Below are 72,089 nucleotides of genomic sequence, written 5' to 3' on the forward strand. Positions count from 1 at the left end.
CAAAAAGGTATCTTCAATATAACTGATAAATAAAATAATGTTAAATAAAATTAAAAAGTCAAAGCACTTTTGCACTGGACATTTTGTGGCGCAAAAGCTGAACGCTTCTCAAGCCAAGATACTGATATGCTTTCTGATATGTTAAAGCGCGACGCGCACAAAGATCATCTACGTGACAAGCAGGAGGTGACGTAGCTATTTTTATATTTATTTATATATTTTATTCATATTTATAACAAATGTATAGGATAATGCAATGTAAGTCGCTTTGGATAAAAGCGTCTGCCAAATGTAAAATGTTAATTTCATAAGAGAATATTTTAGTCCCTTGGCTACCATATCAGTAGAGACAATTCTACAAAACTGTCACCTGCCACGGGAGCAAATTCATTTTCTCTTAGATCTTGTTGGTCTAACTAACTCAACGGAGCAGCCCCTTAATTCAGATGTTTTTCATTTCAAATTCACGTGTTTAGCAACATATACTGTTTTATGATAATATAAACCAGGTGTTCCCAAACACAGGTATGACGAAAGGTATCTCATAGCACACTTTTAATTTCGAAAATAGGGAAAAGACACACTGACTCTCTTTTAGTCTTTTTTTTTATTAAACATTTTATTGCAATATCAAAATACCACATTTTAGGGCTGAACAATTATGGCATACTTGTTTATATTATTCCTCTTGATATTGTTAGTGTGATTCATAATGTTGATTATATTTTAATGTTGTAAAAATGTTGTAATAAACGCTGCCATAAGCCACATGCTTCGTGCTGTAAACACGCCACTTAAACATCAAGTGAGCAAGCACAATACATGTGTGAACTATACAAGCCTTGATTCTGGGGCATCATGTCATGTTTCTCTTGGTCTAGTGGCAGGATCATGACAGGACCTCATGTTTAATGTGGAGAGAGTGATTTTTGGCCCTCATGGCTTGTCATACACTTTCCCGCGTCTCGTCTCTCTTCCCCTCCTCTTGTTTCCTCATATTGCTTATTAATTATTTCATGCCCCACACCTGTTCCCCCTTGATTTCTTTCCTTTATTTCATGGCCCTGTGTTTTCTGTTTTTTTGTGTGGCGAGTTCCTGTGCCCTGTCAAGTCTTGTCTAGTTTACTTATTTTGTAGTTCATGTCTAGTGTTAACTTTAATCTTGTTTTAGTGTTCTTGATCTTTGTCATTATACATCCCTGTTTTGTTATGTTACGTGGGTTTTTGTTTTGTTATTTATTATTAAATGTCTTGTATTAACCCCTTACCCGCTGTCTGCGTCTGGGTCCTCTGTCCTAGTGTCTCATCCCGGGTTGTGACAAGTCTAATTGTTAGTTGCTGGAATAAACTTTTTTTAATCCCCAGCAGCTTTGCCACAATTAAATAAAATATTTTTTTTTGTCTCCAAATGAATACAGCTTCAATTATTTTTAAAGTGCTTATTTGATAAAGAACGCCGCTATCTCGCATAAAGCAGTCCAAATAGAGTGAATATTTCTTGTTGAGAGATCGATGTCCATTAATTCAGCACCACAGCCATGGACAGCACCTGGTAAATGTGGGACGTAACCTCCTAAGGTACCTGCAGTTAAGATATACCTTTAGAGTCTTCGTAGCACGGGAAACAGGGCCGTTTATAGCTGTTTGGGGGCCCTATGCGAGATACTATTTGGGGGCCCCTATGTTTTTAAACTCTGAGGTAGAGATTCCTTACTTTTTCATATATTCTGTGATGATGGAGCATTTTGTTACATTTTAAAAGGAAAGCAAGCTAGAGTACATTAATAAGTGCAACAGATACAGTGTGTTCATAAAAATGTTTTATGTAAACATTGAGGTGGCATAACATAAAAAAGCTTTAACCCACCATTCCAAAACAATAAACAATAAATAACTTCACTTAAATAAGTATATAATGGACCAGCATCCATGTTATTGCACAACCAATAAAAAAGTTATATAGCTATATATTGCAGTAGTTTAAAATTAACCATAATAACCTGTAATTAAACCTTATAATTTGTCAACTTGTCATTGTGTTGAATGTGTGTACTAGAAGCTTTCAACACCAAAGAAAATCGCGTGGCAAGCACACCTGGCAATAAAGCTCTTCTGATTCAGACAATAATAAACACCTGTTTTTCATGATTATTCATAATAATAAGTAAAAGCATCATTAGTTCATAATAAAGTAACACTTAGTTTGAACCTTAGTACATGATCATTTATGTACTGTTATTGTAAAGTGTTACCATGAAGGTAAATGAGTGATGAGCACCATATGATATGAAGGCGATATGTGTCATGAACGTGGTAGGAGAACCCAAGTGCAGGCAGCGGATGCAAGGGGTAACAAGATTTTAATAAATAATAACACAAAACAAACACCCACAATGGGGGAAAACACTGACAACCTAGAGTACAAAACTGAAAACAAACGCTTCCCATATGGGGGGCAAAAATAAAACAAATAACAGACCCAACACAACGTCTTAACAAACACGGGGTTGGGAAACATCTAACTTGGAATTTAACAAGGCAACAAACCAGGGACATGGCGCAGGAAACCAGTACAGGCAAAGGAACATGTACAACGACGAGCACAAGACAATATACAAGAGGGATTAAATAGGGAGACTAACAAAGGAGATAATGATGGGCAGGTGTGGGTAATGAGACACAGGATGAAAGCAATACTAGGAACGAGAGGGGCGGGGCCAAATGACGAGACTGGAGAGAACGCACATTATGTCCTGATTGACAATAATATGTTTCTCTCCACATAAAACACGTGGGTCTGTCATGATTCTGCACCTAGACCAGAAAATCAAGACAAGAGAAGGCAGAATCATGACAATATGTTTGCATATATCTCACAGTGCATTACAAAGTGTACAACTAGCAGTCCTATGCTTTAAATGTACATGTTTGTTCAAATTAGTAAACTACATTGTCACAATATATATTCTCATAAATTTGGCAAGGCTAATTCAGTTAAGTCAGCAGATTTGTTCAGTAACCAAACCACAGTCAATAAAAATACAATAGAGCAAAGAATTGCATAATATTCTATAGCAAAGTTTTCATTTAAAATTCATAGTGCTATATGAATAATCTGAATAATATAGCAGCTATACTGTTACTACTACTACTAAAAGTAACACTAATCAGTCTGATAATAATTGGTTTTATTTATAAAATAGTACACGTCTATGCTTGAGACACATTTATTTGAGCCTTTTTGTAAAGCAGACTCTGGATAAACAAACAATCATAGCCCGTTAGCTGAGGTAGCTCACATTTATCTGAGGCTAACTGAGCTACCCAGCATGACAAAAGTAGCAAACTAACTTGTAACTAAAAGTTTGCATCATGTCATGTGTCCCCACCCACATTAAACGCCTTATCCTTTATCCTGTGATCGGTTTTCTTAATTTGCGTTTCTCTGCACCAGACACATAAGTACGTTTCGATGACATTGTAATTAGTGTCTACCATTCTTCTCATCACTTCAGTGGGCGGCTGTCAGTCATCCCGTGACCGTCAGACCTGTCGGCAGATGTCACTACCACGTGACAGCCCAGCCCAAAGGTGATGATTTTCACCTGATTACTCCATGCACACTTACCTGCTTTGCAAATGAATGCATAATGAATGCATGCAACACACGCAAATAAAGACAGGGGCTTTTAATTCTCCAAAATATCATAAAATATGAGGCTGAACTTGCCGTTTGGGGGCCCCCTGGTGACTGCGGGGCCCCATGCAGCCGCATAGTCCGCATATACCAAGAAACGGCACTGACGGGAAACGAAGCCCAGGTCAATTTACTTGTCAAGTAAATGTATCATGATTTAAGAATTGTAAGAAATTGTAGAAAACAAGACAAAATGCTTGACCAGAATCTCACTTTATATGTGTTATATTTAAGATTATGATTTTATTAAGATTTATAAAGATTTTCATTTTAATGAGATTTAGTCATATTGATATTTATCATTTAAGATGAGTAATGCTATTATGTTAGTTATTATGCTAGAAGGTTTTATTTATAGAAATATGTTTTTTTTCCATATTTACACTAAACTTTACACTTTTACTTCATATATCACACGCCATTCATCATTTAGCTTGTAATATTCCAGTAAGCATTCCAGTACCCATTTGACCAAATGAAACAATTAATGAGGTTAATGCTACTTTTGGCCTTGACCTCTTGTGATGAAAAATTGTGCCATAAATCTCTGCTACATCAGTGCTGATTCCAAAATAAAAATGAAATATAAATAAATAAAGGGTTAATTATCCTTTAAATGTAACCCAACCGTTAGCCCAGTAGGTGGCACAAAAACCTCAGTTTTCACTGTTATCTCTCAGCCGGCAGAAAATTATGAGCTACAAGAGTTATGCTCATTTATAAACAAGGTGTGTCATGTGCTATCTTAAAAAATATTATTTATAGACATTAAAGCAAAACAGAATAAGAAGTTGTGCGATGTTAATTATAGTCATTACTTCCAAACAACGTATTCATTTATTTTTTTGTCTGGTTTTCAAGAAAAAATATCTACACATCCTTAAAACAGGATGAATGTAGGCCTACTTCAGGAGCACAATTGCATTAGAAACTAGTCCTAAGATACTATTGCAAAATATTTTGCATTGATCGCAGAGACATAAAGTCCAGATCCTGGAGTGACAAATTCTCTTCAAAACCTAATGAACTATCATGTGGCATCCAAGCATTGAAACTAGTATAGGTTATTTTAGTTTGTTAACAACAGACGGTTCTATCTTTAGATAAAGAGGTGATAATGAGCAGTTGGCTGTTGATCACTAATGTGACTGACACATTTAAGTTAAATACACAAGATGAATAACTGCATTGCTGACCTTTAATGTGTCCGCTTTGGTTCCACAGAATTTGAATTGATCACAGCAAGACTGAAGCGACCTTAAAACTATTTACATCTGCTCTCGTGACAGGCCGGTTGCTGACTATGCAGAGACCTTTGAAATCAGCATTGCTCCCCCACAGTTTTGATTTAGTTCCTATCTAAACTGTGATATGTATATATATCTATATATATCTAAAAGCACAAGCAAAAATCCAGTTTTCCAGGAACAACCCTGCATGTAAACCCATGATAACAGTGTGTGTGCTATCTTGAGAGTCGGCATGAACTGGATCGAACACAAGAATATTTGATCAATTTGACTTTTGCCAATGCGTGCATTTCTAAATCTGAAACAATCTGTACTAACGAGAAGCCAATGCTGAATTACAAACTGTATTCACACCGTTTCATAAAATAGACCTAAATAGAAAGTTTCATCGGACGGGCGCGCGCCCTGACCCCCAGATAACTTCCGGTTTGTGTTTGGCTAGTGTCTAATAATATAACTATTTATATTTAATCTCATTTATGTTAAAATTCATTTGTATTATTATTTTACTGTATAATAATTGTATTAAATAAACAATTTGTTGTATGTTCATTTGATTAAATATCAATTGTTGAATCTGTCCTGTATTTCGGCTGCATTTAAACAAACCGTATGGTACATTGATATCTAGCGGTTGAGTTTGGTATCGCAGTCTATATTCAAAATGTTGGAGACACAATTTTAGTCAAGTATCGGTTCTCGGTTTCTTTTGATTGTTATCAGAAATAATCTCCAGGCACTCTATTGTTTGTGAATGTGTACCGGAAAATCAGTTGGGGTCACAAAAGTGCACATGCGCAGAATCGTTTGTTTATGTTGTTAAGATGAAACCGTCTATAGCACTAAAACTGGTTCCCCTATGATTATAAGCAAAGAACCACTTTGAGCACCATTTATTTTATAGTGCACATACGCACACGTCACATATGCATAAAAATATGTTATTAATTTATTTATTTATATACTGAAATAAGTCAAATATGATACAAATTATAAGTCTAATAGTTGGCAAATTGGATTGAATTTGTTAGATGACTCAAAACTGTCCAATAAAATCAATTGAAGGTTACATTTGATAGTGCTTTTTCCCGATTTAGCTTGACCTGCACGGCTTATTTTAGAAAATATAATATCAATCTCTCATCACGCTTGGCCCCAAGCAGCCGAGAAGATGCACATTGGTACAAGGTTGCAGACAGCAAGTAAGGAGGGAGTTTCATATAGAAAGTAACTTAGTAGGACACAATTTATTTTCAATGGCAGGTCCGTGAGGAACTCATTCTCGCAGGTGCAGTACCATATAAGTGCTAATAATGTGTGATAGATTGTGAAGTGTCTGTCTCAGGGCGGTGGGGGCTGCGGCCAATGCAGCTCTACAGTGAAAGAGTTCAGTCAGGGGTCTCTGAAACTACTGCTGGGGGTCTGCAGACAGCATATATGACACAGAATTACTGTCAAATACATGCTTATAAGAAAAGTACATAAAAAGGACTGAATAAAGAAAAACAAATAATCGGATATGCATCAAAGTTGTTATAACGTGTAACAGAGGAAATTTAGATTTGTTATACTGGTTGTCTGAGAGTGTTGGTCCTTTGGTCCTTATAACTTCTGAATGATCCATTGTGCTGTTAGATGACAAAACAGCCTGAATATCAACACAACCAAATAATCCTTGTCAGAAGCATCTTTGTAAAATACTAAATTGATATTTTACTGTCATCTTCCTTTCTTTTGTTACCTGCACATCCATCTGTTTACCAGCAGAGAGCCACCATTTCAACTTGTGTGACCCCACACTTGCAAAGCCCTTACACGGCCCAAACATGTCTCATTACACACTCAATAAAGCAATCATAATTCACTTCTTCTCTGCTAAATTACATTTCCTGAACCCACATTGTGAGGTTCCTTAGTCAAGTTATGCAAATTTAATTTCAAGAAATATTACGAAGAGGCTTTTACAGTAAAGCATTATTACATTACACTGATGAAATATGGTGTACATACCGAGGTTGGACAATAACAAGAACAGCGGGCAAATAGGTGATATATTTTTGAAAGAACATTTGTCTTTAATACAGCTTCAAACCAATCTATCTATACAACTTATAAACAGTCTCTTAAGTGGATTCAGATTGCTTTAGAGAGGTAGGAGCCGGGAATATCTATTAATCGTGAAGATTGTTGATCGTGAAACAGTTTGGTGGTTAAGTTTACAGATGCTGCTGCCATAAGTAAGCTCAAACAAATGGTCCCTTCTGGACATCTGACAAGTCATTCGTTTCACAGATTTCTTGTTCTAACCACTGCTAAACACAACTTGTTCTAGCACAGCTTGTTCAAAACATTGTTTTGCTGTGCAACCCAGACAATATATAGTAACCTCAACTATCTTTAGCCCAGACATTTAATATTAACCCTTATAGAAATGGGTATTCATATTTTTGTCCATTCCTTATAATACACGATAGAACTATATATATATAATATTATAGACCACAATAACCAGAATGTTATCAAAGTGTAGCTAATAGCTCATACGATGTGATGAAACAACACGTATTGCTTGTTTTCAGAGATGCGGATATCATCAGTGGAAGATATCAGTGGTTTCCGAGAAATTTATTGACTACTGAAGGATTTTTCAAGTGTGTTGTATACGTTGTTGTTTTGTCAGCGTGTTTCCTTCATTAAACATTACAAGTTTCAGTTTGCAAAAACAGCCAAACCTCAAATAATAATAAGATCAATTTAATATACATTTAGATTAGGGACCATGTTCTTCCATTATTAATATAACATGCGTTTATGGACTCAAATGCATCAACACACTTTAGGTTTACTTGGTGATATTGGTAAAAAAATAAACAACCGAGCAAGACCAACGAGATTTATGTTTACATATTCCAAATGACTCACTGGACATGGAACACCAAACACGCAAGCAGTATTAGTACCAGCAGCACGCAAAGAGTACAAAACATGTCAAAATATACCAGCCGTAGGTATTCGTGTTTGATTCTGTGAAATGAAAAGGGAAGTATTATGGTTTGCTCTGGCACTGGGATCCGCCCCAGGCAGCACCAAAGTGTACATTTTAAAAAGCATACTTTTACACTTCTTTCCTCATTCTAACTGTGCTCCACCCCAACTGTGATGTCAAGTTAAAGAGTGGTAGTGCAAAAGAAACATAGGAGGGGTCTGTTTGTGATCCGATCAGAGCAGTTCAACCAATCACAGCATTTCTCCTCCTTCCTGTCCAACCCTCTCCTTTCCCCAACCTCCCTCCCTCCGCCTCCTTTCTCCGTTCTGCACAGTATGCAAACAAGGGGCAGGAAAAAGTGCAGTGGACGGCGAGGAGAAAAAAACAGAAGCAGCTTCTGGTTTTTCTTTCAAACACATTCCGGCTGCATCATTACGAGCGAACAGGCAACCCCGCTCATAAAAGCAGAGGTTGCATGTTCGCACGCACACACAACTCTCTCTCACACGCACAGTCGAGGAGAATCAACTCACGCAGACTCAGCGGGTGATCGTCTCAGCACGTGAACTTCTCAGAAGTTTACTCTTAAAATCACAAACTCAAATACAGCTTCTGGTCTGCTGTGCGCTGAGAGCAGGTGGAGGAGAACCTGCCTGCACCTTATCAGCTGTCAGCCTCGGCCTGATGTCAAAAGAGGAGTGCCCCTCGCCCATCGGCCTGGACTGCTGCAGCTGCTGTCTGGATCTTGCCAATGGCTGTGAACCCGTGCCGGGCCGACCTGGCCACGCGAGCCTGGGCAGCCCCACTTCAATCAACCACTTCAGACAGCTGCGAGACCAGCTTCACTTTCAGAACCTAAACACAGATAAGCTGAACAACATCATGAGACAGGACTCGCTGGAGTCGGTGGTCCGGGACCCCTGCTATCTGCTCAATGAAGGCATCTGCAACAGTAACATTGACCAAACCATGCTGTCCATTCTGCTGTTCTTTCACAGGTATGAGAACAAACACACTTTAGACGCATACACCTGCTCCGGTAAACACCCGCACACCTTGCTGGGGCCATAAAATGTATGGTCACCATACAAATTGAAATGAATTTCAGATTAATTTCTATAGTAACGCCACAGTTGTCTTCTAACCAGACTAGTCATTTTATTGCATTTGCTTCTAATGGGATTTATATCACATGTATTCGTGAATTACTCAATGGCTTGCATGTCATAATCCAACATCAAGAAATGTTACACAACCACTCAAAACTACCAGTTATTTTATTTCGTGTCGTACGGCGATAAGAACATACTGCAATTAAAGACAACACAAAGGCTTAAACACAGCCCTTGCTTTGTTATTTAAGTCTAAGGTGGCTCTTAGTCTCAGTATGGTTGCAGGAATGTGCAGATTGGTATGAAGAACATGCCTTTGCTCAAACTTGCAAGGATCTTGTGTCATTCCACCTTAAAACAGTTCTTCCACCTTAAATACCCCCTATTTATTGCGACTCATCTGATTCATTTAAAGATTTGATTCCCGTAGCTTTAGGGCGCAAAGTGCACAGGGATTTCATTTATTTTCCTCCTTACTTCCGTCAGCTGAAGCGAAACACATATTGACGTATAAAATCGGGCAATATAAGTGCCATGCTGGCATAGCTCACCCCATAGCTAAACTATCCAGCAAACAATTTCCTAAACAGGTAACGTGTGTGTTTCTTAAATTTGACAGTCCCTGCCGTTTCCAAAACAACATTCATTGAGAAATCTCGTAAACCTATAACATTTCCCACAATTTAATGTTCGACTGAATGTATACATTGTGTTTTGGAACATGCTGACGTGGTGTAAAACAGAATTTTAACATGTCAAAAACGAATAAAGATATTTGGCAGACGTGTCTAATCGGGTTACAGTGTTTTTTCTACGACAGCACGCCAGCCAACCACAATGTATGGACACCAGGACAGTCGGATAAATCAGATAGCAGGTGAAATGTTTAGTCTGCAAGAGAATTACACTTGAGGCCCATTGGGGAAAACAGTCGGCTCAAGTCAGCTAAAGGGTGATTACAAAAAGAATTGAACTGTAACTAATTGACGCGGTAAGAATGCATTCCATATGTTGTTATCATAACGCGCCACCGTATGGATTTCACTAACTTGTCAGAGTTATCAGAGATACGGGTTGAATATTTAAAGCTCACCTGTCATACTTTGCTCTTTAAGTTGATAAAGATATATAGTGAAACTGGCTGATAACCTCACAGATGTGCCAGCTCAGCATGTCAGCAAAACATGTCAGCAAAACATGTTTGCACGAATGTTAAATTCATAGCGACGTCTATTGAAAAGTAAAAGAATGATAATGACTAAAGAAAGCTTTATGGTGTAAAAGCAATGAGATATAATGAGGAAAGTAAAGTAGAGGAATTGTCTTAGAGACTATGAATATTCACATTATATAATGAATGGTTCTACAACACGCTTTTCACAGCAGTGTCACAGAAGAACCATTTTTGGTTCATAAATAAATAATTTAATCAAACGTTCCTACAAGAATAATTTTTTGCTTCATTTTTAAAGACTGTTTCAAATCAACAACATAAACAAGCGTTACTACCCATGCACGCTTTGGTGGCCCAAACTTGGCATTGTATGCATGTGACCTCTGACCCTTTATTTATTCTATGTTTGGCCAGCATGTGTTGCTTTGGTACAATACAAACAACACACTATTAAAAATTATTCTGACTTGATTTGACTATTTACTTAGATATTTCATATTCATTTCATAGCAAAACGTAGTGTTGCACATTTTATTGGTGAAAACTTCAGAGTTATGTATTTTGTAAAACAGCTTTTTATCACATAATTACAAACACCACATTCATTAAAGTTACATGTTTGCACTTGCTAAGTGTGTCCCATCGGGGTTAGAAATACTACATGCTCTCTTGGGATCTTCACGCCCACTAGACAACTTGGGACAAAAACAGGAAATACGTGATGAAAGTAGTCAAGTGGTCAAGTGCAAAGACCGCAAGCGGGGGTATTTGGACGCAGCCAATATATCTCCTTCCCACACTGACACACCTCTGAATTAAATCTCCTCTAGTGTGCAAGTTAATATCTAATCTTCTTTATCAGGGTGTCCTCAATTTTACACGTGGCATTGGAAGGTTACAGTTTACAAACTGTAATTACTTTTATTATGAGCAAAGTGGTGGGATGTCAACAAGAGTTGTTCTTGACCTATGTCCCAAGAGTAAATACACCATGTTCAATAGTCCTCTGTGTTAATACCGTCAAATAGCCATTGTTTGATCATACTCTGGCCACTTCTTGCAGGAAAAGGAATTCAGTTTTGTGTTGGACCGATCTTTGTGTCATACTTTCTCTATGATCCCGGCATGTTCTAAATATTGACATTTAGAAAATGCTGTTACAGACGTAAGGATGTTTTTTTCTTCTTCTCCTTATATTTCATATTTCAAACTTCTGCATTCCCTACAGACAGAATACACACAAAGGTCCTTGACGTCCAGAAACAGTGAACATAGTGTTATTGATAGAACAATGATAAGGAAGGTGTGTCTTTTAATTAGATTTTCTGACAGATTAACAGAGGTCTTGCCAACATCAACTCCACCGAACTCACTGACATATTGCTAAAATGTTTGGTAGCTTAGTATGCAAATAATCATGCACTTCACTCCCAGGCAAGCTAAGGCATAGATTCAGACATTTTGAACTTAACAGCTAATAAATATTTTGCACTGCAATATTTAAAAGGTCAGTTTACTCAAAATTTTAAATTCTGTCATCATTTACTCAACCTCGGGTTGTTCCAAACCTGTATAAATGTATTTGTTCTGCTAAACACAAAGGAAGAATATAAGTAACCAAACAGATCGTATCTTTCATTTACTGCCATATTAGGAAAAAACACTATGGGAGTCATTGGGGATGAGATCTGTTTGGTTACTTACATTCTTCAAAATACCTTTCTGTTTACGGAACAGAGAAATTGATACCGGTTTGGAACAATCTGAGAGTCAGTAAATGATTACAGAATTTTTATTTTTGGGGCATTATCTGATTCCATTTCATACATGTACAGTATGTGTAAATGAATACATCATAGGGTTAAATCAAATAATACAAATAAAATCCTCAAAATTCATATACAAATGCAGGCTATGGAAAATATACTAAAGTCTACCTACTCCTCCCGAAGGCAACAGACAAAACTCTACAACCCTTCTGGAATAAAGCCTATTGGGCTTAACTTGTGTGAACTGGCAGTAAACCAACGTAAAAAGAGCCTGAACCCTACTTCTCTCCTCGCTCACTGTCCAGTGGGACTAACAAACAAAGCCCAAATTCTGAACTGTTCGTTCTCAAACGACTTTCCCAAGTGGCAATTTCTGGCTGTTAGCTGAAAACTCCTTCTGCAGCTAAATGGAATCCCTTAAAGCTATTGCTTAAACTCAAGGATGCATGACTCAATCAGATCTAAATGTGCAGACTCACACGTTCAAAACAACACCAAGCATATGGTCACTGGTGTCTCCAGCCCGCCTGGAGGAGGGAGTCACTGTTGCTAATAAAAGGCATCCAGCACATCACATGTGAAAAGTGAGGGGTTTGCATAAGGCCATAATAAGCTAATGCTCGCCACATGAGAACTGGAGAGCTCTTTTTGTGTGTGTGTGTGTGAATGTGTGCATCCTCTTTCCCAAGAACTTCAAGACTTGTTGGAGCAGAGACCCGAGCCATCAAGATCAATACATATTTTGTACAACCAATATGCCAAAAAATACTCCTCGCTAACAATTAACCTTTGTACGCAGCCAAGTTCTACAATACCTCACGTAGAGGACAAAACATCCTAGAGTGAAACTGTATCTTGATAGATTGTCCTAAAGCCTCCTGGATATTTTCTGGAAGGCAGCATGCTGCAGACTGTTACATAAAAGTCTTGGGGTCATAAGGGTTCCTGTGGTTTTGGCTGAGTGGTCTTCCTTTTAAAGTTGTTTTGAGATTGTCAGGCTGATGCAAGTGATGAAATCAAGGCTTTGGAAGACCTCCGGCTTGGATCTCCCAGCATTATTCCCAACTGCCGGCCTCACAAGTCTGTTTATTTGACATGGTTATCGCTATAAAACCGATCAGCTGCATACATTACACCACAATCTGAAGACATGTTCGCTGCTCACAGCTGTGTCAACACCAATAGGAAAGGCTTCTGTCGGAGTGCTGTTTCAAAAGAACAGCATGAATTTTAATACTGATTGTATCTCATTTCCATGCGGACGTGCGTAGATAATGTGGAAAATGCCTTGCAGACAGTTGATCGCTGTATAATTATGATTTTGTATCGTTTGCCCTTCGATCTAAAGTGGCTGTTTTTAATTAGGACGGCATAAGTACTGAATAGCAAACAGCACCGAACGCGTGCCACCCAGAGGCATACATCATGTTCCATCAATTTTCCCTGTCGTACATATAAAAGCTAATAACGTGATAATGTCTCAGCTAATTATTTGAATGAGATGCAATCCTTTGATGTAGCACATGCTGCGTGCTACGACATTTGCATTGACGATTGAACCGAGTGCCGCCATTAACACGAGCCTACGGCCGATAGATGGGACGCTGTTATAAAATGCAACAGGTGGATCTGCTTTCATAATGGCTTAACAGGTCAATTGTCTTTGTGGCGAAGGCTTGTTGAGTAATTTACTTGTCATAGTTAGACAAACACCCAAAGAGGTGTATGATATCGGTTTAATTGACTGGCTCAATGGCAGCATTGTTGTGAGCGGGACGGTGGACAGTTGGTAGCGGGCCATAGGCAGAGGGCCAGCCCGGGCTTTGTTGTCTGGTATTATGTGCTCCTGTTCCCAGAGGCAGGGTTCAGGGTACTGACAGGCACTGTCTACAAACCCACCCAACATTGGCATTCACTGAGCCACAGCAGTCATGCTATAGCCACAACACAAACATGGTAATTGAGGCCACTAGCGGGCCTCAGAGTCCATGACCTCGGAGGGAATGTTGAAATAAGCTAAGAAAGATACTGAGCTGTTATACAATCTAAAATAAACCAAATCATTACTTTAGGAATCACACGATCAAGAGGAGGATCAACATTAGCAGTTGGCACACTTGGTACCCTAAGTGGCACATGGCACATTTCCACCAAAATGCTGAGAAAGCAGTGCAAATTGCATCCAACGGCTACTCCACCCCTCCCTTTTGAAGCACTACGGTGGATGACACAGAACTTAGATGTTGTCACGATTTCGCTTCTTTCCCGAATGAGAAAGCAGTTTGTCCATCTATGGCTACTGTAGAAAAACATGGTGAATTCCATGCAAGGGGACCCGCGGTATGTAGATAGAAATAGCTCATTCTTAGGAAATAAAAACCTAACGCTTCATTATGTAAGGTCTTTATGCCCCTATGAAGACAGTTATGTATGTTATATTGCATTTCTGGCAATAGATCCTCCAAAGAATACACATAGGACATGTGAAAATGTTAAATTTGAGAATAACAGTGTGCTTATCAATATCACTTTTTACTCAGCTGACCAGTCACAGTGCAGGAGCGGTGATACAAATACCAACCAGAACAGCATACTTCAGAAACAATGTTTAAGTTATATAAATATTTCGGTCTCCGAGTATACATTTTTGCACTAGATGATATCCTACCACAATATGAACATTTGTAGATTAAACAAACTAGCAAAACCAGATACTAACAACACATCATTTTGGAGCGATAGGCCTATTCCATTTTCATATTTTTCAGCTAATAAAAACCACACTCAGCATTTTTAGAAGAGTTAAAATGCTTTGATGGATACACAGCCTTATATTTACACAAGTACACATGATGATCTAGCACGACATTATGAAAGCGTGATATTATGAAAACAAAATATTAGCGTGGAGGTCGGATCAGTAGCTTGTGAAACAGATTTGCCCTGATAGCTTACAAAATAGCCTCATGGGGTCATGGTTTGTTGACTTAATAAAGTACACTCTCTTTGGCTTCAGTTACAGTATGTTTACCTCAGGCTAAGGGGAAAGTCTGATCATGTTGAAGTGACTGCCAAGACAGACATAATAAGATTTTATTGCAGACATGCAGGAGTGCATCTGTAGCCTTAATTTCCCCCAAGGCCAGTGGAATTGAATCTACCGCAGACATCACCTTCATTGTGAAACGTGAAGCGCATTTAATTCACGTGATCTTATTCTATTATGCCAAATTCAGTGTTTGTGAAAATCACGAAGAACTGACAATCGTTGGCTAACAAATCTAAAAAAATCATTGTGGCTACAGTTTGATCTTATCCAAGGGATTCATTTTCGCAATATCAAAAGGCATTATTGGTACCTGTCTTGGAGTGAAATAACATAACAATAATTTCAAACCTTGCACAATGTCTTGCAAAGAACCTCAGGCCACCTGTTTTCATATTAAATAAAAAAAATCTATGATTGGTGACTCAACCTCTCGGCTCCAGATTGTCTTTCTTCTGTGGAAAACAAAATGTGACCATAATCCTGGCCACTGTTCTTAAATGAAAATGTATGAGTGACTGTCTTGAAATTAAGGCACAAGCTGTACAGACAAGTGGTTCTTATCTGTGGTGTTGGGAACCTACAGTATTGCACATTTTGCTATTTTACAACCAAATCAAAACATCTCTCCAAAGAGACAGGAAGATGGAAGTAGCCAGTACCTGTCAGATACGGCAGACATACAAAATGTGCACTGTTATGATGTCCCATGACTAGAGTTGACACTGTAGACCACTGTTACAGAGTGTATGTTAAACATCACATGACTAAACCAGAAAAACGACGGATTTTGATGTGATTACCCAACCTAGGTAGTTTTTTTCATATTTGCTGTTTTAATCCATATTAGTATTCAAAAGTAAAAATCCATCTGTATATGTGATACACAATTATTAGTTTTGGAAGCTCCTTGGACATTTTGAGTAAACCGGGTGCGGTGAGATCTGTTTCTGCATGTGACATTCCGCATAAAGCCCAATGCAGCTTTTTGCAGCCTTGTGTAGCTTGACAGTAAGGAAAAAGTCCAAATTTATTTAGGGCTACATTACATGTATCACATCAGACTGAATTGATGAATACAATAGGAAACTGTTTACATTGATATATGCACATCTTAATCAAAATTAACACTCATTAACACATTGCACAAATGTTTGTCTTTTTTGTTTATGAGGAGCTTCATTTGGAATGATATGGCTGTCATTCTCCAAGTTGTTTACAGGATAATAGAGAGGTTAGCACTGCGATGAGGTGTTTGCCCTTATCGTCTTATACATTCACACCCTGGCAAGAGAACCTGTCATCAGCCGTCTGCCCTCTTCAGGATTTGCCCTTGTTATATCACCAGCTAAGAGCCCGCATGGGCTGACTCACCCATCAGAATCTGTGCATCATAACTGAGCCACTGGCATTATACTAGACACAATGCGGCAGACGGGTACAGGACATTTTGACGGTTAGCCACACCCACGGTGGAATTTCATTGGATCAAAATGCGGCGCCACTTAAATTAAGAAAATATGTTATGACTGCAGTTTTTTTATTTCTGCATGGGCAGGCAAATAACCAGTGCTGGGAACATACTGGGGTGAACCTACCGTGACTCAAACCCAAAGTTTTAAAACAAACCAATAATGTGTCGTTATAAGATTAAATATACTGTATATAAAATATTGGAATATTGGAAAAAAGTAAAAACTGATGGATGTAGGTAGATTTAGTGGAGCATCAAAAACCTATACATACACACTCAGGACAGGTGCATCAGATGCTGTACACAATCAACACATTTAGGGTAACTCTATAGTAAAAGACGAAAAACTATACAAACGTGACTGATTTTTACCTAGATATTAAACCCAAAATCATGTACAGCACAGTTAATTCCAGTTGATCCCAGTATGGTTAAAGTTACTGTACTGTCCTGCTTTTGACAAATAAGACTTGTGTTTTTCCATGAAGTAAGTCCATAAGATTAAGCCTGACAAGCCATGGCTCATTGTGGGTTTGGCCGGTCTGGAACATAGTGTCCTATACAACTATAAGATGAATCAGCCTGCTATTAGAGCTCATTCTCATCGGACAGTCGTTTAGGAAGATCTCCACATGGTTGTTGCACACCATCCAAACAGAATCTCATTGGTACACTCATGGAGTTTGGAAACTCCTGCACTAACGTTGTTAGTTATGTGTATGTCAAAAACAATGTGCGCCGCGTAGCTACGCAATGAACAGTTTTCTACCCGAAAAGTCTTTCCACAGTAAACAACTCTTTGGTTTGGATTGTTTGCCTCGTAGGGTTAATTATGGGAACTTGGTTCTTAAAAACACCAGTCTCCTGCTGCAGAACTAAGACCAAACGTTAAGTTTTGTGGTGCACAAAGTTGGCATATTTTACCACTTTGGTTGAGAATAGTATACAGTATAGCAGGTCAATGTTATTAACTTTTTATAACAGAGATTTTGTAATGCATATTACAGCGTTCATTCTGAATATAAATAGAAACCGGTGTCCATATTTGTTTGGAATTGTAGATGCCAATTCGCATTAACTTTAATTATATTGATAACACACATGGAGCGGTTTTGTTGTAACAACACGACGGCATTTCGTTCCAGGGTAAAGTAAATTTTCCCAAGCCCAAAAATCTACGTAACTTATTATGAAGTCAGGTTTCAACAGTGTATTTATGGGAAAAGATGATGCCTCGGGTAACAGGTAAACAATTAAGCGAAACAATTACGTAAAAGCTGTTTTGCGAGGTTTACGGTAGAATGCCTTCAATTCTATCTTAGAGGAGGAGAAACAGTGCTCAAAACACAATAACTCCCCGAATTGCTTCTACTGTGAAATTGATGTGACCATTTTTGCATGAATAACTGAAAGTGGCTCTTAGTTAAACTTCCTCTGTTTTATTGGAACCATTCGGGGCTTTCTGGAAACACTTTGTGAAGCACCTTCGCCAAAATCCTTGTGCAACATGTCTATGCCAGTAGCTTTGCTCTGTCTTTTAATGCATATTGGCTCGCTTCAACAAACGAGTTCTATCTTGGGTTTCTCGTAAATTAGAGGAGATTGCTCAAGTCTTTAAACAAAGAAAAAGTGATATTAATTAATCCTATTGTAATCGTTTTTGTTCGGGGGAGGGGTCAAACGATCACCGTTGGACAGGCTAGTGATGAAAAAACATTGCCAGAGGGTTCGCGGGAGATGCCCACAGTATACACCGCCAGGATAAACAATCATGAGATGCATTGAGTTTGACGTTCACTAATTGTTAGTGCCATTTAGCAGGTTTGCGGTAGCATTCTTTCCGCTGCGATGTCATGGAGCGACTCATGGTTCTGCTGTTAGCATGCAAGCAAACACAAAAATAAGTAAACACAAGAGTGAACTTTGGGACAGGCTCATGTAACTTCCAAATCCCTGCCAAAAGAATCAAAGACACAGGGGACTGGAATGTGAAACTTTCGGCTCTCAGCTCTGTCCAAAGGGCCAATTCGGTTCTTCTTGGAATTCATCTACAGTGCTGTGGCCCAAATTCACAAATCTCCCAAGGTCCACAGTTCATTATTTGTCACTCGCCAGAGATCTTCGCAGCTTGCATGTCAGATAACAGTGAAGAATGTTCTAGTCTTACTGTAGACTCTCACACAACCCACCACGCCTCTGGTTTTCGGGTTATGAACGTGTCAAAATAAGTTCAGGTTTCTCACTGAAATAGTCGTTTCTCCATAAAGCATATTGTTGGATCTTATGTAGCAAACAGTTTGAGAGGATCCTGTTATGGTTTTCAGTTTCTGTAGATCAGATAGTAAAGTATGGCACAGAAAGTACAAAGATCAAGGGTTTGAATGACATCAATCATATATGCAGTTTAAATGTATAACCTATAATATAAGTAGGCTACCTATGCAAGTGACAATGAATAAGTTGCCATGTTGTAACAGTATAAAATACACCATTGTACTAAGCAGCACAGACACATGGCATGAACTCTCATGGAAAAAAATGAGTGATGGTTGCTCCTAGACACTCGTGGCTGTTCATCCTTTGCTGCATGAAAAGCATTATTACATATTATTATTATGTAAGTCTGACATGCACTTCTGTGGAAAATCTGCATGATAGAAAGATCTTTTTCCAGCTAACTCACTCACCAGACCACACCTGACTGCTAAAGAATAGACTTGTATGAGAAAAATGTCTTGTCATTCTACTGGATTATTAGCGCTATGTTTGCTTTGTGTGTTTTTAGAAGCAGATTGATAGAGCTAATACATAATGGTATTAGGGCAAAGAGTTTCAAAAAACATTATAACGATATATAATGAATATAATCAAAAGGATTTTACATAAATTAAGCAAAACATTAAACATGCATGAATCAATTAATCAAACAATCTATTTATATTTATATGAAAAAATGGTTTCGTATGATTCGCCCTTTATGAAGCTCTCCAACTGTTGCGTCTGGTTGTCAGGGTGTGGCTAAGGTCTCAATAATATTCTGTGGCTGTATTACAGAAACATGCTAACTCTAAATCCTCTATCATCTGTTTAGAAAGCACAGAACTTGTCAGATCTTAAAGGTCAAGTGTATAGAATTTAGCAGGTTGCAAATTGCAGTCGACGGCTCACCCCCTCTCTTTCGAAGCACTACGGAGGCTGACACCGGGCTGAGATGTTGTCACGTTTTTTAATGTTATTATTAGTCAAACTGCATAACGCTTAATGGTTTATTAATTATTTATATGATATGCACAATGTTTGCTTCTTCCAAAGCATTAAGCAAATGTCTGAGAGTACACTGAGAGGCCATCCACACAGAGACGCGTTTGGCTGTATACATAAACATTTTGTGTTTCGTTCAGACTGATCCGGCATTTTGGGAGCCTGAAATCCCTTTTTTTAAACCGGGTGCCAGAGTGGATAAATCTGAAATGCCCCCTTGCATTTTCGTGTGTTTACAGCCGATCAGTTTATTTTCTGAAATGATGATGTCATGTTTATGTGCATGCTCTTAGTCTTCTTTTTTAGTGTATCTCTGTGGCACTATTACAGCGCCACATACTGATTTGGCATGTATACTATATCGTTTTGAGTCAGCTTCAGTGGTTTCGTGTGTACGCAGATATTTCATGAGACGACATGAAAAAAAAAAGATCGGATAAGGAAGCCCTGGCTTCGTGCGGATGTGACCTGAAATTCAAGACGTTATCTTTCAGGTTTTTAGGTGTTGCCATGGTCCCCTGTAGAAGCACGGGTGAAAGCCATCAGGGGCTTTTGTTCCCCTAAATTTGTATTCAGAAATAAGTTCCTTACCGTATGTCCTGGCCAAGTGCAGCTAGCAAAAGGTCGGTGTGTAGAACAGATTAAAGAATTAAAGTGTTCGCCATAAGCTGATCTTGATATAAGAGGCTAATGAATTTCCATATGTCAGCATTTACACTTGTGCAATGACAGACAGCTTTATAAGAGGATAAAGGTGGAATTAAAACCAACATATTTCCAAAATAACAGCTATTTTAAATATGCATATTAGTTTGGGGAAATAAAGAGTTGTTTTGCATACTGCCACCATGTTTGTTCACCAAAAGGCGTTGAAGGTAATTGAGTTTGGAGTCGTTTACCTAAAGAACTGGGAGTACAGCCAAGTCCACTATCAGAGGAAACATTGCAGAACAACAGCTGTGAAAGCCCTCCCACCCCACCTCTTTCTCTTCCTCGTTTTTTATATCCCAGTTTCAGTGCGCTCTCTGCCTCTCTCACAGTCATTTACATTTGAAACACAGGACATCCCCCGGATAAACTTTACTTGCTGTTTCATCATGCGTCTGTTGAAATCTTGACAAATGATCTAATGGCACGCTTCGGAACAAAAATAATTTTGGTCTGCCCACTTCAAAACGTCCAGGTTTTTATTGTAGACACTGGTATGAGTATCGCCCTTGTGTAGTTTTCATGCTATATGACTTGCTTTCTCTAATAAAACACGGTGGGTTATTATTTTTCTTTTTCCATACAATAACAGTGAATGGTGAAGTCAAGAGTCACAAATTGCTGTCCTTCTGAAACCTCACATCTCCATATATGACAATACAGTATTTACTTTAATTGTTTTTTCAATTTCCTGAAAAACTTGTTTTTTGGACCTTCAAGGTTTCGAAAAAGTGCCCTGGTTTTTGTCTTGGAAATGCATAGCCTTAACAACAACTTCCATGCGAGTGTCTTTATCACAGTGTCTAATAATAGGTCCGGTCCTAACCAGTTTCCTTATTGTCCTCATGTAAGGGTCATGTAGAGTTTCATCCTGTGGTCTGTTTGTTTAGGCAGGATTTCTAAAAGCCTCCTGGTTACCATGTTTATGTCACAGGGTCGTTTGAAGTGTACGGCTGTCCTCCCCCACGTCTAAAAAAAAAAGAGAGTCGTGTTTACTAAGGTGACTTAGGACAGTGTAGAGCGCCCAGCAATGAACCGTGCCATGCCATTTCGGTCAAATCAACTCAACAACGACACTTGTGACAGGGTGTTAGGTAAACAAAAGCTATCAAAGTTAATGTAGCTCACCATGATACAACACGACAGGTATTGTTAAAGTCACACCTAACATAACACCTTCGCTCATTCCAAGAATAGCGTGAAGCCAGACAATAGGGAAAGACTTGCAGACATGCAAAGCATGGAGCAGGGAGGGGCGCAGGCAAAACAGAGCATGTAATGCAGACGGTATGAGCTTAGTATGTAGGACATTTCTGGGCCTTCAACTTAGCCTAGCACAGAACAAAATAAATGTTTTTCAGGGCAGGTAAAGGTGTAAGAGGACGAAATGACAGAATACATTGTAATCTTTGTGCTTTAATAAATCGTCCAGGACTCATGCTTTGTTTGTATAACATGCTGGAGCTGTCATGCGTGCATGGCAAAATAACTGCCAAGTCACAGCACGCAAAATCTTGTTATGCTGACGGTTGTTAGTAGTAAGAGACGGTATTTGGTAATGCCTTAAACAAATCGAAACAGAACGTGTTTAGGTTTCTTTAGCTGGTGTTTTGAAACAAGCACTTCTGCATTATCCAGGGTGTGGCTTTATGCATGTGCTTCTCGCTGTTGTGTAAAACCACTGTGTGCCAGGATATCTGAAAATGAAGGACAAATGGTATCAAACAGAATTATCAATAAGGGCTATAGAAATGTTCATCTGCAGACATGGCAAGCTTTGATGTCTTTTACTGCATTTGAACTGTTGGATCTGCACTATTGGAAATGCATTTTGATTCACTAGAAAAATAGTTTATTTTATATTTGCCTTAGGCAGAGAGGCTGACTACATAAAGGGATAGTTCGTTCAAAAAAAGAATTCTGTAATCTTTTATTCACCCTCATGTCTTTTAAAACCAGTAAATGACTTTTTTATCTGTGGAAGACAAAAGAAGATATTTTAAGAAATGTCTCGGTGGCCATACGATGAAAGTCAATGGGGGCCAATGTTGATCGGCTATCAACATTCTTCAAAATATATTCTTTTGTGTTCTGCAGAAGAAAGTCATACAGGTTAGAAATAACACGAATGAATGACAGAATCGATTATCTGCTTTAGTCGGTCATAGTTCGAGTCCTGCAGCAGAGTAATGCACACATGTGCTCTTTTAACACACACACACACACTTTTCCCACAGTTCCTTTCGTTATTTACGTTAGATCATCTCAGGCCGATGGCCTCATGCAAGTACAGAAAATCTGTATATCGCAGAGTAGCGAACATTCACCTCCCCTGACTTCTCAGAGCATAACGTGTTTCTGCAGCCGTGGCTGCTCGCCAGCATATCACCATATTTTGGACAACTTTCTCAAGTCTGACTGGGCTTCTAGATTGTTTTGGAGATACGATGACAGTTAGTTGGCTGAAATGCTGTCTACGTGTAAAAATCCTGTACATCAGACACCGACATCTTTGCTGTGTTCAGCTGGCCTGTGCATTTTTCTCCGGCTGGCTGATTCTGATCAGAGGTTTGACGTCACCACTTTAGTTACCTGCAAGCGTATCACCTTTCAGTTCATACCTTAAAACGATTTAATCCTTTTGTGTCGAGGAGATTAAGAGTGTTTACAAACCCGGAGATAACACGTTTTCAATCGGCAGGTGTAGTTGCTTGAAATCACGGATGTAATCGCAAACAAGCACGGTTGTTTCACTCATGTCAGGGGGTGAACGGGGTCGCCCCATTTCAAGGAAATGCCCTCCCGAGCTAGATTTCATCCATTTCAAGATTGAAGAACGAGTTTGTGGGAGAACGTTTAGAAAAATAACCAGAGAATGAAAGCCAGGGCGGCCCAGGTGCTGTAAATCTTCTGTCTGACTGCCAGCTCTATTCAGACAGTATATCACAGCATATACACAGAGAGACACGCAAACTGTGCGGCTCATTAAATATTCATTGTTTGTGTGTCTTCAAATGCGTGCGTGTTCGCTGTAACGTCAACATACATAGAGATAACAGTGTACTTTCTGAACTTTGCCTCTGTTCCATAGAGATATTTAGACATCATTGTTTGCTTTAAGGCTGTGTCAAAGGTAGCGTGTCTGTGTTGTCTTTGGAAAGCAAGCGATGACAATGGCATATAATTAAAGGGACAAATGCTTTCAGTGCACAGTGCAAGAAACCAAACAATGTCCTTCTCTATGTTAATATATAAAAATGACAATTTGTTCATAATAAAGAAGCAATACAGATTTTGTGTACACAATTCATGCATTGACTATCAAATGGAAAGATGATTTATGACGCTCTTTTATCACCACAATTACACTGACCACAGGTCAAAAGGTGATTAATAAACACCTCAAATATGCATTACTGCAAATAGATTTGTTCCCACTTTCAAGGCTCATTGGTCACAAGAAGGCACTTCTCCAAGCAACTGACACTGAGAAGTACCTGATCAAATAAATTGGCTCGCTCCACTCGCTCATATTTTCTTTTCGAATTAAAATGAGGTTCACTAATAAACGGGCAAGAGACAAACTGCCGAGCTCATCGTGTTGATGCAAGCTGATCTGCATTAGTGCGGATGCACCGAACCAGGTCTGACATCACAGCCCGATTCTCCGCCCTTCTACAGTATGTCCACTTATCTACTGAAGCCAGAACACTGGGGTTATGCGCATACTGTTGCCACTTTGAAGCCAGGAAATGCACATGCTGCCCGGAGAACATCTCACGTCGGACCCCCTAGAAACTAAAAGCGGCAAAAAGAGACAGTTTCCACTGTTAAGATGATCATTACTGCAAAAGAAACCTTGACAGAGTAATCATGTGCCACAAGCGAACCCCTTCTTAAATCATCCTTAAGGGGATAACTATGCTGTAAAGACTGACTGACTGTTCATTATACTACTCAACCTTTTACCAAACAAAGAAATACATAGACATATACAAATAGACATAGATATGCTTTGAGAAACAGAACATGGAAGAACTCACTTTAGCAGCCATTTCATAATTATATTTGAATGCAGAATGTCCTAATCGACCAATCAGGATAGAGTATTCCAGAAAGGAATACATTTTTGTCATGATCACATTGTATTAGAGGACGTACTGCACTTCCAATGAACGAATGTCTTTCCCACATGTTCACGCAGACCTGCTTTATCAGGGAAACAGCTTTGTGAAGCCCATGGGAGGTCACGGCCAAACCAGAGACACGGATTATGACTTGTGTGAAGCCCCCTGACACTCCTCAGCAATAAACAATGCATTGTTAATTGGGATTTCGTGACACATCTGGTATGAACTTGTCTGCTTTACCACAGGGATTAAGGGTACATACCGTACAGAGTTCCTCAGTACATGGAATCTGGACCACATACAGGTCTATTTTTATCCTTCTTGCAGAGTTAATTCAACAGAACCCACAGACTGAGAAGTTAAAATGATCAGTTTTATAGTCGGAGACAGCCCACTGGGACCCGATGCCAAGAAAATGAAGGTTTTATACGACATAATGTGAGACTAATGTTCTTCAGTTATGATGATTATATTAATTACGGGAGTGATGATAAAGAGTCACATTTATGTTATCAGCAGGGTTTTTTGTTACTTAAAATACTATGACAGACTAATAAGAGCAATTTGATATACTGTAATTGTACACACCGTGCAGAACACAGCCAGATTGTGTGAAAGCGACCTTCTCTGCTTCAGGTGACTTCGATTTGAGTTTAATTCCCGGCACACCAAGAACAGAATTTTCGTGAAGATCATTGGGTACGAGTCTACAGGAGATATGCTGCTCTACTGTTTACTTGCATGCCCTGTCTGTGCTGGTTTATCCCTTATTCACTTTTATGCAAATTAGGTAACGTGGCAACCCACCCACAAAATTAGTACTGAATGCATTTGCACAGCACACTTACCCATGATGCAAGTTGGGAGTGCGAGGCTCCAAAGGATGCATGCAACTATTTGAAACCATTCTAGAACTTTTTGTTTTAAATGAGTAACTGAATGATAAAATTTGTTACTTTTCAGTCTGTAAATTCTGGTATGAGTTTACACAACCTATATCTCCACCACCAATATTTCACTGATCTGCCATGGGCACAGATGATGCACAGCTGTTAATATGACAAATCTTAATGTCTAGCATCAATGTGGCATTAAATGTCCAAGACGGCCTCAAGTGGCAAACTCACTGTATTACAGTACCGCCATCATCAAACTCATTCATCCTGTGCCGAATTTCCATGTGCACACACAGAGGCAGCCCACTGGAAACTGGGCATCCACAAATATGTTTTTATAACCCACAAGTACTCCGTTTACAGTGGCTTAAAATTGGGCAGTGTCTGGACAGATGTCAAAGCAACAGAGCTGCGACACACCTGGGCCTTAAAGGTACAAACATCTGCTAAAACATACTGTATGATTAGAAGTGGTTTTATAACTGTTTAAACAGAGGCTTACATAAGCGGCTCCAACATGTACTGTGATAATAGTGCCATTGATAAGCTGACCAATCGTAATTGCTCAGCAAATGCATGAAACCGCAGACTCTGAGAAATTACTCGAGTGGGCGCAAGGGTAATATAAAGACCTTTTTTGTGCCTCATTTATCTTGTTTTACTGTGTGTTAATGGGAACGAGCAAACAAAGGCATTTGCATAAGAAATCACAGAAGCATGGCTGGTTTCCAAACAATGCACATTTTCTCTATACATTGTTTATTAAAGTACATTAAGTGACCTGTTTTGTATTTCTCTAGCCTGAATTCCTGTCTTGTTGGCAGTTCAGGGTAGGACGGCGGTTCAACCTAATGAGTCCTAAGTAGGTCAAGCACTTCTGTATGATGCATTTGAAGCCCTCCGGATACGACATAGTTACGCCAAAACTTAAGAAAAAATAAAACTACGTCAAATCAACACAAGGAAACATGGAAATGAAGAAAGTTTTACTTTTAGAATGTTTCAACTAAAATGTAAATAAAATACATCTACAGATGCCGACAGACAAATAGAAGCCTTTGCATGTTGTTTGTCTCTTGGCAACCAAAACATAAGCATTTTCCTATACACTGACATGAATACTTCTGTAAGAATGATCCAACTTAAACCATGCTTTTTGACACGGTCTAACAAGACAATCACATCTATTTACTGGATTGAAGTAATGGTTTTCTAATCTCTTGTTTTACATAACATACAGCATAGACATCTCCTGTACCAACATGTTTACACTACGTGTCTCCAGACAGACAATGCACACAAAACAAGGCTGTCTGTCTATCATGAAACAGACACGAAGCATAAAAACACAACAAGATCCTCTTTACACTTTATATAATTATACTGTCAACAATATTTTCCATAAAGGGGTTATGGAAAACGAATTTTGGCATTTTCTTGCAGATTCATCTGAGGAACACACACTCTTCAAAAAATAAAGGTGCTCCACAAAGAACCATTCAGTCAAAGGTTCTTTAAAGAACCATCTCTTTCTCACTTTTTTATAATCTGGAGAACCTTTCTCTGCCATAAAGATCCTTTTATGAAAAGAAACGTTCAGACGTTAAAGGTTCTTTATGGAACCAAAAAAAGGATCTTCCATTGGAATCGAAGAACCTTTTGAAGAACCTTGTTTAAGTTTTCTTCTGTATACCAGCACTATCATTTTATTGATAATTTATAATCTGTCATATTATATCCTTTAGTAATGCTGAAACACTAAGAGTAACCAAGGCTAAAGTGTCTTAATAAAGTATACGGTGATAAAAAATGCAATTAGACTACAAGAGAATTCTGAGTAAGAAAAAACAGAAACCACCCCGATTGTTCTTCTCCCTCCCATCCAGCTAAGAAAATGTGCCACTTCTACGTGAATGCGGGACCATCCACACTGCTGGAAATGTAAAGCTAGATAAAGCCGCACGATCTTTGGGTGCGTCCGCAATTAAGCGATTCCCTCGTAGATTCCATCTGCACAGAGCAACGGCCATGAGCTTATCACCTCTCTACTCACCTAATCTATTTAAGAAGCGGGACAGGCGGTAAGTGTAAAATTGACGGGGCCGTGCGAGTGTCTCATCACTATAGACAGCTGATGGATTAATCTTGCAGGTGTGTAGTGAGAGTGAGGAAAGTCAGTAGTCCAACCACTCGCACGGACGGGTCTTGTTGCACAAGGTGTAAAAATCGTTACGCTAGGTTCAGTGTAGTGTGCGACCGTTGTGGATCACGGTAAAATCACTAAGGTATATGAGAGTTTCATTACTACGTTAAAAAAAGTTCAGATGCAGTGATTTACATGTTCTATACAGTATTGTGTCTTTCCTGTTTAAAATCTCCAGTCGCCCTAAAATGTTTTACCTAATAAGGAGCAACTATTCAAAGAATGCAAACATGCATGGTTGAATTCTGGACATTCTTTTTAAGTAATTATCGGTGTGCGTATGCAATTTATGAAGAAGAGTTTGTTTCAGGTGTGGCATTAGTCATGAGAAAATGTGTTTGTTTGTCTTTGGTAAATGAGCTCTTGTTGCATACTGCGAGGGGCTTACGTGTAAATAATAAGTGTTGCTCAGTGCTGAGTGTTTCTGTATTAAACATAATGAGTACATTGAGACCAGTTTTAAAAACTATCAACTGTACAGTAACAGTTTTAAGCTGGTTTTTTTCAGAGCGAGGCTGGGACATCTCCACCCTCGCCGTGGTGACAGATGGAGACATACTGTACCACGGCACATCTGTGTTTACTGTGATGTGCAGGCCTTTGTTAGGAGTGGCAGCTGAATGAAGCATTTGTTTGCACTGCATCTCACTGCATCATGACAACGTAGATGATTTTGAATGACTATCTATCCAATAGCAAACAGGTTTATACTATGCAAATGTATTAGTTATTCCTAATTTTCCTAGATTGTAAGGTATGCAGCTCTCTGTGAAAAAGGCTGCTTTTGTCACATTGCACGTTTAATCATTTATCAAGGTCGACATGTAGACACACAAATAAACAATATTACTTTACACGGCGTCTAGAGGACAGTAAGATTGACACAAACAGGTTCTGTTGACACTTTATCGCCTGTAGATGCATAACTCAATAAATAAAGAAGGCACTAATATGTATTTTCTTTTTATCTCTACACCATGATTATCGCTTCATAAAGTACAGACTGTCCCAGCCTTTGCCAATAAACCTGACTACAGCTCACCAGAGCCCAAAATCTAGCTCCTATGAAATCTTATCATGCAGCATTACAAACTCTGCGTGAAATGTAAGGTGACAGCGCTGCGGTCATAAATTTATGTTCAGTGAAACCTCATTAGGAGGATCGGCTTCGAGTCATCAACTTTCAAAGTGTGCCAGGGGGATTTAGTTAATGTCCTGCTCCACTTAGAAAATTGCAAACAGCAATGCGTATGTAGTGTAAAAAAAGGCAGTAAATACATATTTAATTTGTTTTACAGGTATAAATAAACATATACGGTATATATAAAATAAAACATATTTCATTTTTACACCATACGATGCATTTTGTTATTATAGTTTGTTGTAATTTATGTAAAAAAGTTAGATGACAAACAGTGAAAAACAACATATTGTGATTATATTATTTTTGAAGTCAGCAAAACTCGCATGCACCAGCTTGTTGACTCATATCTAGATTTTTAAGTGACTTTGACCTTAACTGGTTGACCTAATGTTTGTGTTGCGTCTGCAGTTCACACTTTGGCCACTAGAGGCTCCAAAGCCTAATGTTACCGTGGCAAAGGCACTGTGAGAAAATCTGACGTGCTGTATTTTCATAATGACACCCCGGTTCTTCAAAAAAATGCTGTTTCTAAGAAACTGCAAAACTATTACCCCACGAAGGCCTAAGGGCATAGACTGAAAGATTGATTATGTCACTTTCCTCGGGGAAAAAACGAATTTGCAACTCACCGAACGTATCGAACAGACATTTGGCCAAACAATATCAAACGTAAAAAAGATCAAAAGTAGCCTACTAAAGCAAGCACGCGGTTGTCTGTTCGCCTCTTGTTTGTATAGTTGGTGTGTTTTTGAGGTTTGTTGCTGCACGCTGTGTGTTCCTTCAGCGAGTTCAGCGTGAGGGCAGAACGAGAATCTAGCTACACGCCTACTTTGCATAATTCATTCATGCGTCATATGACGCCAGCACGCCGGTATATAAAGCCCTCTGCGGCAGAAATAGCATCACTAACCGACAGTGTTTCTCCTGAAACCGCTCTTAGTTCACTCATAGCGCCCGACGTCTCTGCACTGCTACACAGCAACCAAACCAAACCAAACCAGGATTTTAATATCGTGCTAAAACAAGTCGCAACCGTGGCGAGAAGTATTATTCAGACGGGTCTCGTCCTCAATATGAGCACAGAGATTTTCAAAACGCCAATGGAGCTCGCTGTGTACCAACTACACAATTTCTCCATCTCGTTCTTCTCGTCGTTTTTAGGAGGAGATGTAGTATCGGTCAAACTAGACAACAGGTAGGCGATGAGCACCGGGGATGGTTTTGGGATTCGATCGCTGATTTGAAAAAACGGCTAGATTTACGTCATTGCGTCATACATAATTCACGCTAATGTGCGCTACTGGCTAAATAACGTAAATGCTGCACGTATATTTACATTTTTCAATACGTGAATCATTCTATTCAAGTGTCACACTATGATAGATCGTTGTTGTTTACTGCTGAGGTGTTTTCTAACAGTGGTTTTCTTTGTCTGTTGCAGTGCCTCTGGCGCAAGCGTTGTAGCCATTGACAACAAGATCGAGCAAGCAATGGTAAGAGGCATGAAAATGCAATTTAAAGCATCACCTTAACGCCATAGATGCCGTACTAAAGCCTGTTTTTTAGAAGAAGCTCACATTTATAGAAGTGCGGTGGAAAGTATCTAGTTTCTGTGTAGGTTGTAACCCAGAGCTCGTGCACGCTATCAAGCTGCTGCACCTATTTCATGCATATGCTGCTTTGCATTGCCCACCTGCAGTAAACGTCAGAGGTCAACACGCAGAGGCCATTTATATTCCGTAAACTGACTTTTAAGTTTTGCTTTGAAATAAAAATGGTTGATTGTAACAATTGCATTGCGCAAACCATTAGGTTGATTCAGATTAGTAGGTTATGTAATGGTCATGCAGAATATAGTTTGGTATGAGCGCCGAAACTCAATTCCCTCTTTTTTTCTCTACAGGATCTTGTAAAGAATCACTTGATGTACGCAGTCAGGGAGGAAGTGGAGATCTTAAAAGAGCAAATCAAGGAACTGGCAGAGAAAAACAACCAGCTGGAGCGTGAGAACAGCCTGCTAAAGAATCTGGCCAGCCCCGAGCAGCTGCAGAAGTTTCAGTCACGCTTGCCGTCAGACTCCAGCCTCCCTCTGGACCCTCAGGAGACGGGGTCCCCCGAGGACGTGGGCCACCAGTACAACAGCACAGGCTCTGCTGTATAAGTGGCTCTGCCAAGGGGCGGGCAGAGCCACAGCTCTCACCTGAAATGGACCTCCAGATATGCAACTTCCAGAAGAAGCTGTCTGTGCAGATGAAACCTGATAAACGAAAGCGTTATGATGTACCAGTGGCCTAGTGTGTTCTGTAATATCCGACAATCTCTTCGGACTTGTGCGGACGAGAGAGAGTGATGTAGACATCCGAGGTTACTGTACAACAGGACTGACATGCCCCTTGCTTGGGGCTGCAGCCTTGCTTTCCCTTGGTCTATCTCGTGAAGAGAAGGAGAGGGGTTCGCCTGATGGAGCTGGCCCAGAGATGTAAGCTTTGGGACCTCCACAGAAATGCATCATCGACCTATTCGTGTCAAGCCAAGGAAATGTACGTCTCCAAGAGATGCCTCCACAGTCTCAAGAGAGCCCTGCCGGGTGTTCTTCACTCTGATGCAAGCTTCATGGGATGAGATCCCGGAGTGTGCTCCATTAATTCCCTCCATGTCAATGATCCCTAGCTGTGGACATTCTTAGCTATTGTAGTTACAGAGTTTTGAGATGGACTTTGGTCTGGTCTTCTCTACCACAGTGGTAACTCCTGCCATATGATTTCTAAAGCAACGCTTGTATCTCTGCAGTTGGGGCCTGCTGCTTACGGGAATTATTTGTTTGTGTTTTGATACGGAACAAATCAACTTGTTTATATGGGCTATGTGTAAAATGATGATTTGTTTATGGGAATGAATCTGTATACATTTGCATAGTTCTGTAAATTAGCGACTGATGTAAACTAAAATGTTCTGAAATGGAGGCGAGTAGTGGATAACGTTGCTGAGAATGTTCTGCTGATATGTCAGACATGTGTTTTATTGACCTCTATGCCATCCATGAAAGAAGAGGGCCACATGTTTCTGAATGAACTGTTTTCTAACTACCAAAGACTTGCCTAATACTCACAAGCCAACAGGACCATGTGTAACTTCACAGGGAGAAGTTTTTTGACAGCAGTCTTTTTAAAACACGGGAATTGTTGCTTGATTGTGTCCATGGTATTTTTGTGAACAATTTATGGATGCAAAATGCACATCGCAATAAACCTTGTTTACACTTAAACAGCCCTCATTTCCTTCTTTCTGCATATGGAAGACAAATACATATTTTCTCTAGATTGGAATTTTTGCTAGAAAAGCAAAGATTACTAGATTTTACTGTTTGGAGAATTTCCACCATAACTTTCAATATTCTACATGAACCGTTTTGTACAGCTTATGGAGTTTTCATTGATTTATTTTCTTAAATAGTCACAACAGATCTTTGTTTTTATAAGAGGACTATAAGGTATTTAAAGCCAAGGGTATGATTATTATTGCCATATGAGCGCCTAGTACTGACTTCCGTGTTTTCTGTTTACAATTCAGCTCTGAGAAAGCATATGAAGTACTACAACATGCAATTCAACAAAATATCCTCATATGAAGTTATCACAAAGATAATATGCACCTAATAGGCTCCGTTCGTACATGATTATAAATTATAAACCACTTAAATTATCACAATGTCTACTTTACATTTGCAAAGAGGCGTTAGCAGTATGGGTTTATGAAGATAAGGATATCTACTGCTAAGTTCATAATGACTGCTTTACTGTACTAATTCAGAAGGCTTTGGGGCCAAGCATAGTAAGAAAACAAAGCTGTCGTGTGAAATCCTCATCTTTCTCCGCCTAGAAAAGAAAATCTCAAAACACTGGCACGCTCAGTGTAACTCAAGACTCTGAGAGGTCCCTAGCGTATGACCCGGATCGCACTGATCTTACAGTGGTTCATATAAAGGTAGTCAGTGAAATAAAAACTAGTTTCAAAAAGTTTTTTTAGGTTATGTCTACTGGGTCCTGTTGTAGATGGGTGGAGGTTTTAGAGGAAATTACTTTTGGAAATATCAAAATCCAAATGCACCGATATGAGGTTTCCTAAGAAATATGAAGCTTCTCATAGTGTGGATCATCAAGACAAATGCATTCTAAATAAACAGTAATACACTTAACAATAATAATTCATTTTTTTGTCATTTTTATTTGGTATCTGGTTTAAAGAACTGGATTGGCTGTACTTGTTTTTGCTGTCTTAAACAGATGCTGGATTTCTGCTATTATGCAACTCTCAAACATCTGTTTCAGTTTGGTGTGGTGGGCGGTTTTCCATGTCAAGACCTGGTGGTGAAGCTGGGGTTTGCATGCAAGCCCATAGTTATAGTTCCCTCAGAAATGTACTTACACTAGACGTTTGTCCTCTCATATAAATATAGGCTCACAGTAGTCTGTTTATGCCATTTTTCATATAGTGTCATTATTTCCTAAATCTCAGATCTAATGCCCTGTTGTGGAAAATGATGGAGCCCCATTCGCCGTGTAGACGTTTTACCTCATTCGCACTCTATACAAACAGCCGGCACTTTTTCTTCCAGGTGCTTCCTGTAGCGACAGAATCAAATGAGAATGGTGTTTACTGCTCGCTTCGGGAAGGATTTTTTTCTTGGATTCTTTAGAAGAAAGTTGACAGTATTAATAGACCCAAGGCTTCTGGCCTAAGTCATAATGAATCCAGTGTTTTCCGCTTCTATGGAATGTAGTGACGGTCTGGTGTTTAGCTCCAAAATAAAAATTCACAATTTCCTAAGAAGTATAATCACAGCTGCCATCAAATGCAGAATGTATTCAAGTCGCCTTTGAAAATAAAATGGCAATTTTAACCACACCATAAAGTACAAAGAGACCAAGCAGCCTGAAAAGACCACGAAAATTCACACAATCCCCAGTTCAACAAGTCATAACCCCAGATGTAAGATATTCCAAAGTACAAACCATAATTTCATTTCCTTTCTGAAGATGTGATCATTTGTGTGTTGTGTTATCATTCCTTTTCAGATACATTTGAAAGTCCGTACATGTTTTCATCAGTTTCTCTGTATCCATTTTAGTCAGTCAAGACATTTTACAACCCTTTATTACCATTTGATCACAGGTATGAATGTCAAGACAACAGAACACGAAACCAAGTGGCTTCTACTATAGCTTTTCTTAAAACTACTGTCACCTTCCTGATCTGTTTCTGTGGCCACTGACTAGGTATCTGGTCAATATGTGATGACGTTTAACATTGACATTTTATGCATTTGGCAACTTTTTTATCTTAAGCGTCTTACATTGCATTATTCTATACATTGTATCTGAGTATGTGCAAGCCTCTGAGGTCGAACCCGTGACCATGGCATTTCTAGCGCCATGCTCTAACCAGTGAACAACAGGAAGGTTTTCATGAGTTTACACAGTATATGAAGTCACACAGGTGTAGCACAGTAACCACACGTGTAGTTTATCGCTTTCATGTTTTAACATTTGACAACAGCAGGTGTCTGACATTTGACTGTTTTATTGTCTTTAACACAAATTTCTTTTTGAGTTACTTTGTTTAAAAAGTGTTTTTTTTGGTGCCATCTTTCTTAAAATGGTTTGATAATTTTTTAGGTATAATTTGGGATATGCGATACCTGTCTAAATAATAATATTAATATTAATATAAATATGCCTAAAACAAACCAAAAAAAATGAAAAAAAGGGACAAATGTTTTTATTTTAAAACATAGAAAACACAACATTCACCAGTTAAATATTCTTTTGAACTTTTCTGGAATAATATATCATGCATCCCATAATGACATAACGTGGATAAACTGCAGCTCAAGAGTCCAAATGTTTTGGGAGCCCCTGTATTACGAAAGTATTTTGATTCTTAAACCAAATGCTCTTGTGCTTCTTTGTTCTTATTTTACACAAGACTTCTAGGGGTGTGGGAATCGGAAATCTTTACCACACTCCGCCTATAGAAAGAGGATTTGGAAAGTAACATAACTTACTTTCACACCACCATAAAAGGATGTTGCACCACAAACACATCTGGGTGCAACCTCCACCCTTAACACAGGACTGGTGCAACAGGTCAAATATGCCACAAAACGTGAGGCAATACCCCTTACATGGGTAAGTTGAAATAACATAAAAAGCTTTTGTTTATTAGTCTCTCAGCTTGCTCGAGTTGTAAATAAAGGGGGTATAAAAACGGCAATAAAGATCCTGCAACTTTATCTGAGTGCTTTTATTAAGCTCTTTTCAAAGTCTTCCAAGAGTCTCTTTGTGGGAGTCAGAGGGAAGGTGCTGGAATTCCTCCTAGCCACATGAGATGAAAGTGGAACTCTATCCATCATTCCACGGAGTCTGGAAGAAAGCGTGAACTGCGGTGTGTGTGCGAGGTGTACGCCTCTGTGGTACCAGCCACATAAAGAATGCGGCTAGTCCAAAACTTCTTATTCTTACCAAGTGGGGCAGAGCAAATGCTGCCAGCATGATGTCGAGAAATTAAGGGGAAAGCCTCATGTTCATCTTTTGAAAAAGCGTGCTTACTTTATGGGAGTGACATTTGTCCAGTGAAGTGCCTGAATTACATAACTTAGTAATTTTGAAACAAGTGAGAATCTGCTCTGGTTTTTAGCATGATCTATTTGTAAGGTCAGTTATTTATGTACCACGCAAACACCTAAACATCTTGGTTACCTGCATATAATGACCTTCCCTACGATGATAAAGTATCAGGATTCTGTGAAACACAGTCATCTATCCCTCCGTAGTGCGCGCTGTTGTCGTCTTCAACTCTATACTATATAGTTGCGTGCAAGTGCGTGGGTCAAATGCGGGTCGAATGTCTCACCCGGGGTGCTGTTACAAAACTAGTTGAATTCACTGACCTCTTTAGCTCCCTCAAAAGACTACGGTAAGTTAAGTTCAAACTAATTCAATTTTACATGGGTGGAACGGTTCAAGCAGACATGCAAAAGGGAGAAAAACAGGCCACGCTAAGCCAGAAGCCACAAAGTTATTGCGCGGTTGTGTAATGTATGCAATTATTCTTGTTATGTATGAAAAGGTGAGACACAAGACGTAGCATTAAAGCGGCAGCTTATTAAAAACTGTTTTTCATTCAAATGGGCTGCATAATTAGTCCTTTCATAACTATTACTCAATAACTACCGAAACATTACAAACAGCGATCACAAGCAAATAACATCATGTCAGTTCTTGGAAACGAGCAAGCTGTGGAAACTGGTGTGAAGTTGAACTAGCATAAACCAGGTAAATCAGAAGTAAAATCATGTACATGTTTAAATGGTCTCTGAAGGAGTTGCAATGCTTGTTTTGGGAGCTTTTATAAGAGATGTTTGTGCACGTTGTGCTTGATATATGGATGCAGAATACTTAGAGGTGTCTTGCTCACACTCACATGCAGCAGCATGAGTGAATACCAGAGTGTCTGTCTGAGCCAAGTGTGACTTTCAGCCAATCACACGTTGATCCCCAGGGAGTGATCTCAGCACGTCTCCGGCTATAAATATGCCCTCCACTCCCACACACAACCCACTAGCCATCGACTGCAGAAGTGTTAGGTGTGAAAAATCTGTCTACTGTAAATGCAGATAGTTTCATAAGTTTTACATTATCGAATTGCTCAGGCCTTAGAAGATCTCTGACATTCTGCAGAAGGACATGTTCTTGTGCGTTTGCATTCCCCACACCACACCTTGTGATTCAATATTTCATAATGTTGCGTGTATTGCAGCCTTGTGCTCTTTTGCATGAGTCATCTGAAATCTATTTTCAGAGAATTGTGATGCCCGAAGAGAAAGATCAAATCTTTGATCAAATTAATCTTGGAATGAATAAAGGCTCAGAAGATTTCTGGTAGGTTTCTGAAACAATCCAAGTTCGAGCATATTCATGCCCTTAAACAATAAAATAGTGGCTTAGAATATTCCAGAGACATGTAACAACTGTGCTTAGCTCAGTTATTACAATGTCTTAATATTGCATAATTAGAAAATACATCAAGTAATATGTGGCTTTGACTTTTTCTCTTGGCGTCGTAACATATTTCTTAGTTAGATCAATGAGCACTTTATAGGTACTAAATCATTTATATTGTACGGTGTGTAATAATGTCCAATGTAAACTTAATGTAGTTCTGTGCTACATGTTATCCTATCAAACAAATGACCTTAGCAAATTAACATACCAAAAAATTAAGCTGTATACCCAGAGAAAAACCGGTTAAGGCTGGTTTCTCATGTTTTTTTGCTAACGCATTCATTCTTTGCAACAGTTGTTTTTAGTTGGCTTACTGGGAGTGTTGTAGACAAATATTGAACATTAAGACGAGGTTCAAACTGAAACGATCAATGAAGACCATTCTACAAAATGTTTTTTTTTCTTTGGAATAGTCAACTAAAAAGAAATTTTAAATAATATTAAATAATGTTTATTGCACATAAGACATAATGGAGATTGAAACCCTTTTGTGTGCCCATCTTCCTTGGGTAGTTCAGCAGAAAACTACCTATGTTAACAGTACAGACTGAAGCAACACAATGCAGTAAATAGCAGTGCACATTACCTCAAGGGTGGGCATTGTTAGAAGTGACTGTTGCCAAAACACAACCTGGATGTTTTCTCCCCTCATGACGTTTGTTTTACCCAACAAAAGTTGCCTTAGCGTGCAGCTCGCAGTCTGTGCAAGTGAACCGTGCTTTTGCCTCTGTAAATGCTTCCAAAATATGAAAGTTGGTCAACTGGGCCGGTTGTTCTCATAATCAGGCTTTCAACGGGGGCATTAACAACAAGGTCATGTCATAACTTCACTTTGTTAATGCTTGTATGATTTATCCATCTTAATGGCAATTATGTTCAATATTTAGTTATCTGGTTGCTGGGAGTTGACCATAATTTTTCCATTACTGATTAAAGCTTGGAATCTTCTAAACTCTGAGAAAGTCCGGACTATTTTTGGCCCTGCAGATCAGTCAGTTCCTCTTCCTACTTCAGGATTCTCATGAATCGTGGGCTTCCAGACTTGATACGATTTCAAACGAATATTTTAGTTTGTTTTAGATGTATTGTGGCCATTCCAGTGCAGTGTCTGCTGAAACCTCAGGAGTGACACAAAGTCATCCAACAGCAATGTGAAAGACGATCTGTTTATCTCAGTGGGTATACTGGATAAACTATTCACACTTTAAAAGGGAGGATTATGAACTAGTTTGATCCCTTTTGTTACAAAAATAAAACATTATGTTTGCTACAATTTGGAGCAGTCACTGGAGCAGGAGAGAACATGTCAATCAGACAGTTATTTTTCAGACAGTTGTGTAACCAAAAGGCTTTGGCTCATGTCTGCAGCAATAAAGAAGGCATTAGTGTAATGGACACAATTAAGCTTCTCTTGGACTGCCATCCAAAGCTACATGTATCAACCTGAGCTTATCCGGGTACCGTTTTGAGAACGACATAGCTCAAGACTATCTTAAAAAGCAAAAAACACTATATAATGAAGTATACACTAAATATACACAACAAATGATCTGCTGTAGGATGTAACACATTTTGTTAATGTTATGATGAAAGTTTAGCTAAGAATAGAGATTGTTTTCCGGTCAAATGCGTCTCTCTGGACTCTTCCAAACACAACCCCGTCAGTTTGTCTTCCTGTTTACCCCTTTAAGGAAAGAAATACCTCTCACAGACCAACGGTGGGAATTTTACAGCGTTCCCTTTGTTATGTGCAGGGGCATGACTTCTGCAATACTAATCATTTAGGTCTCTATTGTGAAACAGGGCATTCTCAGGTGAACCTATGACACAATAACTTGAACCCTATATGAATAAACAAGAAAAGGTTAATGAGTCTTGAAGAAAGTTTAAATTTAAAGGGACAGTCCACCTCAAAAAGTACATATTATACTCCACCTTGTCATATCATGTATGATTTCATGTCATATTTCAAATGCTGTAAAATATTTTTTTTCCATTCGATCAAAGTGAATGGAACTGCTTTCCTCAGGGTTTGGGAAAGGCAGCAATTCACACGAGTATACTACAGATCATGTCTGTTACATTCCAACATCTTATGAAATAAAAATGTTGGGACAACATCTTTTGCAGTTTTACTGCTTGTGTCTTGCCTTTAAAGATGATTTATGGGAAGGCATAAAAATAATATCATGGTGCAGCAATAAGTGTAGAGTTGAATTGCATGGTGCAAAAGTATCAATGTAGGATGAACCAGTATTTTTTTTTCAGTGTAGCATCATGTCATCTTAAACAATTATTTTACACCTGTTCCATAAGGTGAACGTGCAGCATATTTGAACAGGTTGTGTGAGGAAGAACATTGTGTTCTCTGGGGAGTTTTATAGCTTTCCTCAGGGTTTGGGAAAGGCAGCAATTCACACGAGTATACTACAGATCATCAAGTGTGCTGTCACCCTCAGCCATATGTACACAACTGCCCTGCACACACAGACACGCACATTTGTTTTTATATCATGGGGAGAATTTATATTATTATTATATTGATATAATGACGTTTTATACACCCTAATCATACAAAAACCCTCTCCAATACAAAACATTTTTTGATTTTCAGTCCCAGTGCGGAAATTCCCACAACATAAAGTATCCTGACTCACACCCACAGCTAAACTAGAGTGGGATGTAAGACTCTGCAAGTCTTTTCCAGGGCTTTGCACAGAATTTACATTTACTTTTTATGTAACACATTCATTCCCTTGTGGATTGAATACAGATGGAGAGTTGTTCTGGTTGACTAACGGCTCAACACGCCTTTTCCTGTATGCACGATAAATGTATTCATATCTCATAAACACAGAAGATGGAAACAGTTGAACGGCTGAAAAAATTACACAACTCAGAAACATCAAGGAAGGTCATAAACAAACCCAAACATAACAGACAAGTGAAACAGGAGTCCAAAGCATCCATCTTTATGCAGTATATTGCAGGAAAGAACTCCCTGAGATTCTAGAAAACACAATGTTATAGATGCGCTTATGGTCTATGACAGCTATTGATGTCAATATAGGTACATAGGTACACAGTACATTTCTACCAAAAAATGCAAATGCAAAAAAACAAGCGCTGATAACAACTCCTCGCTATGTTTGGTAGACATTGCAAAACATTTCATTTGTTCAATAGCTCTGAATCCGGCTTGAAGTTTCACAGAATGTTCTAGAAGAAGGTGGTGTCTAAAGGTTAAAACTGTCACGCTTGCACGCAAACATGCCTAATTCGATTACCAAACGAATGGCAAATCAGTGCTGCATATTTGACAGAGAGAAATGTTGAAACATTTTAGTCACTCTTTGACTTCGTTTTCCTGTCGGATCAACTGGACATTACAAATTAGAGCCTTATCCGTTCCCAGAGCTTCTGCACTACAACACGAGCAATGACATGCAAGAAAATAAACAACCAAATTAGCATGATGTCATAAGCTAAACTTTGCAGGGAGATTCTTGTTTTTATTTAGTTTACACAATTTCGCAAAATTATTTTTGTAAATCCAAACAAATAGATCTGATGCAATGCGACGAGTATTTAAAGTAAATTAACTGAATCTCCAGAAAGCTGCTGTAAATGTTGTCCTTTAGCCACGAAAAACATCACGGCCTTGTATAACCTAAACGGTCACATTTAAATGTTTCATTAAGGGTAAAAATACACATATTGGGACATAACACAGCTTTGATAGGATGTTTAAAAAAATGATTTTAATATTTAACTAATGGTAGTGGTAACGTATACTACGAAAAGTTACAAGCAGTGATTTTGAAGCTCAGTACCGCATGTATTTGAGCGTTTAATGTGGTTTTTAACAGTTCTCATTTTTATTTGATTTCAGCATGTGTCATGTATGAATAAATGACGCTCTGCAATTCCTTGAGCATGAAAACGTTTATGGCTGAAATGTTTAAAGACTGTGAGCATTTTTGTGTGGGTAAAATAAAAATTTCAGCTGTCACATTCAACTAGAATGAGTTTTTAAGGGACGTGAGCTTACATTAGAAACCAACAGAAACGCATTCACAAACACTGCATTCTTCCATGCCATCCACAGCCTTCACCATTAAAGTGAAACTTCTCACCTTACCAACTGTAATGTGTTTCCAAGCTGTCTAAACTCTTGCCAATAAGACATTCTGAACTGGCTTCTTGGATTTAATGAGCAAGTTTTATTTATAAGATCAAAGATTTATCTCTCTGTCCTCAAATAAAAAATGTCATGATGCAGCGGTAATTCCTAATCATTAACCTAGTTTGTTTTTGCCACTCGTCGTTTAGTTTTACACTGTTTGGAGAAGATCCAGTGCTGGCGCATTGAAGATGCTAAATACACCAGCATTCTGGCAGCCAGTGGTGAAGTACCGTACACAGATAACACGAGGAAAGAAACAGGGTATGGGCCTACTGAGGATTTACATTGTGAGAGAGACAAATGAAAGCTTTCATCATAATTTGCTAGGAAAGCACAGTGAGTCCTTTTAAAACAGACTGCAAATTTGACCACTAAATCCACTGTGAATCAGCAGCAGAGGAGAGAAAGAAAAAAACAATGCAAGCGGAGTAACTGTGGACAGGAGGCCTTGATATCTACTAGACTGCAAGTGGGCAAAACAATATGGCTTACAAACACACAGCATGAGTTTTCAAAGTTGTTGACAGTGGGCAACTCGCACACATGTTAACAGATCAAATTATTAAGGCTGGATACATGCACACTGTCAAAAACTGCAATTTTACAGAATTTACACACAATATTGAAATATGGTAAATAATGCCAAATTAATGCCTATCTACTGTAGTTTTTTTTATATAGTTCATAAGTGAATACTGTAGTATACTGAAGTATTTTTTTCATGTGGGAAGATACTGTATATTACTATTCCATATGGAAAAATCTAAAATTCTGAATAATTAAAAGAGAAAAAACGGATTTCTTATTGTTGTTGTGTCATCCCTCGTATCGCAAGCCATATCTCTTCGGTCCCTTACTTGAGATGCTTTTCATGAACTGGCCCCCATGACAAACTAATTGAAAAGCCCTGTCATAATACTTGTATAGGTATATATAATGTCAATTGCCCTCCATATTTGTTTTTCTTCCAAAGTCACATAAGTTTTTGTGAGATCTTGTGTCACTGTGATCTTGCAGTATGTGCATACATAATGTAAAAAATCAATTGACAAGGTCTTTATGCCTGTGGTTTTCCAAGGCATTAAAATTGATTAAAAGTTTTGCTTAAGCCTAAGTATTTATTAAATAATGTCAACAAATCACTTTGTTCAACTGAAATGCAGCAGAACACAGCAGCCATTTGCAAGTTCAGATATTATGCCTCTAACATTATATCATCTTATTATAGCTCTTGGAACAATTTGGGGTTGATGATCAATGGCATCAAGTTGCTTTGGAAATTTATAGACGTGAACTGGACGAACCTTAAAATAATCAAATTCTTCCCCCTCAATGAATTCCAGCTCAGTTGGGGTTTTCAGTGCACATGGAAGCACATGACATAGGCAGGGGGTATAAACATACACATGAAGCACATGACATTATGGAGGGGGTGTAAACATAAACACACAGCACAGGATTAGTGTTGTAGCCCTTCATTACCCACCACTGAATCCTTGGTCAACAGTGTCTGAGTTTAGGTGCAAAGCATTCAAGCCAGAACCAAAAGCCAGGAACAATTCAAACACTGCATTGATTCAACAGTATCTCAAAATGACAGCTGCATGCACACTTATTCATGTTATTCAGCTTGTACATTCTGTCCTAGTTGGACAACGGCCTGTGCACGCTCTCTCTAGATTTGATTTGCCTCCAAAGAACTCTATCACATGCCCTTTGTTCATGGTTTTTAAGGTCGAATAAAGCTCAACCCTCTTCTAAACCAAACGGATGAAATTAGGTTGAAATCAGTCCCAAGAAACTCATGGCCAGAAGTCCATTTTAATCACTCTTCAAACACTGTCCCAAGGACTGTTTCAATTGGCAACTGATGTGTATTTGTGAAGAGGTGTATTGTTTGTTTGTCCGTCCCTTTGCTCTTTAAGAGAGAACACGTGTATTGATGTTTTTTAGTGAAGTGAAGTGTAGTTGTTTGGCAGATTATGAGGGAATGCAGAAAATGACTGTACAGTCTTAAAAATAAATAGCTTAAAAGGTTCTTGTCAGCGATGCCATAGAAGAACCATTTTTGGTTCCACAAATACCCACTCAGTGAAAAGTTATTTAAAGAACCATCTCTTTCTTACCCTTTTTACAATCTGAAGAACCTTTATCACTGCAAAGAACATTTAGTGAAGCTGATTGGTTCTTCGGATGTTAAAGTTTCTTTATAGAAAAAAGGTTCTTCTACATTCTTAAAAAAGGTGCTTCAAAAGCGTCTCTTATAAAAAGGTAAGAAAGAGATGGTTCTTTAAAGAAACTTTGACTGAATGGTTCTTTGTGGAACCAAAAATGGTTCTTCTATGGCATCACTGTGAAGAACCTTTTAAGCATCTTTATTTTCAAGAGTGTATGAACTGCAGTTGTTATATGGTAGTGTGTCACTAGAGTGTGTATATTACATAGGATATCAAAAAGAATAAGTGTATAAAACATAAACCTTATATAACCTGTCTCGGAAATGAGGCAGAAAGGAAGAGCCAAAGTTTGACTCGGCTGAGGAAAATGGCCGCAGGGCAAAGAGCCCACAAAGAACAGAGGCCAGACAAAACAACTCTGTAAAAAACAACATTTGTTACACTGCAGCTATTGGTTGGTCTGAAGTTCTCCGTCATGTTCCTGTCATAAGCAACATTATAAAGCTTTCATGTCTCTTCCAAGAAACATCAGAGGCTTGTTTCCATGGATTTCAGCCTTTGTAAAAACAACTTATTTTCAAGTTAATTCATAGTCTGTCTAGGATCAAATTGCTAAAAAAGGTCAATGGGATATAATCTGACTCTCAATCTAGTGGACTACATTTAAAACACACATTGAAGCTTCTCATTTCGTTGGCACTCGTCGAAACCAAATGGCAAAAGCTGAATCGAATTCTGTACCGGTCATGCAAGAATATACATACAAAGCCGGCACTGAATGGCAGCGCTTGTGTTTTCCTTGTATTATAAATGTATCATGCATTTTACTCGACTGTATTTATGATTCATCAGAACTGTGTTGTAAAATACTGACCTAATTCCCTCAACTCTGAGGCTAGTCGTATTGGCTGTGACATTATCTTCAGTAATTGTGTTTTATCTGGTGAGCTATTTTCACCTTAAATTGCTTTAAGGTATCTCAGAATGTAAAACGTGCCATGACTTCTCTCACTACGCGACAAATTTCAATAAGACATAAAGCAGATACAAAATACGGGCAGCAACTCGAAAGCAACCTGAGGTGCAGAGTTGGCAGGGCGGCCCTTGATGTGTGATGTTTACTGAGTTATTTAGTGTTTGATTTTACAAGTACAAACTTATAATGTGGTCGTGCAGAAGGGCATCTATATGTTTCTAATTTGACTTTAAAGCTCATTATCCGGGCGTGATTAAACTACAAATATTTCCCAGGCGTCTTTGGTGGTCCATAGGATTTATTGAAACCGAGTGCATTTGCAATCGAGCGCCTGCGATTTATAACCCACCCCACTTTTGGGCTTAACTCGGTTTATATATGAAACGTACGAAGAAGAGTCAAATAACCATCCAGAAAAATGAGAAAATCCACAGCACCATAGTTTACGTAACAAAAAGATTTTGTGTTGTTGAAACCCAGATGCGGAAGCAAGCATGAATACACAACATGATCTGTGCGGAATAAACAGAAACCTGAGTAGTCTTCCTTTAATTGACTTGAGCTTCTTTTCACAACACCCCTGTATTCTGGGTTTGCCAAAAACAAACTTATTTCGGTTCAGCGGGTTGACCTCGGCATAATGCAACCAAGCAGCTTGTAATACTGTGGTCAGACTTTCTAAATCTTAATGGAAACACGAAAGAAGAACACAGAGGGAAGCCGGCGATACCATCAGGGCTTGCTAAGTCACCCAAGATATGCAAATGTGAGGTTTCTCTTGGCCAGGCCGAAGCAGGAAGAGGGCACAGGGTTGGGCGGCGAGTTATGTAACAGCAGACATGAGGAAAGGGTGCAGTCTGGGGCTATAGACAATCTATAGACTCCCAAATCCACACTGTTCAGAACACTGCCGTTGAAACCACCTGTATGCCTTCTGCATACTCATTTTTCACATAGGAAAGAAAATAGACAGTGATAGCAGGTATAAAAAGTTTAAACAGTTTCTGCTTTGAAAGGGTAGTATCACAGAAGGCTTTAAACCAACTGCTATTTCATAAATGAACTCTTATTAACCTGCCTACATTTTCTTCGTGGGTTACATAAAAAAGGAAAGTATAGATTGCAAAACGTATGAAACTGATTTAAGTCATTCTTTACGGTGTGGCAATTCTATAGCAGGGTATGGCAAATTCACTATTAATAATAAAAACGATCTGATCCTGTTATTTACATTTTGCATTGTGAAGTACAAACAATTCCCATTATTTGCATCAGAACCAGCCGCATTAACATATCGGGAGATAAACAGAAACGCTCTCGAAACGAATCCAATGCGAACCAATGAATATTTTCGTTCGGTTAAAAGCACCAGCACGCATAACATCAACACTGATGTTAATGAAAAGAATGTACTATCATACTGTTCATCAACATCTCAGACTGGAGGAGTCATCAAGCTAGTGCCTGCGAGTAGGAGGTAAACACAATAGCTGGCACGCAACGCTTGTCTGTGTGGTCCACCGTTCAACAAGGTCAAGCATTGTGCGTGACTTCTCCAATGGCTGAAAATGTTTGGAGCTGTTCTCTTGTGAATGAAACCTCATACGGACGTCTTCCATGCGTAACGGCAGGACAATAACAGCATTTTCCCACTGGAAAATGCGGGAAGAATGATATCACATGCTTTTCGTAAACACGAGCAGTACTGCAATATTCAACCCAAATAGGAATCCATCAGTTTGTCAAGCACGCTTTTTAGGAAATAAAAATACATTTTCCAAGAATGGATATGAGGTTTTAACATTTTGCTTTGTCGCATTAAGTTGTATATTTCAGTAGCAGAAGCGTTCGGTCAGAGAGGGAAAAACCCTGTTGTTGAGTTCAATTAACCTAGAAAATGTTTAAACAACCCAGAATAGGTACATTTGCAGGGTTTCAAAAAGACCAGCATTTTTTTGTGTGTCTTTTAAACTCATGTTTACTAGTACTGGGTCACTTTAGTTTGAAGTTTATTTATTTATTCAGGCTCCCATTAGATATTTTGGTGGGGTTGAATATGTTTTTTAATTGTAGTTTTCTTAAAAGCCACGTGAAATAACAAACAATGCACAATTCAAGACTACGTAACTACAACTCCCATGAGAACTCCTTGAACCCAGTGTATGGTCAAGGGAATGGACATTACTGACACACAATTCTACACAAAATGAAACAATTCATAAAATTTAGACCAAGACTATTTATTTTAGGTCTGAATCTGCATGTTTGACAATAAACGGAAAAGTGGCGATCAGTTCACCAGTTCTTCAAACAAAAGTCAGAAAACACCCGACAGTCTTCCTTTCAACTCTTAATGGTCATCTGTGGGGCGGCAGGTCGACCTTAAAGAAAAAGCCGTCATGAAAGGGTGTCACCTTGAATGGCACTGCAAGGATTTCCTCTGCAAGCATGTTTATGTGGAAACAGGCATGTTTATATACCCGCTGCCCAGACGAAACGACCTAGTAAAGTCCAGACATCTCTAGGCATTTGCTGCAGGCATCTGAAGAAAAACTGTGATGGCTTTTATCACTGCGCCATGACACAATCGTGTACGATGACATTTTCCTACAGACTTTCTTTCATGTTTGTATGCCCAGTGTTGTAATATAGGTCAGGCTTTCGTAAGTCTTTCTCTGTTGGATTACAGCTGTACAATGCAGAGATGTAGGATTTGTATCCAGAAAAAGACCAGCTCCGCTTCTGATAGAAATGCAAATGAAAAGCCGCTGTACTTTCTATTGAGCTGCGTGAGTTCACTGTATCAGGGCGAGTAGCTTACTGCCAACTAACACAGTAAAAAAAAACGTTTAAATAAACCGTTGGACTAAATAGTTCCCACACGCTTCGAAAAATAGCCTTCAGCACTGTAAATCCTTTAAAAGCCAACAATTCTTCAATAGTAATACATAGATTACAATATGCCTACATGAACTATAAAAGGACTTAAATGACGCTACATGTTGTTTTATTTTGGGCCCTACCTGTGAGTCACATGGCAAAGTATTTTATTTTCTATATGTGAACTATGATTTCTAAATTATTTGTGAAGCACAGTAATGTCTGTGACAAACAAAGGGGCAAAAGCTATGATTGAACTATGCCCTTTGAGTCAATTGCCAATGTCTTGTCCTTCATATTTGTGTTGACAGTCACAGCCTTGGAGACACACTCAATGTTCAGCAACACATGTTAACCTCTTATTGCATGAGCACTGCCTATTTATATGGAGTTTATCAAAAGACCATGAGACTTCCATTATTTATCAACACTGACCCAGCTCTGCGTCAACCATCAACACCCTGAAGCATGGAAACACCACCACCAAAATGCCGCGTTGCACCTGGGTTATGAAAAGGGGAACACAAAGTCACGCAAACACAGATCTAATGGCTATGTTGTTGTTTCAGGTTTATGCAGTTAAAGCTTTATTACGCTGGGTAAACAGATTTGAAGTTTGCAGGTAAGCTTTGCAGTGACTGTGGAGTAAGGTGAACCTGAACTTTGACCCAGGACATTGATAAGACTGATGTGCAAGGGTATACCAGCCAACTCAGTCACGGTGTAGTTAGAAATACACGAACAAACTAAATCCCCCCTATTTTTAAACAATGGTGGATTAAGTTTCGAAGTAAATTGAATTGATGAAACATTTTAATCCATCTCATGTGATGCTCTGCTCATGGGGTAATTTTGTGTAAAAAAAACATTTCTAAGTAAGCAATGATGTGATTTTGGTCAAAACAGACATAACAAATAATCTTTCTCACACCACTGGAAGGCAACAGATGTGTACCTGACAGCGGGGGATGCTTTCATTTGTTTTTGCTATCAGTTTGATGGGGCAGTGGGAACCTACGAGCCATCGACTTTCTCTCTAAAGGTTCATGGGAGAGGTGACTCGACCAGCTATTTTTTCTACATCTGGAAAGACTAGTGTCACCTCGAGCTGTGCAATCGTCCCCACCATCTCGTTGTCCTCTGTGTATTATTTCACCTGCTCAGCCTAAATCCTAAACGCAGGTCCCAATCAGATTATAGAAATTAACTTTCCAAAGTCATTATTACAGACCCACATCTGTGTGAACGCTGCGGATTTAAAGCGTAATCTCCATTTTACAGAGTTATACTCTACAGGGCAAAGTTTACATACGATTTCTCACTATTTTCCCAAGGTTTGCTTAGGCAACCAACAGTTTGGTGTTAAACCTCAGGGGCCTGGTACCACCTGTGACGCACACATCTGTGCTTAGCGGGACTGCCCTATGCGGCCGGGACCTGACCCACTTCACTCCGGGTGCGAGGCTGGGAAAAGCTCACTCAGCCCGTCTCGACTCTGGCAGCTTTATCTACTGCTGTGAGGTTTCATCAGCAGTGTTCTTCAGTCGGGCCAGTCCTGATGATCTATTTTCATCAGCTTTCTGGTCTGACAGATCTTCAGTCTGTTTACTTGGTTGTCGCCGGTGTCACCTTGGCAACAGTGATGTGGAAAGTCTGTAACGGAGAGTGAGACAGCAAAAGGGAAAAATTAATTTTCTGTGAGTCATATTGGCCGCCCTAGAAAATGCTTTGCTTTAAACGGTTGTATGGGTGTATGGGAAATTTACATTAGAATAATGTTATAATTACGTCAGAATAACATATTTGAAACCCGCTGACCCAAAACCGTCCAAGACACCATTAACAACTACATTTGGTTTTGTTTGTTTTTATATATTCTAAAATATGTTTTTTCTTAAGATTCAATCTAGTGTTTGCAAGCAAATGAGCACTAGATTAACATCTTAACCTAGAGAATTACATCTTCTGCTTGCTACATCCCCTTACGAAGGTTTATCCAACCACTGAATTGAGATCTTCCCTTTTAGTTTTTTTCCAGGCTGATCCAGGATCTAAACCATGACATTTCAAGCCTCATATGGCTAGACCGGGACTTGGCAAGCCTGCTTCACAGAGTAGTCAACAGTAGGGAACGCCCAGCGACAGATGATAGGAACTCCTGTTGGGAAGAAAAGTCCCACAGCTCCTTAGCATGGGCATAAACAGACACTCCCGCTGGAGTCTGGAGAACTGAAAGTACTTTAACACCGCCAGTGCTAAAAGAGCGATTCAGGGTCATGAGGACAGAAATACTTGTGACGTTAGACGTTCGCTACATTTGTTATTTTTAAACACCCCCTGCCTGCTTACCTACTATTGTGGCAGACAATGTCGATGCATTTTTGCTGAAAGATAACAGAAGAATACACAATGGAAAAATGCTGTGTTTTTAGTCTTGCACACCTGTGTTCAACAATGAGTGACCCCTAAACTTAACTTCGGCATCCATAATGTTCCAGTGAATCATTTGAAAGCAAAAACATGAAAAATTACAAGAACAATTACACGTGACCTGACATTTACTCCAAAATCTTCAGAATGTAGTGACTTGTTTCAGTGATTTTGACTTTTAGCTTTTCTCTGCATACACACAGTCACCCATGAGTTTATGAATTTTGTCTATAGACTATGTGCAAACATAGCAGGTTTCTTGTTTCAGATGTACCGTGGGTCTAGTGTCAGGTTGCTGCCTGAGTCTGACAGGTAATGAAAACAAGTCAACGGTTATGACATGAAAGAATTACAGTTTTGCAGACAATACGACAAAGCACCAGGCGAGACAGGAGTGGCGTCAGTGGTCTGTGATCTAGCGCAATATAAACACAAGAATACAGCTTAACGTGACACGGCACACTTGGTATATAAACTCACGCTCAGATATTATATGGATGTCACAGCTGCAGGCTAGATGTCAGGTTTACAATAGTCACATATGAACCTCATATAGCTTGATATCTTTGATGGTGTAGGAGTGTGAGAAAGTCTCAATTAAATGATTAATAATTTCTGAAACAGCAGATGAAGAGGAATTTCATGACATTTGGAAAGACCTATATCACAGTCTGCCTGCTTTGTCATAACTACCCGATGCAATGTGTGAGGAGTAAGCATATGTGGCTTCAAAAGGAGGCAGGAGTGATTCAACAAATGGGAATGTTCATCCTCTCCCACTCAAAATCTCCCTACATGTCTACACTCACACACTTTGACCTCTCGACTAAGTTGATAAGAAGCATGGTCAGCATAGGGTTACGATTGGGAGGTTGGGTAAAAAAGCTGGTACACTGTCAGAAAAAGGCATAAAAGCTGTCACCGGGACGGTACTTTTAAAAAAAGATCCTAATATGTGACTTTAAGATACTTTAATGCACATGTTTGTGATTCCTTTCTTCTGCAGAAACAAAACATTTTTTGAAGAAAGCTGATAAGCAAACACCTTCAAAGACTTCCATTGCATGGACACAAAACCATACAGACATTTCTCAAAACAACTTCCTTTGTTTTTCCACAGAAGCAAGTGACATATACAGGTTTTGAACAATATCAGGGTGAATAAAAGATAGCAGAATCATGCAAAAGTTTAACTTTTATACTTAAAAACTGAATCTCTAAAGATAATTTTCAGGAAAAAATAAATAAAGCTTTGTCTTTACATATTAAAATTGTTTTAGCTCATAGAATGATATTGACTGCCCCCAATATCAACAAATTCCTGAGCAGTGCGTATACTACTCAACCACAGAGCACACTAAAAGCCCACAAATACCTCTGTTCCGATACTACCACACCCAAAATAACAAAACGACTGAGAGACAGAGTTCCTAAATGTCATCAGATTGCAACAACAAACTCCCAAGGTCAGTTTATTTAACAGAACCCATTTCAGTGATATTAGTATGGACACTGCATGCTATAAACTACCGCCAACCTTAACTAAATAACTAAACAAGTCACAGGGGATAAGTGATTTAACACGGCCTGAGAAAAGCTCCAGACAGTCCTTAACGTATGGTCTTGCGCTCCAAGCCGGAAGTCTTATCTAACGATTATAGATATCTGTGTCAGAGTGTCGTTTTCCCTGCACACAGATTGAAACACATGTGCAGGCTGTTCAGAGCAATTTGAGTTTGGCTTGTTCCACCACCTGCGTTAAAGCTCTTGCTAGTCTATTACATCCATTCACAGCCATGTCTGGAGACTGCCATGTTTACCTACAGTGCTCTCAAACTATAGGCGTAAACCAGCTGTGTCCACCCACAACACAATGACTATACACATTGCTAATAATTAATAGAATAGGAGAAAGTCGGGAAATGTGTTTGTACATGAAAACGTTTACAATAGACTGAATGCAGGTCTTCCCCAGGCTTAAGTTGCTCATATGTATTTTGAGTCATAACGCTTGCAGAACGAGATGCTAATGTATTGCCAGGCGACCGATGACAACAGTGACCGATGCTGTAAACACGCAGTGGTGTAACACACATCCAGGCAACCAGTTGTGTGGCAAAGCAATTTTGTTTCTTGGCACAGAATCTCCTTGTGTAAAGCACATCCTGTTTTGAAGCAGGCTGGCTGGCTTTGGAAGAATTAAGCACTTCATCATATCATGTACTAACAACACAGTGTGTTCAGAGGTATCGAAACTCCTCCACAACATGGGGAAAACAAGATGAGACAAAGACCAAACACACGCTTTCAGTTCTTTAACACGGTGGTATGATACAGATTCTCCGCACTCCACAGCCTCCCCGAACCAGCACCCGAGGCTGCGCCTCGACGCTCAGCCAAGCCTGCACCCTGGAGCTAACCCGAGCCGGTATCTTATCGGGGGAAACTCCCACACCCGCGCTCCCCTTACCGGATCAGTTGTTGGGGGAGTTCGACTCGCTGTGTGCTAAAGGGGACCCCACAGTGCTTTCCGGGCTGTTTAAAGGGGACCCTTCCAAGCGGCAAGAGCCTGCTTCCAAACTCCCAGAGACTGCTTACAAGGCCAGTGACTGATTCAATGTCCCCACCGGTCCCTTCCAGCCCTTCAAAGTCCCCACCAGTCCCTTCCGGCCCTTCCAAGACCCCACAACCAAAATGTTTTTTGGGGGGCACCCTTCATAGTCTAATTAAAGTGCCCTCCTTATTAAAGCCCTCCTTATTAAAGTGCTTTTGTTATGTGAATACTTTTGTTGGTGTTTCCACGACATTCCATGACTTCCATAAATTATGACAATTTCTATTTTTGGGTGAACCAGTGGCTACAATGGAAGTTCACAATTTTCGAGTCTTCATATAGTTCCAGGAAGTTATGTTTTCACTTGTAATTCTTTATTTCTTCAAAAATAAATCATTAAATAACTTACGTATTTAAATGTGTTTACCTCAGTTGGTCTGTTTAGTGCAGCTCCATGCGTTTCTAGTAACTTCCGGGAAATGTAAGCAGGCATACATGATCGTGTCCTTGAAAGGGCAAAGTCATCCATTCGTCAAGAGAGACATGACTACAAGAGTAAACATGCGCACTGTGGTTTGTGGACTTCATGTGAGAGCTCAAATTAACCATTAATCAAAAAGGCTCCACAATGGTGTTGTACCTGTCTACAAAGAGCGTACAGATACACCTCAAGTAAAAAGGACAGTTTTTAATCGATAACATGTGCTTTAACATGATGCCGCGCCATGCGATGCGCTGACGTCATCTGGCACAATTCCTAGAGCAGAGATCAAGATTAAACACTTCCCATGTAAACAATAAGTAACACATATGGGTTACACCTCAAACAGTACTGCACAGTAAAACGACAGGAATTTTTTTAGGGATCAACAATTGTGCAACCCTGTTCAAATGATCCTGGGAAATCATGACCTGGTTCCAGGAAAACAGGGTACTTTCCTTTAAAGAGAAAGTGATAGTTGACACAAAGTTCCTTTCAGTTTTGAACACAGTTAAAGCCATTGTAACATTCGCCCATGTATCCTGACGTTGCGTTTTGCTTTTCAATGGTGTCATTTCTGGTAGAAGGGCTCGAGTTAACCAAACAAATGCTTTCTAACGTCACTATAACAAAGTCTACAGGAAGCACTGTTTATAATGTTTAATGTGGGTGGACATCGTGAGAGATAAACAACCTAACTAATGTGAACATGTGTTGTGCACGTTACGTAGCTCACAACTGACTGCTTGGGATAAGTCGCTTTCCACAAATAGTTTGTCACAAGCTGACACCTCTCACCCAGCCATGAACGTCTCGACCCCCTCGGATGAGACGTTAAACATTTATAGACGTCCAAGCATCTGAGGTCTAAGTGCATAACCAACCACAGGCGGAAACACCTCACTTAGTTTAGGAAAAGCATGAGACATCATTACAGTTCGTCATTTACCTAACACTGTCACCAGAACGCTGTCAATTAAAACAAGTGTGAACAACACTTCACAGAAACATTTGAATGTCTGTTTTTTTTTACTGGAAGTAATTCAGGTCACTGTTCAGTGCAGCTTGACAGGCCAGAATAACAAGAGTTTCCTAAATGTTGTGGTCAAATCAAGAGAATACTTTTTACATTTTTTAATTTAATCTCTGTAGTCTAGGCGACAGTTTCTATGGTATCACACACAGCGAGTGTAAACACAGACGGGGGAAGTGATGGCAGGAAGTGGCTGACCCTGATGACGCAGTCAGCACTGTTTCGAGGGGAAGGGCTTGTAAATGAGACACGTTTTTGCCATGTGCTTTTTACTGTCACTTAAGATTTCTGCACTGTGCAACAAAAACCATTAGCCGTGGCACAATTCATAAACTATGCATTGCGTTGCATTCAGTTTGCACAAAACCTGTTTTGCTCTTTGTGCTAAAAATCTTATTTACTCTTTAACTAATCATCTTTTCTTGACATTTCAACCTGTGGATACCAAGCATGGCACTGTTCTCTAAAAGTCCCCTCCACATTTCTGTCAAAACCATTGCTTCATGCGTCTTGCATCAGTCTTTACTACAACAGTCACTGGCTTCTGCAAAATGACTGGCTGCGTAAGATGTCATACCACCGCTCCCCACGCCCACATTACCACCGAAGAGCAAAAGAATTGCATTATGTCATGCTTCTGTATGAGATATTTTCGAGATCACGGCCTAATGTGTTTGCAGTGGGATGCTGGGGCAGCAAATTCATTCATTTTCCTCTCTCACAATGGCCTATTTGATGGTCTTCCTGGGCAGGGCTCCCAACCGCACGGCTAAATAAACAGGTGAGGCGTATGAGTTCTAAATTTGGTCAAACATTAAACCTATTTTGCACTTTTACCCACTTTCCTGTATTTCCTTATACGGCCGTCCACGTTAATGGGCCTTAAAATAGAGGAAGGGTTGGGAAAACAAAGTTGTTTGTCAACAATGAAAGCGGCTTGTTTTTTATCAAGACAAACGGCTTACAAAATCATGTACTGTAAATTATCCTCCAACTAATTCTATATTCATAATAAAAACAATAAAAAATACAAATGATACAAAAATGTAATGATAAAAACGACTACTATACAATATACACATGGTTTAAAGAGCATGTATTATTCTTCTGCTGGTATAGTTTATATAAAGTTAATAGTATAGTTAATATATTTACTCCCCATTCACTTTCAGCAGTTGCAAAACAGTTGCAAACCAGCTGGATCTGGTTCTTCCCTGTTCCCTCTAGTACTCTCAGGGGAAACTGAAAATCAGTCAACCAACTTGAGATGACTCAGAGCTCGGTTACCAAGGTCTTTGTTTCCCAATGAGAAAAACACACTTGCCTAAGTATTCGATGCTGCCTGTTTTTGTACCCAGACAGGGAACCCCTCATTATATATGGAAAGGGCCACGTCATGTCTTTTGCTTTTCGCTGAACTTGCCTCTCTTTATCCTAATTTAGGTTGTTCAAGGATCTGCACACAAAGAAACCACACACAGCATTTGAAAACATTTTCCATATGAATCCACATGATGTAGAAAGACAGGAAGCTGTGATTAAAGTAAATATATGATATAACATAGAATATAATAAACAAACACTTATCAGAACTCATCTATTTGTCTAAAGATTAAACAATCCGCAAAAGTCGGGTTTGAGACTGCAAACAAATATGAATATTTTTTTATTCTGGAACAATGACCATTACAGTCATTGAAGGTTCATAACTCTATGAAGCACCAAACAAAAATGTAAATGATCGATACCACTAGAAACCTGAATGTGGACTTTACATATTTTACTAGGTGAGGCGTCAGCAAAATACAGCTGTTAGTCAAACTATTTTCAGTGAAAGTTTACTCAGACACAATGTCTTTTCTGTGGATAAATGTGACAGTACATTGCGAAACATTGTTGAAACATGCTACGTTTATTTCAGACTGCTTTGTGTTTCATGAGGGTTTGTTCAGAAACCGGTGACCCCTTACTGTGACCTATGGTTTGACACCTAGAGAACATGTCCACTAGACTCTAATACAAAGGATCACAAAAGATTATTGTTACATAGTAAACCAATTAAAGGCCTCAATGAAGACCATCCGCTCCAAAGTGGCTTAGGTTCAGTATGGTTTTATTTAGACGCTCAGTAGCCAGGGGTCAGACAACTAACATCTTTCAGACATATTAGCCTTTCAGAAGCGATTAGGTCCTGACGCATTACGCAAGCCTATTTTCAGACGCCTGGTTTGCCGGGAATTTTCCAGTGTAAACACGCTGGTACTCTTATGGCGCTCAAGGACCTGCGTCGCCCATCGCCCGTTCCATGATGAATGAAGACTTTTAACTCCTTCAAATTAGGGCCTTTAAGGCCTGAATACAGCTTTAGCTAAAATTAGAACTTTAAACCAAAACACACAGGCGGCGTGCGTACTCCTGAGGGAGTATTTCCATCCTGTGCTTGGTTCACATGTGTTTTTTATTATGGTGAAGACCAAGTAAATGGATCAGTAACAGCGCAAACAACAACAACAACACGAAAAAGGAGATGATAGGGTTTACAGGCGCACAGATTTACTTGGAAATGATGAGTCAAGATTTGGGTCACACAAGAGGGAGTTAAAACATTAACCTGATGGCATCCTGAAGTCTGGTTCTCCAGACGAATGTTAACTAATGACAACCCTCTCTAAGTTTGCAGACTGATAAAATTTAACCAAAATGGATTTCAGGCTGTTTAATAAAAGTCCATTAGCATTAAGATTAACTTTCGTTCTAGTAAAACTTTTGCTCGAAGATAATGTGTCAGTGCTTGTTTCGCTCAGTCCGTATTATGATACTTGGTGTTTACTGTAAGTTGTGTCCTATTAACTGCTCATGTAATATAATTGTATATCTACTTCAATAAGACAAACTAATATATAACTCACTAAAACATGCTGGGTTCTTTTTAGAGATGCACTGATACAAAATGTATCCACTGATACCAATTATTCAGAGCGATACCTGCCGATACCGATTTTGAAGATTACATTTATATTTCTTAACTTTCTGAATGTTATTCATTCATATAATATAATTCATATAAATTAATGTTAAACATCAAACTTGGATTTGTCCCTTTTGACCTAATGCTGGGGTAAAAATAAGCATTTTTAAGAGTGCAGGCAATGAAAATGTGTGTATAGCTGGAAAGTTATTATGTTCTTTCTAGATTGAGCTGCCAGTCATTTTGAGTTTTTCGAAAGATCAGTCAACCCTAAAGTGTAGCTCCTCTGTTGGACTATCTACAGAACCCGGCGTCACTTGTGATTGATATTAGGAAATTGTGGTTGAATAGAGCATGATTGGAACTCCTGAAGTCGCTATATTAGTTATTGGATATAAATGGAATGGCAGGGAAGAGCTGCTCGGCAATAACTTAAGCACAGATATTGCATTTGGCTCCAAGAAGACCAAGTCTTGGCAAACACAAAGGAACCATTTTATATGCAAGTTCGGAGTACGGTCATTGGCAGGACTGTCCTGTGAACAGCAAAATATAAAAAATGCCAATGTTATTACGTAAACTGAACTGAAAATCTATTTTATGAGTCAAATTTGAATATTAATGAAATAAAATACTTTTTTCTTGATCTTAAAATTGAGCATTTCCTTCTATATTATGTCTCTTCTCTAACCTACACTTCTTTACTCCCTCAACCCAGATTTTCTTTTTCCCTCCTCGTGTCTCCAGATGCCGAAGAAGAAAAATGAAAGTGTTCGCCGTTCTGCTTTATCTCCTGGTCTGTTTCCTGCGTGCTGATCAGTGCATCCTGGAAATCTGCTGAACCCCACCCTCTCCATCCGGTCTGGTGCCCCTCACCTTTCAGCTCTACACACAGCATACAATAGCTCCAAAACACAGTGAGCTGCCCATGCAGGGAGTAGAAGGCCAGGCAGGTCACTAGGTTTTTAGAACACAACTAATCTGAATGGCTCTGGGTTTGCCTTAATAGATATAAATACTCAGGTATGAACCATCCCAGAGGGAGTACTATGAGTCAAATTGGTGGCACCTAGAATGAGTCATAATATCATTTTATATCAACTAAAATTGAGTGCTGGAATGTTTTTTAAGGGGCTTACTATGCATTCCTTGAAATCCTGACATGGGCACTGAGTCTGGAACTACAGGACTCAAGACAGCCGTTGGATGGTATTGCATCATTTAATCTGTAATCTAATGAACGCCTCAAGTGATTTATCAACAGCTCTGATAGTCCTTGACGTATCTGCTCAGAATCGAACTAATCTAACAGGAGTGTAGAGAATGGTCAGCATAAGCAGTGGTAACAAATCAACAACATGCATTTTTAATGATCAGGACCTTTTCCATTACACCGTTGCTTTGTTTTTTGATCCATCAATATTTGCAGCACCAATATGCGTCATAAAACTGGGTTACAGCATGCTCTCTCTTGAAATTTGTTCCTTGGCATTTTGCCTGGTTCTCTAATCACATCCCAGGGTCGGGGTGTCTATCACTGTGCCAACGCTTTCTACTTGCTCTTGGTGTTTTAAAAACAAGTTGAGTTGCTCCACTCATGTTACGCCACTGCAGGTGAGTCTGCATTCAAACAAGAAGCATCAAGGTACAGCGATCAACAAGATCGCTGGCCAAAACTCCTCGTCCGGAGGGAGAAAAGCAGCAGATAAGCTTCAGTGTCCAAATATGGAACTCCTGAAGCGATAGCACAGTAGACACTATACAAACAGTATTATAACAGTGTGCGTTGACCAAGTCACATCTTGTATGGTGAGTCATAATGAAACTACACAATCTTTGCCTGATCTGAAAGGTGGTGCTGTATCTGTTGTCTGAATTAACAAACATGACAGATAGTGTACTATGTGTGGTTGCTATGCAACACTTAGTTGGTAAATAAAAACAATATACGTGTATGTACTTACATATGCAGTATTGCAGATTGAGTACACAGCACTTTCTTACTACACATACTGTACAGTAGTAGGCGTGGTCCTGAATGAACCAGGAGTTGTTCATGGGCTATAACGCGTTCTACAATAAACAGAGCCTTAATCGGCTGAAATTGTGCCTTATCAGAACAAAATAAGCATTTCATTGTTCTCTGAATGTCACCATCCCTTTTTCTTTAATACTGTATATGCATGAAATATGCAGAAAGTATGGTTCACACAAGAATGAAATCAGTCATCCCATTACTATATTCAATATACTTTCGTGGCATTCCCAACGCGTATGACTACCATCTGTGTATTACCAAATAAAGGCAGAATGTTTGGGTTCCGATTGTTTTACAATGAAAGTGGATGGTGACCAGGGTCCACCATCAGAACACCATAAAACGTGCATACTTTTAAAAGTAAATGGGGATGAGATCTGTTTGGTTACTGACATTCTTACAAATATCTTCCTTTGCATTTAGCAGAACAAAAAAATCAATACGTGTTTAGAACAACCTGAGGGTGACTTAATGATGATTTTTGGGTGAACTATCCCTTTAACTCAAGCGTACTATTAAAGATCCTTTGAGAAAAAAACATCGCCACGATCATTAGAATCCTCAAGCACACCACAATTGAACTGGCCTGCACATGCGGTCAGTGGGGCAGTTGTGGCCGTGTGGTTACAGATTACAGACATGTTCTCTGGTTCATAACCTGCACATGACTCTTTAGTGGAACACAAAATAAGATATTTTGAGAGAAGCCTTAGGGGTTTCGCGTCTATACAATGGAAGTCAATGGGGGCCAATACAAGTTCTTAAAAATATCCTCTTTTTTAAAGTCATACAAGTTTGGATGTCCTGAGGGTGAGTAAATGATAAAATAATATTACATTTTGAGTGAAATATCCCTTATTTACATTTTTAATAGAAGCAAACACTATATTTTAAGTCTTAAGAAGCCACACGGCCACGCACTTATACTGTGTGGAAAAGAAAAGCCTTTGGAAAAACCTGTGTAGCATTTAAGAATGTAATTCGCACAGGTCTTAGAAAGGTGAGTAAATAGGAGAAGAATCAACATTTTTCAACTAACTATGCCTTGGAATAAAATGGAAGAATAAAATGCATGTAAATACAGGCGACTGCTTACTTCTATTCGATCCGCATTCTTAGCCTGAATGACATCTGACGAAAGAATCCCTATACTGTACAACGCAAATCTCAAAAATGCTTAAAGCACAAGTGATGACTGACAGGTTGCACGTATCGCTGGCTGCAGACAGCACACATTTCTCAGAATTCCTCTGTTTGGCACCATGCCACGGACTCTCTTCAGTATTTACCACGAAAAAACTCTAAACTTAAAATGACTCCCGAGTGCAACTCGAGCAACTACCACAGCCTGCAAAGCACAAATCAACCAATAAAGGAAGAATAACTTGAGAGAGAACCTGACAGGCTGCTTCAAATGTCACTGTTTTCATCATGAGCGTGCAAGGCTCGTGAAATATAAGCAGCCTCTCCATTCCAGCGGTAACTGTAGACTGACACTGTATGAAGAAGTGCCTTGTCAGGCTGCAGTTTGCACATCTAACTGCATGTGAACTTCTGAAATCTCTGAGAGCCTTTTATTCACATTTGTGAGATTTTTAGCAAGATGATGGATGTTTGATGCTACGTGCCTCAAACCACACATCCTTCAACATCCAACAGGAGACCACTGTCGTCTAAAGTTACATAACAGACAAGGGCTCCCCTGCTGGTGATATGTGATATTACAAGTTGACTGATAAGGCCGAGAACTGGCATAAATCTGTCAAAGTTTACAAGGATGAGAATCTGTGGTTTTATTTACAATGTAGTTTTATTTGATATTTGGTTTTAGAATCTAAATATTTGATTAACTTATTAGAGAAGTATTGTTGTTAAGTTTTGATTAGGTTTACTTTTCTGATAAGGCATTTGACTTCACATGAATCAATTGGCAACATGCGACTTTTCATTTAATGATTGCATAAAAAAGATATCAGCAAGATATACAGTTATGTATGTTCGTCACATTATAGGGTTTCTTTACACCAGCTCTTCATACGCAAGTATTGCATTAGAGCAGAGATGCATAACATTTTTCCAAGAAAGGCCCAAAAATGAAACTTGATTGAAGACCATGGGCTGAAATGTAATGCTGTATTATTCCAAACTGCATTATATTGCTAACCGTGAATCTCTCCAATATCACCTGTTCACAGAGTGTTGTACCTGCACTTTAAAATACACATCTACATGTATTAAATAAATGTCAAATAAAATTGTATTATATCACTAACATTTTAGTATCCCCCAAATGCAATTTTTCCACTTTCCATGAATGGCACATTGGCCTTATTTTGGGCATCTCTGCATTAGAGCATTCTGAATCTTGACGTAATGATAGAATGCAAGTAACTGGTATTTCATATAAATGTAAACAATCATTCTTATATGCAGTCTGAAATTATTCACATGATTTAAAAAATCCCACATCAACAACATTTATGTTATAATCTGGAACACTTCCGACATGCATTTTAGGTAAAATGGTATAAAAAAGACATAAATGCATAAACCCACTTTAAGTTTAGATGGGACAAGACTGGATTAAAATCCTCAGAGAACTCTTCTCATTTACTTCAAGCAAAAGTAAGTAAACCTTCCCCTGTGAAGGACACACAGTGTGACACCCATCCCTTCCACTTCCTGAAACAGGGAACAACCCTCACAAATGGAGTGTGTTGGCCTAGTTACTTACATAACTATTAACCGTTTAACAATGCATCTTTTAAAGCCATAACAGATTTTAAAGGGTAAGTTCAGATCTCCTCCCCCATTGTATTTATTTTCCCTACTATGGTAGTAAATGGGGGATGAGATCTGTTCGGTTACTGACATTCTTCCAAATATCTTCCTTCGAGATCCGCAGAACAAAGAAATCTAAATAGGTTTGGAACAACCTGGGGGTGACTAAATGATGTCAGAATTTTCATTTCCGGGTGAACTATCCCTTAAACAATCTAGCATATCATTAAAGATCCTGTAACTGATAACCATAACTGACAAAAAGGTCACTTTCACTTTCGCTTCATGCTTAGTGAATAAAAAATAACACTTGCTATAGAGGCCAACTGTGTAGTGAGTTCTCCCCAAAGTACAGAAAAGTCCTGCAAAAGAACTAGGTTTGTACAGTGTGTGAATTTAGCCTGCCAGGGGTACATTCGTCTCAGTGCTGGGACAAGCTTAGCGGCATCACGCTGGCACGTCAATAAGGGGAGAGAGGGACAGGATGGAGTTTTTCCAGACTGCTGACCAAACCTTATCCGCTGACAGCAGCCGTTTGGTGGGGACGGTGCGACCCTTCCTTCCCCCTTTAATGGGAAAAAACGGAACGCTGATGGGAAACACCCATGGTTGTAACAGGTGCACTTGAAAGGGTACACTAATGTTTCTGCATCACGCACGCACAGAGATGAGCAGTGTGGTTTATAATGGCACAGCATGTGTCCCATGAACACTGCTGAGTTACTGAACCGCCTCATCTGTGTGAAGAAGCCGGGGCTTCATCTTAATTGACTCTTACACTGGGATTAAGACCCCAGGCCAGACGACGGGACCAGTGCGTCTGGAACAAACTGTTCATCCATTCACAATGCCTCTTGACAGCATCCCACTCAGATCTTTGCTTCTCTGAAGGGAACGTTTACAAAACAAGCGCTCGGCTCAGAAAACAGCAGGGAATGGGGCATGATGTACCAGCTCTCACGTGTGGAGAGGCGTGGAGTCGTGGACCCGTACACGAGCGATGCGTGCAGAACCTTTACAATAGATTTTGATGAAGAAACCTGCAATGAAAGCTTAGTTTTTACTTTAGTCCACATTTAACACAATACATGTCTTTATAATGCAAGTGACAAATACAAAAAATATATACTTTAAAAAAACTGCTAGAAATAAACTGAAATTTCTAAAACTTCTAGACCTGGGAAACCAAAATGAGAGAAGAATAGCTTCAAAGCTACATAGATATTAGTGAACTCTTAAAAGTTGTTAAAGTAGGGTGACTTGGCCACGTCATGGAGGTTCAGGTTTTATTTTAGAAAAGCATCTGTTAAATGTCATGGTAAGAATGAAACTACAACGATTATACGTTTTAAGAGAAAGAAATGTTCATTTTAAAATCTTTTTTTAACTGAAATGTGAGAACCTCGATGCCGTATGCGGTGGACAGATGAGACCTCCGAAGGACGTACTTGAAATCCTGGCCAGGATGTGTCCGGGTCACACCAGTTATATTGAACTGAGAACTTTCTAGACTCTTTCAACGCAAAGAAAAGGAAAAGGACCTCTTTAACGTGAATTCCAATACATAACATTTATACAACCATATACTGCTTGTCAGGAAAACACACAAACAATGGACATTTAAGATAATCATTACCGGCGATGACTTAAAAAGTAATCAATCCTGTTTCTGAAAAACTGTGACATGTAACACATTGCTTTTGTCTGCCTATTCCTCTATTTCTCTAGTGCTCAGGTGTGGTAGTCAAACCACAGCGATGACATTTTATGTTTCGACAAGTCTTCTGGGCTGCATTCCTGCTGCCAACGGGTGTTTGTGAAGCATTTAACAGTCAATTAAGCAGTCACTTGTATTATTTGCGGTCTGACTTTGCTCTAGGCATTTTTGAACAAACTTCGTCATGAGCACAATTGTTGATGTGTGACATGTACAAAGTGCTGTCTTACTGGCTTAAAGATTGATCTGTGATGAAGAGTTACAGGTGAGGCCACGTTAAAGTAAGTACAGGCATTGCTGTAGATAATGTCATCATATTGACATTAATAAATAAGAGAGCATGCTTAAAACTCTTTGAGAGATACTTCAACCAAAATTTTAATTTCTGTCTTTATTTTTTCCCCCTCAAGTTGTTTCAGACCTGTATACATGTCTTTGTTCTGCTAAACACAAAGGAAGATATTTGGAAACAGATCTCATCCATCATTGACTCCCAGGGTATTTTTTTTCCTTAAATGGGGGATGAGATCTTGAAAAATCTGTGGTTTCCATGTCCAAATGTCTTATTTATCGGGTTTCTTTTGAGGTTCTGTTTATGGGGATAGAAAGGTATTAACAGATTTGCGGAAAACAAACCATTTTATTAAACATGAAAACAAATAACAATAGCAATGTTTTTGTCAATCAATCTGTTTTTTCTGTTCTGGTCGACTCAAGGCCGCTTGATATTTCAGGAACATTCCAGAAAAGCCTAAAATTTGTTGCTCTACGATTTCTGTCTGTGGTTTGGTTTGGCATAGTTGTTCCTAAATCACTATCGGAAGTCTATACTTGTTTTGGTTTGTGAGCTCAGGGAACATTCTGTACCCAATTAAATGTAAATACTAAAAGATGTTAGACACTAATGTGTACTGTTTTGGGTTAGGTTGGACTAATGGGTGATCTTGTATTGCTTTGACGTTACGAAAAAAGCCTCTTATTTGACCAAACAGTGTCAAAGAAAAACGAATTATAACATTTCAACAATATAAAATATTAGAATGTTTTATATTAACAGTTCTTTCTGGTTTCTCGAATCTAATTGGCTGAGAGCCATGTGATATTCCACCAGGTTCACCACGGCAACTGAACGTTGAACCTCTTCACTGACTGTGTGTATCACTCAGCCACTAAACTAACTCAGACTATCCCGTCCTTGCAACTGCGTCACTCTGAAGAAGTTAGACACCTAGCAAACCCACACAAAGCAGTTAGTCCTTTCCAGAATGTTTACATCTGTGATGCTTTCAATTTTTTTTTGTAAAAGTGACAAACAATAAACAAGATATGAAATTACAAACTGCACATTAATAATGTATATAAACACCTGCACTGCCATCTGCAAAAGGCTGTACATATGCAATAGGACTTTCATTGGCATATTGAATCGTAGTTCGATAGAATCGAACTTACAAGAATCAATATTATGTTAACACATATGCTTACAGATAGAAAATAAACGTACAGGCATATCTTTCTCCAAGGCAAACATTTTTGCGTGGTGAACCGAAACTAATGAGATCTAAATCTAAATACTGGAAAATGGCCACTAGGTAGCAACTTGCACACGCCCTTAAGTGAAACTAAACGTTGTAAGTGTCTCTTAGAAATGTATTTACAGCGCTCCGTGCTCATGGTTTTTAAAAATTAGTTCTCGATCACGTGCTTAAGAAAACGCAATCGGGATTAACACATTTTTGCCTTTTAAAGGTCTTTCTCTTTCATTCACACATACATCCTGTCTCGTTCTTTCTCACTAATAAGCAGCACACCGCAGATTTAAAATAAGTGACGGTTTGGAATTAGTAGGTTTTTTTATGCTGTTATGCTGGGCTGGAATTCGTGGCGGAAGAAAGTAGTTCCCCGGTTCCTTTAAAAACATGAGGGTTTTAAAGACACTCCTATGTTGTTTCTTATTTATCTACACACGTGTGCCTTCGAAACTGTTGTATAAATGCAATATCGCTCTCATAGTCATGTATATAGTGCGTCATAGTTCTTATATCAGCTGCCTTCTACCTCTGGCCTAATCACAGCCATGCAGATATAAGAGCACTATATACACTCCTCCTTGACTGATAATGTTATATAATATATTGTAATTTAATATAATATAAAATAATATAAAAAATAAGTGCCCTTTTACCGTAAAGCAAACACGTGGCGAAAGATGCAGTGGATTACGTTTTCAACATTACGTAGAACAGTTTCACGGTTGGCACATAGCGCAAACATATTTATAGCGCCCGCTGCCTCATTCAGTAATGTCTGTTTTAATTTTATCTCGCTTGCTCTTATACCTCCGCAGAATGCAGAAGTCCATCACATGACCACTGTGAGATTTTCCTATCCCGCCTAAAGACAGAACATTTAAAAACCCTGAAGTAACAGCTTCGCAACCGCAACTTCCCCTTATCTGATGGCAAATATTGCCTCAAACAACGCCCCTAACACAACCGAGTGACAACATGTCCTATGAAATGTATATTTTTGTGTGAACTCTGGATCTTTTGAGATGGTTTGATTCGTCAAGACTCAGAACTACATTTACTAAAGATCACTGTCACCCACTGCTTGTTCAGTGTGCGGATGATGTAAACTGCTGGGCAGCATCTTATAAAGTGTGATTGATGGACTCTTGGGTGTGACTCTTTCCTCTAGAAAACTTTCAACAGCAAATCCTTGTTTATAAATTCTGTAATCTATATACATATCTAAAGATGAGTTCAAATCAAATCTCATCCCCATTTCATGTATGGTAATTTTGGAATATAAGCCTGGGTTAAGTATTATAATAAAGGCGTTTGTTTCTGTTATTGGAAAAGTGCATGCACCATTAGACTGCAAAATTCACATGGAAAGATAGGAAGACCCTGTAGAAAATGTCACGTATTAGAGAAAATAATAAGAACGATTGCGTTGGATTCTTAAGAGATCTTTGTCTATTATTTGAGTACTGGATTATAAAACATGCCTGTGGGTGCTGTTTGTGACAGGCCCCAGTTTACTGGTCCCACTTAACCTTCTGCTGTCCTGTAAAGTGCCAGTGAAGTGTGGGAGACTTCTTAGACAGAGACCATTTATTACGGTTGGGGAAATGTACACTAGTGGGCCCCCTATGGCTCACTCGTGGTACTGCAGTCCTAAGCTCACATGACCTTTGCCTTTTGAGCTTGTCCACATAGAAAGTATTGTATCACAGCATACAAACAGATGTATTCATGCTTTGATATCAATGCTTTCCTATCTTTTCCATCAAAAGAATGTTCCCTGTGTCTTTAAAAAGTCTAATATCCAGTAAACAAAAGATTAGCACACAGTTTACAACTGTAATGATATTAGGAACTTAACCTTTACACCAACAATAAGAAAGTAATTATATAATAATCTATTTGCTTGTAATTAGCAGGACAGTTCACCCCCCCAAAAAATAATTCTGTCATCATTTATAGTGTACATTTCTTTGTCCTGATGAACAAACATAGAGAAAGATATTTGGAAGAATTCTTGTAAATTTACAATATACAGATATGGAACTTGAGGGTGATTAAATAATCATCTTTGGGTGAACTTTTCCTTTAAGTGTCGTTGTTTATGATTCATCAGTATGAATTAATGTTTTTCAAATGAACTGGACTGACAATGTGTTGGTGTTTATGGAGGGCACAGTGCCAGGTCGAGTTGCGTGCTGCTTCTGTTATGGAGATTTGTATCTGTTTTGATAGTAAATAAAGATATTAGTCCTAATGTTCCATGTACGTGCTATGCGTGTGCAACGATGAGAAAGCTAAACAGTTTCTGGTTTTCACACACTTTACAACTGACACTAACAAACATACACAAATGCATACAACATCACATCATCATCAAGAGATCACAAGAAAGGTTGAGGTGCACAGAAAACAAAATATTTGGTTGGATTTATTTTATCATGTTATTCTAAACCCATATGACTCATGATTTTTTGGTGAAAAATAAAAGCGTCATTTACTTTAAACGTGTCAAAAACAGCAGTCACCATTCTTCAACATTTCTTTATTTGCACAGGTTTGAAATGACATGGGGGATGTTTGACCATGCATTCTGTTAATCAATGGAATACGCTCTAATGTAGCATTTTTCTTTATGGTTCCGTAAGTGGAAATGTGATGTAATCCAGTAAAATGAAAGGATTTTAGTACTCAAAACTCAGGAAATGTTGCACTTAAAACAGAAAATACTCATCAAACGTTATGTAATGCTGAATTAGTTCATTTTCATGGAAAAGGCGACTTACGGTTTTCATGGGAATGATTTAAGCATCATGGAATAACTCTCAGGAAAAGGAGTGTACAGGGCGGCAACTTGGAAAGTTGCAGAGAAAGCTTTTAAGCCCTGTAAACTTGCTCAAACCATTATTTTGTTCTCTTTATTATAATATTAATAATATAACACAACACTCTTTTTTTCTGAACAAAGCATGCATCGTTTTGCAAAACAAATGTGTTCGTGTGCAACAGTCCATGGTAAATAAAGACTGATGTAAAATTTGATAAATGTAAAAGCGTCATAATAAGTGTACCATACACTTTTGGCAAGAAAATCAAGTTAGATTACAGATCTTACATCCAAGCCAATGGCAGAGGTTAACAATAGTTTGACATTACACAACTTTTTCATACCATGCGGATCACGTGACCTTCGGTTTCAAGATCTCTGTGTACTTTGAAATGGCACAAGCCAATGCCAATCAAAATCACACTGCAAAACTACACCCGTCTGCACAAACAGCTCATTTCTGTCTGCGTATTTGGTGCACCGGGGGTAATGTCAGGACATGTGAGCGGGTCCTAAAAACAAATCTCGAATCCTCTTCTGAGCTATGACACACTATGAAGTACTCCTCCAAAGCATACAGTGTTTCTGGGGTTTAATTATAGGTCATGAAAACACATCTCTCCTCGCATTACAAAGTGTTTACCTCTCATATATCTTCATTATTCTCTTAAGAACAAACTGTACACATTGCTCTTTATGATCCAGTTTTGATGTAGTGTTTTTTTGTACACAATTATAATGACTGCATTCAGATTTAGACAATCAACATCATATAATACGATCTATTCTGGACTGGTGATGCACAATTGTTTCATAATGGTTTTCTAATCAACGGCTAAGAGATAAGTCAAAGGGAACTTATAAAACAAATGCCTAAATGTAAATGCATGGTTGGGGACACAAACAAATGTGCTTAACTTCCTACAGGATAATTGCGACAGGGCATATTGGGTTCATCATAAATAACCTTCTCTGTTAGAAGGATTATTACACTCTTTTATAGACTACCTACTGTACAAGAGATTCATGCAGAAGGGATGAAAGTTTTCAATAAATCAAGCACAGGGCATTTTAAGTTTGTAATGCTGTGAAAAATATCTTGGAGTTGTGCCCTCACAACCTTGAAGCAGAAACACGGATCATGTACAGTAGACAGCTTGAGTTGTCTGTAGCAAAACACAGTCATGGTGGTTTGTTTGGGCACTAAAAGAATAATAATGTCCAGACATCCTTAGATCTGATGAAAAGAAAAAACGTCTTATAGGTGATAACAAAACCAAAATCCGTTTATTAGTCGTCAAACATGAACTCTTAAAAATAAAGGTGCTTTATGATGCCATAGAAGAAGCCTTTTTGTCTAAATGGTTCCATAAAGAACCTTTAATATCTGAAGAATGTTTCACAAAAGGTTCTTTTTGGAACCTTTGACTGAATGGTTCTTTGTGGAACCAATAATGGTTGTTCTATGGCATCGCTGTGAAGTAGCTTTTAAGCATCTTTATTTATATATATGGCAATAAACGATTTAATCTTGACTGACATAGAACAGTCAGAATAGATCAGGATTGTTGCCTGTAACAGTTACGCGTGTGTGTGTGTGTGTATGTCTGTGTAAAAGTTTGGCCTATACTTAAACTTCTGACAATGTCATCAAAATATAATGAAAACTAAATTGAATCGAATTCAGATTTTTGAGAACATCTGAACTAGTCCACATGATTTGAAAACATCAAACCAGTCAAATCACGTTATGCTATAAATCTAATAATGGCAACTGGTTTTGAGTCTGGGTTAAGTTTAGGGGTAGGTAGAAAAAATGATCTTAGTATAAAATGATTGCATTTATATAGAGTCCTCATTAACATAGCTTTAAAACTGTGTTTGTGCAAGCATGTTCATTGTTTTGATTCTGTATTGACTAGTTAATGTGACGTCATATGTTTGCATTCTCAAATCTCCGGCTTGCGACAGCAATTATATTCATTTGTTTGTGGAACTTGATGTGCAGACTGACAGACTGTTGTACTGCGTTACATGAGCCAAACACACCTCACAAACTACCAGTTTCCAAATACTTCAGTCTGACTTTACTACTCAATTGGGCTATGGATTTATGACTGTATTGTGCAACCAATCTGTAAACACCTGTGAACAACATACGTTAAAGTCAATAGCCATAAGAATGATATGCACATGGGAACAAACATCGTTTCACAATGTTTCCCTATAAAAAAAACAAAAATGTTCAATTTGTGACCTCAGATTCTCAAATGCATACTGTATATGTACAGTACATATTTATGAAAATCTCCAGCTAAAATTCTGATAACACTCAAGACCGTAGTTCCCCACGTGTCACATGATTTTGTTAGTCACACCAAGTGTGACCTCAACACAGCTACTATTGTAGGACAATTATGGAACATCACCACAATCGCAGACTTTACTGAAAACAAAGATTTCCATATCAAGCCATATGTCTTTATTTTTTACTAATACTAGACTATAAATCTACAATAATCTCCATGCACATAAGCACACGACTAGCAAACTTCAACTTTATGGTACAAAATGTCCAGGCTATTATTAGCTATAAAGTTAATCTACAAACAACTTTATATAAAATGCATGTGAAGATCTCACATCTAATCTCAACGGTGTACCAGATATATATCTTATTTATATATAACAAGCTGCGGTAATACAAATATAAGCAATTCACTGTTTCACAACAATTGCTACTGTGTGTAAGAACATGGTGTGCTGTTTGCTAAGACATGCAGAGAACAAGAGATAAATAAGGCTTTTCTCAGCCTGTTAAACATTCCTGCCATATTCTCAATATTAGTTGACTGCATGCAATACAATGAAATTATTAGTACCAGATGAAGTAATAAGGCACTTATCTATGGAAGTTTGGCTTATTAGAAATAAAGTACTTATGTAAAAATGCTGCAAAAACAACAGAGAAGACCACCGCGTGATTTTGATGGTGGAATACTACTTCCCCGACAGAGACAAAGACGAGTACAAAATGTTCAGAACACTCCAGCTTTCGGTTTGAAAGTGGCAAGCACAGATGTGGGTGCGCGTAAAATGACTGCTTCCCCCAAGAGTGCCGCTGTGTTAGTTGACGACATTCTACAGAAATGGGAAATAACTGTCATATTGCACATTGAAATATATTTTTTTATTCAGTTTTCTATTTGTCTGTATTTTTACATAATCAGCATGCAGGGAGCAAGAAACCAACAGATGTATCTGATGCCTCCAAAACTAGTTTGAGCTGGTTTGTTGGGGTCTGATAAGCTGTTTTTTTATTTTTCTGCAAACCAATCCTTTGTTGACATACGGTCAGAAGTCTGACAGCACTGGTGCATCCCTCATGCAGACGGTACGGGACGCCTGTGACGCATCATATCAGATTGTGGTTTGGGTCCGGTACAATGAAGCTCAAAACATAATGTGAAGTATTTGGTTGACTTATTACACGCTCACAGCTTAAAATGTGTCTGGTAGCCACATCCACCACACCACAGTGTTCCCTACACAGATAGGGCTACGCACACATCAGTCGACAGAAAGTTCATATGTCCCCAAGAGTCACGAGAACATGCCTGTAAACATCTCACGTCCTCAGAACATCAATGTCTACAGTCTTTACCCGTCATAACAGAACATTCATCGCCAAACACATGCAACCATGAAAGAATGTGTAGCACTGAATGTTTTGTCAAAGTTTACCAGGTCATGTACCGGGTGCTGTTGAACAGGCAACAGTTTTATTTCTCCTTGACTAAAACAGATAGAAATTTCAAGAATGTGATTAGGCACTTGTCTCGGCCGGTGACTGTGATCTTGACTGTGTTTTATTGTCTGACCTCATGTGTGAGAACACTGTGTTCCAGACGGTAAAGTAGGTCACACATCATTAAACAAAGTCCTCTCTCTCCCCCTGCTGGATCTTTGTGATACTGCAGTCTTGACTTTAGATAAATGAAAGGTGGGATTTTTAACAGAAGTGAAGTATTCAGGGTAAATAAGATACACATATAAACATTTGTATTTTTTCCCATGGAGAACATCAACTTCTCTCAGAAAGGATGTGTTCATTTTTGAGTTACAGAAATGGATAGTAATAGATTTTGGCCCTGTTTCACAGACACGGCTTAGCTTAAACCAGGACTATGCCTTAGTTGAATTGAGATATTTATGTCGCTTTTAAAAAAATGCATCTTGAGATGGCACTAATATATTTTAATATTTTATTTTCATTTAAAAGTTATATTTAGTTAAGACAGGTCAAACATTAATTTTAGTCTGGGACTTACTAGCCTTAAGCCATGTCTGTGAAGCCAGGCCTTTGTGTCATACAGCTTTCGTTTTCGTTTGATTGTGTGTTAAATAAATAAAAGGGAAAAAGTTGAATTAAAATGAACTAGACAACGAGATTTGTTCATGTTGAAGTCCGACTGTGTTGTTTCTAACACAACGTTTTTTTGCATACCGCACTGGCTGTTCTTAAGCATAAAATAAAGTTAATCTTATGGGGATTATTGAGCAGGAAAATAACATTTATGCATTTGGCAGACGTTTTTA

The 72,089-nt window shown here is 38.8% G+C and overlaps 1 protein-coding gene across 2 annotated transcripts; it reads left to right on the forward strand.

Annotated features, from left to right (window-relative positions):
• The first annotated feature begins 8,142 nt into the window (after positions 1 to 8,142).
• Positions 8,143 to 32,115, forward strand: tsc22d3 (TSC22 domain family, member 3). 2 transcript variants are annotated; one of them, XM_079479555.1, is made up of 3 exons: positions 8,143 to 8,931; positions 30,292 to 30,343; positions 30,754 to 32,115. In XM_079479555.1, the coding sequence occupies exons 1-3, from the start codon at positions 8,618 to 8,620 to the stop codon at positions 31,009 to 31,011; spliced, it is 624 nt and encodes a 207-aa protein (XP_079335681.1). In that variant the 5' UTR covers positions 8,143 to 8,617; the 3' UTR covers positions 31,012 to 32,115. The 2 variants fall into 2 exon arrangements, with proteins under 2 accessions (XP_079335681.1, XP_079335680.1); XM_079479554.1 differs by lacking the exon at positions 8,143 to 8,931 and adding an exon at positions 29,587 to 30,045.
• The last annotated feature ends 39,974 nt before the right edge of the window (positions 32,116 to 72,089 follow it).

The sequence above is a fragment of the Barbatula barbatula genome (genome assembly GCF_947034865.1).
Source record: "Barbatula barbatula genome assembly, chromosome: 18".
Lineage (NCBI taxonomy): Eukaryota > Metazoa > Chordata > Actinopteri > Cypriniformes > Nemacheilidae > Barbatula > Barbatula barbatula.

Bases quoted from the DNA above. Each gene is read 5' to 3' on its own strand.
- tsc22d3 (XM_079479554.1), top strand. From the start codon at position 29,696: ATGCGTCATATGACGCCAGCACGCCGGTATATAAAGCCCTCTGCGGCA. The intron at 30,046-30,291 runs GTAGGCGATGAG...TGTCTGTTGCAG, and splicing joins TCGGTCAAACTAGACAACAG to TGCCTCTGGCGCAAGCGTTG. The intron at 30,344-30,753 runs GTAAGAGGCATG...TTTTCTCTACAG, and splicing joins ACAAGATCGAGCAAGCAATG to GATCTTGTAAAGAATCACTT.